Source organism: Buteo buteo, unplaced genomic scaffold (assembly GCF_964188355.1).
Source record: "Buteo buteo unplaced genomic scaffold, bButBut1.hap1.1 HAP1_SCAFFOLD_197, whole genome shotgun sequence".
Lineage (NCBI taxonomy): Eukaryota > Metazoa > Chordata > Aves > Accipitriformes > Accipitridae > Buteo > Buteo buteo.
The window spans coordinates 24643-96731 of NW_027439361.1; positions in this window are offsets into that span (position 1 = coordinate 24643).

The following is a 72089-nucleotide window of genomic DNA, read 5'->3' on the forward strand; positions in this document are numbered from 1 at the left end:
ACCCAACCTTAACCCTAAAACTAACCTTAGCCCTTAAAACTAACCTAATAGAAACCCTAACCCTAACTCCTAACCCTAAGCCTAACCTAACCCTAACCCTAACCCTAGCCGTAACCCTAACCCTAACCCTAACCCTAGCCCTAACCCTAACCCTAACCCTAACCCTAACCTTAGCCCTAACCCTAACCCCTAACCCCTAACCGTAACGCTAACCCTAAGCCTAACCCCTAACCCCTAACCCCTAACCCTAACCATAACCCTAAACCCTAACCCTAACCCTAACCCTAACCCTAGCCCTAACCCTAGCCCTAAGTCGTACCCTAACCCTAATCCTAACCCTAACCCAACCTTAACCCTAAAACTAACCTTAGCCCTTAAAACTAACCTAATAGAAACCCTAACCCTAACTCCTAACCCTAAGCCTAACCTAACCCTAACCCTAACCCTAGCCGTAACCCTAACCCTAACCCTAACCCTAGCCCTAACCCTAACCCTAACCCTAACCCTAACCTTAGCCCTAACCCTAACCCCTAACCCCTAACCGTAACGCTAACCCTAAGCCTAACCCCTAACCCCTAACCCCTAACCCTAACCATAACCCTAAACCCTAACCCTAACCCTAACCCTAACCCTAGCCCTAACCCTAGCCCTAAGTCGTACCCTAACCCTAATCCTAACCCTAACCCAACCTTAACCCTAAAACTAACCTTAGCCCTTAAAACTAACCTAATAGAAACCCTAACCCTAACTCCTAACCCTAAGCCTAACCTAACCCTAACCCTAACCCTAGCCGTAACCCTAACCCTAACCCTAACCCTAGCCCTAACCCTAACCCTAACCCTAACCCTAACCTTAGCCCTAACCCTAACCCCTAACCCCTAACCGTAACGCTAACCCTAAGCCTAACCCCTAACCCCTAACCCCTAACCCTAACCATAACCCTAAACCCTAACCCTAACCCTAACCCTAACCCTAGCCCTAACCCTAGCCCTAAGTCGTACCCTAACCCTAATCCTAACCCTAACCCAACCTTAACCCTAAAACTAACCTTAGCCCTTAAAACTAACCTAATAGAAACCCTAACCCTAACTCCTAACCCTAAGCCTAACCTAACCCTAACCCTAACCCTAGCCGTAACCCTAACCCTAACCCTAACCCTAGCCCTAACCCTAACCCTAACCCTAACCCTAACCTTAGCCCTAACCCTAACCCCTAACCCCTAACCGTAACGCTAACCCTAAGCCTAACCCCTAACCCCTAACCCCTAACCCTAACCATAACCCTAAACCCTAACCCTAACCCTAACCCTAACCCTAGCCCTAACCCTAGCCCTAAGTCGTACCCTAACCCTAATCCTAACCCTAACCCAACCTTAACCCTAAAACTAACCTTAGCCCTTAAAACTAACCTAATAGAAACCCTAACCCTAACTCCTAACCCTAAGCCTAACCTAACCCTAACCCTAACCCTAGCCGTAACCCTAACCCTAACCCTAACCCTAGCCCTAACCCTAACCCTAACCCTAACCCTAACCTTAGCCCTAACCCTAACCCCTAACCCCTAACCGTAACGCTAACCCTAAGCCTAACCCCTAACCCCTAACCCCTAACCCTAACCATAACCCTAAACCCTAACCCTAACCCTAACCCTAACCCTAGCCCTAACCCTAGCCCTAAGTCGTACCCTAACCCTAATCCTAACCCTAACCCAACCTTAACCCTAAAACTAACCTTAGCCCTTAAAACTAACCTAATAGAAACCCTAACCCTAACTCCTAACCCTAAGCCTAACCTAACCCTAACCCTAACCCTAGCCGTAACCCTAACCCTAACCCTAACCCTAGCCCTAACCCTAACCCTAACCCTAACCCTAACCTTAGCCCTAACCCTAACCCCTAACCCCTAACCGTAACGCTAACCCTAAGCCTAACCCCTAACCCCTAACCCCTAACCCTAACCATAACCCTAAACCCTAACCCTAACCCTAACCCTAACCCTAGCCCTAACCCTAGCCCTAAGTCGTACCCTAACCCTAATCCTAACCCTAACCCAACCTTAACCCTAAAACTAACCTTAGCCCTTAAAACTAACCTAATAGAAACCCTAACCCTAACTCCTAACCCTAAGCCTAACCTAACCCTAACCCTAACCCTAGCCGTAACCCTAACCCTAACCCTAACCCTAGCCCTAACCCTAACCCTAACCCTAACCCTAACCTTAGCCCTAACCCTAACCCCTAACCCCTAACCGTAACGCTAACCCTAAGCCTAACCCCTAACCCCTAACCCCTAACCCTAACCATAACCCTAAACCCTAACCCTAACCCTAACCCTAACCCTAGCCCTAACCCTAGCCCTAAGTCGTACCCTAACCCTAATCCTAACCCTAACCCAACCTTAACCCTAAAACTAACCTTAGCCCTTAAAACTAACCTAATAGAAACCCTAACCCTAACTCCTAACCCTAAGCCTAACCTAACCCTAACCCTAACCCTAGCCGTAACCCTAACCCTAACCCTAACCCTAGCCCTAACCCTAACCCTAACCCTAACCCTAACCTTAGCCCTAACCCTAACCCCTAACCCCTAACCGTAACGCTAACCCTAAGCCTAACCCCTAACCCCTAACCCCTAACCCTAACCATAACCCTAAACCCTAACCCTAACCCTAACCCTAACCCTAGCCCTAACCCTAGCCCTAAGTCGTACCCTAACCCTAATCCTAACCCTAACCCAACCTTAACCCTAAAACTAACCTTAGCCCTTAAAACTAACCTAATAGAAACCCTAACCCTAACTCCTAACCCTAAGCCTAACCTAACCCTAACCCTAACCCTAGCCGTAACCCTAACCCTAACCCTAACCCTAGCCCTAACCCTAACCCTAACCCTAACCCTAACCTTAGCCCTAACCCTAACCCCTAACCCCTAACCGTAACGCTAACCCTAAGCCTAACCCCTAACCCCTAACCCCTAACCCTAACCATAACCCTAAACCCTAACCCTAACCCTAACCCTAACCCTAGCCCTAACCCTAGCCCTAAGTCGTACCCTAACCCTAATCCTAACCCTAACCCAACCTTAACCCTAAAACTAACCTTAGCCCTTAAAACTAACCTAATAGAAACCCTAACCCTAACTCCTAACCCTAAGCCTAACCTAACCCTAACCCTAACCCTAGCCGTAACCCTAACCCTAACCCTAACCCTAGCCCTAACCCTAACCCTAACCCTAACCCTAACCTTAGCCCTAACCCTAACCCCTAACCCCTAACCGTAACGCTAACCCTAAGCCTAACCCCTAACCCCTAACCCCTAACCCTAACCATAACCCTAAACCCTAACCCTAACCCTAACCCTAACCCTAGCCCTAACCCTAGCCCTAAGTCGTACCCTAACCCTAATCCTAACCCTAACCCAACCTTAACCCTAAAACTAACCTTAGCCCTTAAAACTAACCTAATAGAAACCCTAACCCTAACTCCTAACCCTAAGCCTAACCTAACCCTAACCCTAACCCTAGCCGTAACCCTAACCCTAACCCTAACCCTAGCCCTAACCCTAACCCTAACCCTAACCCTAACCTTAGCCCTAACCCTAACCCCTAACCCCTAACCGTAACGCTAACCCTAAGCCTAACCCCTAACCCCTAACCCCTAACCCTAACCATAACCCTAAACCCTAACCCTAACCCTAACCCTAACCCTAGCCCTAACCCTAGCCCTAAGTCGTACCCTAACCCTAATCCTAACCCTAACCCAACCTTAACCCTAAAACTAACCTTAGCCCTTAAAACTAACCTAATAGAAACCCTAACCCTAACTCCTAACCCTAAGCCTAACCTAACCCTAACCCTAACCCTAGCCGTAACCCTAACCCTAACCCTAACCCTAGCCCTAACCCTAACCCTAACCCTAACCCTAACCTTAGCCCTAACCCTAACCCCTAACCCCTAACCGTAACGCTAACCCTAAGCCTAACCCCTAACCCCTAACCCTAACCCTAACCCTAGCCCTAACCCTAGCCCTAAGTCGTACCCTAACCCTAATCCTAACCCTAACCCAACCTTAACCCTAAAACTAACCTTAGCCCTTAAAACTAACCTAATAGAAACCCTAACCCTAACTCCTAACCCTAAGCCTAACCTAACCGTAACCCTAACCCTAACCCTAACCCTAGCCCTAACCCTAACCCTAACCCTAACCCTAACCTTAGCCCTAACCCTAACCCCTAACCCCTAACCGTAACGCTAACCCTAAGCCTAACCCCTAACCCCTAACCCCTAACCCTAACCATAACCCTAAACCCTAACCCTAACCCTAACCCTAACCCTAGCCCTAACCCTAGCCCTAAGTCGTACCCTAACCCTAATCCTAACCCTAACCCAACCTTAACCCTAAAACTAACCTTAGCCCTTAAAACTAACCTAATAGAAACCCTAACCCTAACTCCTAACCCTAAGCCTAACCTAACCCTAACCCTAACCCTAGCCGTAACCCTAACCCTAACCCTAACCCTAGCCCTAACCCTAACCCTAACCCTAACCCTAACCTTAGCCCTAACCCTAACCCCTAACCCCTAACCGTAACGCTAACCCTAAGCCTAACCCCTAACCCCTAACCCCTAACCCTAACCATAACCCTAAACCCTAACCCTAACCCTAACCCTAACCCTAGCCCTAACCCTAGCCCTAAGTCGTACCCTAACCCTAATCCTAACCCTAACCCAACCTTAACCCTAAAACTAACCTTAGCCCTTAAAACTAACCTAATAGAAACCCTAACCCTAACTCCTAACCCTAAGCCTAACCTAACCCTAACCCTAACCCTAGCCGTAACCCTAACCCTAACCCTAACCCTAGCCCTAACCCTAACCCTAACCCTAACCCTAACCTTAGCCCTAACCCTAACCCCTAACCCCTAACCGTAACGCTAACCCTAAGCCTAACCCCTAACCCCTAACCCCTAACCCTAACCATAACCCTAAACCCTAACCCTAACCCTAACCCTAACCCTAGCCCTAACCCTAGCCCTAAGTCGTACCCTAACCCTAATCCTAACCCTAACCCAACCTTAACCCTAAAACTAACCTTAGCCCTTAAAACTAACCTAATAGAAACCCTAACCCTAACTCCTAACCCTAAGCCTAACCTAACCCTAACCCTAACCCTAGCCGTAACCCTAACCCTAACCCTAACCCTAGCCCTAACCCTAACCCTAACCCTAACCCTAACCTTAGCCCTAACCCTAACCCCTAACCCCTAACCGTAACGCTAACCCTAAGCCTAACCCCTAACCCCTAACCCCTAACCCTAACCATAACCCTAAACCCTAACCCTAACCCTAACCCTAACCCTAGCCCTAACCCTAGCCCTAAGTCGTACCCTAACCCTAATCCTAACCCTAACCCAACCTTAACCCTAAAACTAACCTTAGCCCTTAAAACTAACCTAATAGAAACCCTAACCCTAACTCCTAACCCTAAGCCTAACCTAACCCTAACCCTAACCCTAGCCGTAACCCTAACCCTAACCCTAACCCTAGCCCTAACCCTAACCCTAACCCTAACCCTAACCTTAGCCCTAACCCTAACCCCTAACCCCTAACCGTAACGCTAACCCTAAGCCTAACCCCTAACCCCTAACCCCTAACCCTAACCATAACCCTAAACCCTAACCCTAACCCTAACCCTAACCCTAGCCCTAACCCTAGCCCTAAGTCGTACCCTAACCCTAATCCTAACCCTAACCCAACCTTAACCCTAAAACTAACCTTAGCCCTTAAAACTAACCTAATAGAAACCCTAACCCTAACTCCTAACCCTAAGCCTAACCTAACCCTAACCCTAACCCTAGCCGTAACCCTAACCCTAACCCTAACCCTAGCCCTAACCCTAACCCTAACCCTAACCCTAACCTTAGCCCTAACCCTAACCCCTAACCCCTAACCGTAACGCTAACCCTAAGCCTAACCCCTAACCCCTAACCCCTAACCCTAACCATAACCCTAAACCCTAACCCTAACCCTAACCCTAACCCTAGCCCTAACCCTAGCCCTAAGTCGTACCCTAACCCTAATCCTAACCCTAACCCAACCTTAACCCTAAAACTAACCTTAGCCCTTAAAACTAACCTAATAGAAACCCTAACCCTAACTCCTAACCCTAAGCCTAACCTAACCCTAACCCTAACCCTAGCCGTAACCCTAACCCTAACCCTAACCCTAGCCCTAACCCTAACCCTAACCCTAACCCTAACCTTAGCCCTAACCCTAACCCCTAACCCCTAACCGTAACGCTAACCCTAAGCCTAACCCCTAACCCCTAACCCCTAACCCTAACCATAACCCTAAACCCTAACCCTAACCCTAACCCTAACCCTAGCCCTAACCCTAGCCCTAAGTCGTACCCTAACCCTAATCCTAACCCTAACCCAACCTTAACCCTAAAACTAACCTTAGCCCTTAAAACTAACCTAATAGAAACCCTAACCCTAACTCCTAACCCTAAGCCTAACCTAACCCTAACCCTAACCCTAGCCGTAACCCTAACCCTAACCCTAACCCTAGCCCTAACCCTAACCCTAACCCTAACCCTAACCTTAGCCCTAACCCTAACCCCTAACCCCTAACCGTAACGCTAACCCTAAGCCTAACCCCTAACCCCTAACCCCTAACCCTAACCATAACCCTAAACCCTAACCCTAACCCTAACCCTAACCCTAGCCCTAACCCTAGCCCTAAGTCGTACCCTAACCCTAATCCTAACCCTAACCCAACCTTAACCCTAAAACTAACCTTAGCCCTTAAAACTAACCTAATAGAAACCCTAACCCTAACTCCTAACCCTAAGCCTAACCTAACCCTAACCCTAACCCTAGCCGTAACCCTAACCCTAACCCTAACCCTAGCCCTAACCCTAACCCTAACCCTAACCCTAACCTTAGCCCTAACCCTAACCCCTAACCCCTAACCGTAACGCTAACCCTAAGCCTAACCCCTAACCCCTAACCCCTAACCCTAACCATAACCCTAAACCCTAACCCTAACCCTAACCCTAACCCTAGCCCTAACCCTAGCCCTAAGTCGTACCCTAACCCTAATCCTAACCCTAACCCAACCTTAACCCTAAAACTAACCTTAGCCCTTAAAACTAACCTAATAGAAACCCTAACCCTAACTCCTAACCCTAAGCCTAACCTAACCCTAACCCTAACCCTAGCCGTAACCCTAACCCTAACCCTAACCCTAGCCCTAACCCTAACCCTAACCCTAACCCTAACCTTAGCCCTAACCCTAACCCCTAACCCCTAACCGTAACGCTAACCCTAAGCCTAACCCCTAACCCCTAACCCCTAACCCTAACCATAACCCTAAACCCTAACCCTAACCCTAACCCTAACCCTAGCCCTAACCCTAGCCCTAAGTCGTACCCTAACCCTAATCCTAACCCTAACCCAACCTTAACCCTAAAACTAACCTTAGCCCTTAAAACTAACCTAATAGAAACCCTAACCCTAACTCCTAACCCTAAGCCTAACCTAACCCTAACCCTAACCCTAGCCGTAACCCTAACCCTAACCCTAACCCTAGCCCTAACCCTAACCCTAACCCTAACCCTAACCTTAGCCCTAACCCTAACCCCTAACCCCTAACCGTAACGCTAACCCTAAGCCTAACCCCTAACCCCTAACCCCTAACCCTAACCATAACCCTAAACCCTAACCCTAACCCTAACCCTAACCCTAGCCCTAACCCTAGCCCTAAGTCGTACCCTAACCCTAATCCTAACCCTAACCCAACCTTAACCCTAAAACTAACCTTAGCCCTTAAAACTAACCTAATAGAAACCCTAACCCTAACTCCTAACCCTAAGCCTAACCTAACCCTAACCCTAACCCTAGCCGTAACCCTAACCCTAACCCTAACCCTAGCCCTAACCCTAACCCTAACCCTAACCCTAACCTTAGCCCTAACCCTAACCCCTAACCCCTAACCGTAACGCTAACCCTAAGCCTAACCCCTAACCCCTAACCCCTAACCCTAACCATAACCCTAAACCCTAACCCTAACCCTAACCCTAACCCTAGCCCTAACCCTAGCCCTAAGTCGTACCCTAACCCTAATCCTAACCCTAACCCAACCTTAACCCTAAAACTAACCTTAGCCCTTAAAACTAACCTAATAGAAACCCTAACCCTAACTCCTAACCCTAAGCCTAACCTAACCCTAACCCTAACCCTAGCCGTAACCCTAACCCTAACCCTAACCCTAGCCCTAACCCTAACCCTAACCCTAACCCTAACCTTAGCCCTAACCCTAACCCCTAACCCCTAACCGTAACGCTAACCCTAAGCCTAACCCCTAACCCCTAACCCCTAACCCTAACCATAACCCTAAACCCTAACCCTAACCCTAACCCTAACCCTAGCCCTAACCCTAGCCCTAAGTCGTACCCTAACCCTAATCCTAACCCTAACCCAACCTTAACCCTAAAACTAACCTTAGCCCTTAAAACTAACCTAATAGAAACCCTAACCCTAACTCCTAACCCTAAGCCTAACCTAACCCTAACCCTAACCCTAGCCGTAACCCTAACCCTAACCCTAACCCTAGCCCTAACCCTAACCCTAACCCTAACCCTAACCTTAGCCCTAACCCTAACCCCTAACCCCTAACCGTAACGCTAACCCTAAGCCTAACCCCTAACCCCTAACCCCTAACCCTAACCATAACCCTAAACCCTAACCCTAACCCTAACCCTAACCCTAGCCCTAACCCTAGCCCTAAGTCGTACCCTAACCCTAATCCTAACCCTAACCCAACCTTAACCCTAAAACTAACCTTAGCCCTTAAAACTAACCTAATAGAAACCCTAACCCTAACTCCTAACCCTAAGCCTAACCTAACCCTAACCCTAACCCTAGCCGTAACCCTAACCCTAACCCTAACCCTAGCCCTAACCCTAACCCTAACCCTAACCCTAACCTTAGCCCTAACCCTAACCCCTAACCCCTAACCGTAACGCTAACCCTAAGCCTAACCCCTAACCCCTAACCCCTAACCCTAACCATAACCCTAAACCCTAACCCTAACCCTAACCCTAACCCTAGCCCTAACCCTAGCCCTAAGTCGTACCCTAACCCTAATCCTAACCCTAACCCAACCTTAACCCTAAAACTAACCTTAGCCCTTAAAACTAACCTAATAGAAACCCTAACCCTAACTCCTAACCCTAAGCCTAACCTAACCCTAACCCTAACCCTAGCCGTAACCCTAACCCTAACCCTAACCCTAGCCCTAACCCTAACCCTAACCCTAACCCTAACCTTAGCCCTAACCCTAACCCCTAACCCCTAACCGTAACGCTAACCCTAAGCCTAACCCCTAACCCCTAACCCCTAACCCTAACCATAACCCTAAACCCTAACCCTAACCCTAACCCTAACCCTAGCCCTAACCCTAGCCCTAAGTCGTACCCTAACCCTAATCCTAACCCTAACCCAACCTTAACCCTAAAACTAACCTTAGCCCTTAAAACTAACCTAATAGAAACCCTAACCCTAACTCCTAACCCTAAGCCTAACCTAACCCTAACCCTAACCCTAGCCGTAACCCTAACCCTAACCCTAACCCTAGCCCTAACCCTAACCCTAACCCTAACCCTAACCTTAGCCCTAACCCTAACCCCTAACCCCTAACCGTAACGCTAACCCTAAGCCTAACCCCTAACCCCTAACCCCTAACCCTAACCATAACCCTAAACCCTAACCCTAACCCTAACCCTAACCCTAGCCCTAACCCTAGCCCTAAGTCGTACCCTAACCCTAATCCTAACCCTAACCCAACCTTAACCCTAAAACTAACCTTAGCCCTTAAAACTAACCTAATAGAAACCCTAACCCTAACTCCTAACCCTAAGCCTAACCTAACCCTAACCCTAACCCTAGCCGTAACCCTAACCCTAACCCTAACCCTAGCCCTAACCCTAACCCTAACCCTAACCCTAACCTTAGCCCTAACCCTAACCCCTAACCCCTAACCGTAACGCTAACCCTAAGCCTAACCCCTAACCCCTAACCCCTAACCCTAACCATAACCCTAAACCCTAACCCTAACCCTAACCCTAACCCTAGCCCTAACCCTAGCCCTAAGTCGTACCCTAACCCTAATCCTAACCCTAACCCAACCTTAACCCTAAAACTAACCTTAGCCCTTAAAACTAACCTAATAGAAACCCTAACCCTAACTCCTAACCCTAAGCCTAACCTAACCCTAACCCTAACCCTAGCCGTAACCCTAACCCTAACCCTAACCCTAGCCCTAACCCTAACCCTAACCCTAACCCTAACCTTAGCCCTAACCCTAACCCCTAACCCCTAACCGTAACGCTAACCCTAAGCCTAACCCCTAACCCCTAACCCCTAACCCTAACCATAACCCTAAACCCTAACCCTAACCCTAACCCTAACCCTAGCCCTAACCCTAGCCCTAAGTCGTACCCTAACCCTAATCCTAACCCTAACCCAACCTTAACCCTAAAACTAACCTTAGCCCTTAAAACTAACCTAATAGAAACCCTAACCCTAACTCCTAACCCTAAGCCTAACCTAACCCTAACCCTAACCCTAGCCGTAACCCTAACCCTAACCCTAACCCTAGCCCTAACCCTAACCCTAACCCTAACCCTAACCTTAGCCCTAACCCTAACCCCTAACCCCTAACCGTAACGCTAACCCTAAGCCTAACCCCTAACCCCTAACCCCTAACCCTAACCATAACCCTAAACCCTAACCCTAACCCTAACCCTAACCCTAGCCCTAACCCTAGCCCTAAGTCGTACCCTAACCCTAATCCTAACCCTAACCCAACCTTAACCCTAAAACTAACCTTAGCCCTTAAAACTAACCTAATAGAAACCCTAACCCTAACTCCTAACCCTAAGCCTAACCTAACCCTAACCCTAACCCTAGCCGTAACCCTAACCCTAACCCTAACCCTAGCCCTAACCCTAACCCTAACCCTAACCCTAACCTTAGCCCTAACCCTAACCCCTAACCCCTAACCGTAACGCTAACCCTAAGCCTAACCCCTAACCCCTAACCCCTAACCCTAACCATAACCCTAAACCCTAACCCTAACCCTAACCCTAACCCTAGCCCTAACCCTAGCCCTAAGTCGTACCCTAACCCTAATCCTAACCCTAACCCAACCTTAACCCTAAAACTAACCTTAGCCCTTAAAACTAACCTAATAGAAACCCTAACCCTAACTCCTAACCCTAAGCCTAACCTAACCCTAACCCTAACCCTAGCCGTAACCCTAACCCTAACCCTAACCCTAGCCCTAACCCTAACCCTAACCCTAACCCTAACCTTAGCCCTAACCCTAACCCCTAACCCCTAACCGTAACGCTAACCCTAAGCCTAACCCCTAACCCCTAACCCCTAACCCTAACCATAACCCTAAACCCTAACCCTAACCCTAACCCTAACCCTAGCCCTAACCCTAGCCCTAAGTCGTACCCTAACCCTAATCCTAACCCTAACCCAACCTTAACCCTAAAACTAACCTTAGCCCTTAAAACTAACCTAATAGAAACCCTAACCCTAACTCCTAACCCTAAGCCTAACCTAACCCTAACCCTAACCCTAGCCGTAACCCTAACCCTAACCCTAACCCTAGCCCTAACCCTAACCCTAACCCTAACCCTAACCTTAGCCCTAACCCTAACCCCTAACCCCTAACCGTAACGCTAACCCTAAGCCTAACCCCTAACCCCTAACCCCTAACCCTAACCATAACCCTAAACCCTAACCCTAACCCTAACCCTAACCCTAGCCCTAACCCTAGCCCTAAGTCGTACCCTAACCCTAATCCTAACCCTAACCCAACCTTAACCCTAAAACTAACCTTAGCCCTTAAAACTAACCTAATAGAAACCCTAACCCTAACTCCTAACCCTAAGCCTAACCTAACCCTAACCCTAACCCTAGCCGTAACCCTAACCCTAACCCTAACCCTAGCCCTAACCCTAACCCTAACCCTAACCCTAACCTTAGCCCTAACCCTAACCCCTAACCCCTAACCGTAACGCTAACCCTAAGCCTAACCCCTAACCCCTAACCCCTAACCCTAACCATAACCCTAAACCCTAACCCTAACCCTAACCCTAACCCTAGCCCTAACCCTAGCCCTAAGTCGTACCCTAACCCTAATCCTAACCCTAACCCAACCTTAACCCTAAAACTAACCTTAGCCCTTAAAACTAACCTAATAGAAACCCTAACCCTAACTCCTAACCCTAAGCCTAACCTAACCCTAACCCTAACCCTAGCCGTAACCCTAACCCTAACCCTAACCCTAGCCCTAACCCTAACCCTAACCCTAACCCTAACCTTAGCCCTAACCCTAACCCCTAACCCCTAACCGTAACGCTAACCCTAAGCCTAACCCCTAACCCCTAACCCCTAACCCTAACCATAACCCTAAACCCTAACCCTAACCCTAACCCTAACCCTAGCCCTAACCCTAGCCCTAAGTCGTACCCTAACCCTAATCCTAACCCTAACCCAACCTTAACCCTAAAACTAACCTTAGCCCTTAAAACTAACCTAATAGAAACCCTAACCCTAACTCCTAACCCTAAGCCTAACCTAACCCTAACCCTAACCCTAGCCGTAACCCTAACCCTAACCCTAACCCTAGCCCTAACCCTAACCCTAACCCTAACCCTAACCTTAGCCCTAACCCTAACCCCTAACCCCTAACCGTAACGCTAACCCTAAGCCTAACCCCTAACCCCTAACCCCTAACCCTAACCATAACCCTAAACCCTAACCCTAACCCTAACCCTAACCCTAGCCCTAACCCTAGCCCTAAGTCGTACCCTAACCCTAATCCTAACCCTAACCCAACCTTAACCCTAAAACTAACCTTAGCCCTTAAAACTAACCTAATAGAAACCCTAACCCTAACTCCTAACCCTAAGCCTAACCTAACCCTAACCCTAACCCTAGCCGTAACCCTAACCCTAACCCTAACCCTAGCCCTAACCCTAACCCTAACCCTAACCCTAACCTTAGCCCTAACCCTAACCCCTAACCCCTAACCGTAACGCTAACCCTAAGCCTAACCCCTAACCCCTAACCCCTAACCCTAACCATAACCCTAAACCCTAACCCTAACCCTAACCCTAACCCTAGCCCTAACCCTAGCCCTAAGTCGTACCCTAACCCTAATCCTAACCCTAACCCAACCTTAACCCTAAAACTAACCTTAGCCCTTAAAACTAACCTAATAGAAACCCTAACCCTAACTCCTAACCCTAAGCCTAACCTAACCCTAACCCTAACCCTAGCCGTAACCCTAACCCTAACCCTAACCCTAGCCCTAACCCTAACCCTAACCCTAACCCTAACCTTAGCCCTAACCCTAACCCCTAACCCCTAACCGTAACGCTAACCCTAAGCCTAACCCCTAACCCCTAACCCCTAACCCTAACCATAACCCTAAACCCTAACCCTAACCCTAACCCTAACCCTAGCCCTAACCCTAGCCCTAAGTCGTACCCTAACCCTAATCCTAACCCTAACCCAACCTTAACCCTAAAACTAACCTTAGCCCTTAAAACTAACCTAATAGAAACCCTAACCCTAACTCCTAACCCTAAGCCTAACCTAACCCTAACCCTAACCCTAGCCGTAACCCTAACCCTAACCCTAACCCTAGCCCTAACCCTAACCCTAACCCTAACCCTAACCTTAGCCCTAACCCTAACCCCTAACCCCTAACCGTAACGCTAACCCTAAGCCTAACCCCTAACCCCTAACCCCTAACCCTAACCATAACCCTAAACCCTAACCCTAACCCTAACCCTAACCCTAGCCCTAACCCTAGCCCTAAGTCGTACCCTAACCCTAATCCTAACCCTAACCCAACCTTAACCCTAAAACTAACCTTAGCCCTTAAAACTAACCTAATAGAAACCCTAACCCTAACTCCTAACCCTAAGCCTAACCTAACCCTAACCCTAACCCTAGCCGTAACCCTAACCCTAACCCTAACCCTAGCCCTAACCCTAACCCTAACCCTAACCCTAACCTTAGCCCTAACCCTAACCCCTAACCCCTAACCGTAACGCTAACCCTAAGCCTAACCCCTAACCCCTAACCCCTAACCCTAACCATAACCCTAAACCCTAACCCTAACCCTAACCCTAACCCTAGCCCTAACCCTAGCCCTAAGTCGTACCCTAACCCTAATCCTAACCCTAACCCAACCTTAACCCTAAAACTAACCTTAGCCCTTAAAACTAACCTAATAGAAACCCTAACCCTAACTCCTAACCCTAAGCCTAACCTAACCCTAACCCTAACCCTAGCCGTAACCCTAACCCTAACCCTAACCCTAGCCCTAACCCTAACCCTAACCCTAACCCTAACCTTAGCCCTAACCCTAACCCCTAACCCCTAACCGTAACGCTAACCCTAAGCCTAACCCCTAACCCCTAACCCCTAACCCTAACCATAACCCTAAACCCTAACCCTAACCCTAACCCTAACCCTAGCCCTAACCCTAGCCCTAAGTCGTACCCTAACCCTAATCCTAACCCTAACCCAACCTTAACCCTAAAACTAACCTTAGCCCTTAAAACTAACCTAATAGAAACCCTAACCCTAACTCCTAACCCTAAGCCTAACCTAACCCTAACCCTAACCCTAGCCGTAACCCTAACCCTAACCCTAACCCTAGCCCTAACCCTAACCCTAACCCTAACCCTAACCTTAGCCCTAACCCTAACCCCTAACCCCTAACCGTAACGCTAACCCTAAGCCTAACCCCTAACCCCTAACCCCTAACCCTAACCATAACCCTAAACCCTAACCCTAACCCTAACCCTAACCCTAGCCCTAACCCTAGCCCTAAGTCGTACCCTAACCCTAATCCTAACCCTAACCCAACCTTAACCCTAAAACTAACCTTAGCCCTTAAAACTAACCTAATAGAAACCCTAACCCTAACTCCTAACCCTAAGCCTAACCTAACCCTAACCCTAACCCTAGCCGTAACCCTAACCCTAACCCTAACCCTAGCCCTAACCCTAACCCTAACCCTAACCCTAACCTTAGCCCTAACCCTAACCCCTAACCCCTAACCGTAACGCTAACCCTAAGCCTAACCCCTAACCCCTAACCCCTAACCCTAACCATAACCCTAAACCCTAACCCTAACCCTAACCCTAACCCTAGCCCTAACCCTAGCCCTAAGTCGTACCCTAACCCTAATCCTAACCCTAACCCAACCTTAACCCTAAAACTAACCTTAGCCCTTAAAACTAACCTAATAGAAACCCTAACCCTAACTCCTAACCCTAAGCCTAACCTAACCCTAACCCTAACCCTAGCCGTAACCCTAACCCTAACCCTAACCCTAGCCCTAACCCTAACCCTAACCCTAACCCTAACCTTAGCCCTAACCCTAACCCCTAACCCCTAACCGTAACGCTAACCCTAAGCCTAACCCCTAACCCCTAACCCCTAACCCTAACCATAACCCTAAACCCTAACCCTAACCCTAACCCTAACCCTAGCCCTAACCCTAGCCCTAAGTCGTACCCTAACCCTAATCCTAACCCTAACCCAACCTTAACCCTAAAACTAACCTTAGCCCTTAAAACTAACCTAATAGAAACCCTAACCCTAACTCCTAACCCTAAGCCTAACCTAACCCTAACCCTAACCCTAGCCGTAACCCTAACCCTAACCCTAACCCTAGCCCTAACCCTAACCCTAACCCTAACCCTAACCTTAGCCCTAACCCTAACCCCTAACCCCTAACCGTAACGCTAACCCTAAGCCTAACCCCTAACCCCTAACCCCTAACCCTAACCATAACCCTAAACCCTAACCCTAACCCTAACCCTAACCCTAGCCCTAACCCTAGCCCTAAGTCGTACCCTAACCCTAATCCTAACCCTAACCCAACCTTAACCCTAAAACTAACCTTAGCCCTTAAAACTAACCTAATAGAAACCCTAACCCTAACTCCTAACCCTAAGCCTAACCTAACCCTAACCCTAACCCTAGCCGTAACCCTAACCCTAACCCTAACCCTAGCCCTAACCCTAACCCTAACCCTAACCCTAACCTTAGCCCTAACCCTAACCCCTAACCCCTAACCGTAACGCTAACCCTAAGCCTAACCCCTAACCCCTAACCCCTAACCCTAACCATAACCCTAAACCCTAACCCTAACCCTAACCCTAACCCTAGCCCTAACCCTAGCCCTAAGTCGTACCCTAACCCTAATCCTAACCCTAACCCAACCTTAACCCTAAAACTAACCTTAGCCCTTAAAACTAACCTAATAGAAACCCTAACCCTAACTCCTAACCCTAAGCCTAACCTAACCCTAACCCTAACCCTAGCCGTAACCCTAACCCTAACCCTAACCCTAGCCCTAACCCTAACCCTAACCCTAACCCTAACCTTAGCCCTAACCCTAACCCCTAACCCCTAACCGTAACGCTAACCCTAAGCCTAACCCCTAACCCCTAACCCCTAACCCTAACCATAACCCTAAACCCTAACCCTAACCCTAACCCTAACCCTAGCCCTAACCCTAGCCCTAAGTCGTACCCTAACCCTAATCCTAACCCTAACCCAACCTTAACCCTAAAACTAACCTTAGCCCTTAAAACTAACCTAATAGAAACCCTAACCCTAACTCCTAACCCTAAGCCTAACCTAACCCTAACCCTAACCCTAGCCGTAACCCTAACCCTAACCCTAACCCTAGCCCTAACCCTAACCCTAACCCTAACCCTAACCTTAGCCCTAACCCTAACCCCTAACCCCTAACCGTAACGCTAACCCTAAGCCTAACCCCTAACCCCTAACCCCTAACCCTAACCATAACCCTAAACCCTAACCCTAACCCTAACCCTAACCCTAGCCCTAACCCTAGCCCTAAGTCGTACCCTAACCCTAATCCTAACCCTAACCCAACCTTAACCCTAAAACTAACCTTAGCCCTTAAAACTAACCTAATAGAAACCCTAACCCTAACTCCTAACCCTAAGCCTAACCTAACCCTAACCCTAACCCTAGCCGTAACCCTAACCCTAACCCTAACCCTAGCCCTAACCCTAACCCTAACCCTAACCCTAACCTTAGCCCTAACCCTAACCCCTAACCCCTAACCGTAACGCTAACCCTAAGCCTAACCCCTAACCCCTAACCCCTAACCCTAACCATAACCCTAAACCCTAACCCTAACCCTAACCCTAACCCTAGCCCTAACCCTAGCCCTAAGTCGTACCCTAACCCTAATCCTAACCCTAACCCAACCTTAACCCTAAAACTAACCTTAGCCCTTAAAACTAACCTAATAGAAACCCTAACCCTAACTCCTAACCCTAAGCCTAACCTAACCCTAACCCTAACCCTAGCCGTAACCCTAACCCTAACCCTAACCCTAGCCCTAACCCTAACCCTAACCCTAACCCTAACCTTAGCCCTAACCCTAACCCCTAACCCCTAACCGTAACGCTAACCCTAAGCCTAACCCCTAACCCCTAACCCCTAACCCTAACCATAACCCTAAACCCTAACCCTAACCCTAACCCTAACCCTAGCCCTAACCCTAGCCCTAAGTCGTACCCTAACCCTAATCCTAACCCTAACCCAACCTTAACCCTAAAACTAACCTTAGCCCTTAAAACTAACCTAATAGAAACCCTAACCCTAACTCCTAACCCTAAGCCTAACCTAACCCTAACCCTAACCCTAGCCGTAACCCTAACCCTAACCCTAACCCTAGCCCTAACCCTAACCCTAACCCTAACCCTAACCTTAGCCCTAACCCTAACCCCTAACCCCTAACCGTAACGCTAACCCTAAGCCTAACCCCTAACCCCTAACCCCTAACCCTAACCATAACCCTAAACCCTAACCCTAACCCTAACCCTAACCCTAGCCCTAACCCTAGCCCTAAGTCGTACCCTAACCCTAATCCTAACCCTAACCCAACCTTAACCCTAAAACTAACCTTAGCCCTTAAAACTAACCTAATAGAAACCCTAACCCTAACTCCTAACCCTAAGCCTAACCTAACCCTAACCCTAACCCTAGCCGTAACCCTAACCCTAACCCTAACCCTAGCCCTAACCCTAACCCTAACCCTAACCCTAACCTTAGCCCTAACCCTAACCCCTAACCCCTAACCGTAACGCTAACCCTAAGCCTAACCCCTAACCCCTAACCCCTAACCCTAACCATAACCCTAAACCCTAACCCTAACCCTAACCCTAACCCTAGCCCTAACCCTAGCCCTAAGTCGTACCCTAACCGTACCCTAACCCTAATCCTAACCCTAACCCAACCTTAACCCTAAAACTAACCTTAGCCCTTAAAACTAACCTAATAGAAACCCTAACCCTAACTCCTAACCCTAAGCCTAACCTAACCCTAACCCTAACCCTAGCCGTAACCCTAACCCTAACCCTAACCCTAGCCCTAACCCTAACCCTAACCCTAACCCTAACCTTAGCCCTAACCCTAACCCCTAACCCCTAACCGTAACGCTAACCCTAAGCCTAACCCCTAACCCCTAACCCCTAACCCTAACCATAACCCTAAACCCTAACCCTAACCCTAACCCTAACCCTAGCCCTAACCCTAGCCCTAAGTCGTTACCCTAACCCTAATCCTAACCCTAACCCAACCTTAACCCTAAAACTAACCTTAGCCCTTAAAACTAACCTAATAGAAACCCTAACCCTAACTCCTAACCCTAAGCCTAACCTAACCCTAACCCTAACCCTAGCCGTAACCCTAACCCTAACCCTAACCCTAGCCCTAACCCTAACCCTAACCCTAACCCTAACCTTAGCCCTAACCCTAACCCCTAACCCCTAACCGTAACGCTAACCCTAAGCCTAACCCCTAACCCCTAACCCCTAACCCTAACCATAACCCTAAACCCTAACCCTAACCCTAACCCTAACCCTAGCCCTAACCCTAGCCCTAAGTCGTACCCTAACCCTAATCCTAACCCTAACCCAACCTTAACCCTAAAACTAACCTTAGCCCTTTAAACTAACCTAATAGAAACCCTAACCCTAACTCCTAACCCTAAGCCTAACCTAACCCTAACCCTAACCCTAGCCGTAACCCTAACCCTAACCCTAACCCTAGCCCTAACCCTAACCCTAACCCTAACCTTAACCCTAACCCTAACCCCTAACCCCTAACCGTAACGCTAACCCTAAGCCTAACCCCTAAGCCCTAACCCCTAACCCTAACCATAACCCTAAACCCTAACCCTAACCCTAACCCTAACCCTAGCCCTAACCCTAGCCCTAAGTCGTACCCTAACCCTAATCCTAACCCTAACCCAACCTTAACCCTAAAACTAACCTTAGCCCTTTAAACTAACCTAATAGAAACCCTAACCCTAACTCCTAACCCTAAGCCTAACCTAACCCTAACCCTAACCCTAGCCGTAACCCTAACCCTAACCCTAACCCTAGCCCTAACCCTAACCCTAACCCTAACCTTAACCCTAACCCTAACCCCTAACCCCTAACCGTAACGCTAACCCTAAGCCTAACCCCTAAGCCCTAACCCCTAACCCTAACCATAACCCTAAACCCTAACCCTAACCCTAACCCTAACCCTAGCCCTAACCCTAGCCCTAAGTCGTACCCTAACCCTAATCCTAACCCTAACCCAACCTTAACCCTAAAACTAACCTTAGCCCTTAAAACTAACCTAATAGAAACCCTAACCCTAACTCCTAACCCTAAGCCTAACCTAACCCTAACCCTAACCCTAGCCGTAACCCTAACCCTAACCCTAACCCTAGCCCTAACCCTAACCCTAACCCTAACCCTAACCTTAGCCCTAACCCTAACCCCTAACCCCTAACCGTAACGCTAACCCTAAGCCTAACCCCTAAGCCCTAACCCCTAACCCTAACCCTAACCCTAAACCCTAACCCTAACCCTAACCCTAACCCTAGCCCTAACCCTAGCCCTAAGTCGTACCCTAACCCTAATCCTAACCCTAACCCAACCTTAACCCTAAAACTAACCTTAGCCCTTAAAACTAACCTAATAGAAACCCTAACCCTAACTCCTAACCCTAAGCCTAACCTAACCCTAACCCTAACCCTAGCCGTAACCCTAACCCTAACCCTAACCCTAGCCCTAACCCTAACCCTAACCCTAACCCTAACCTTAGCCCTAACCCTAACCCCTAACCCCTAACCGTAACGCTAACCCTAAGCCTAACCCCTAACCCCTAACCCCTAACCCTAACCATAACCCTAAACCCTAACCCTAACCCTAACCCTAACCCTAGCCCTAACCCTAGCCCTAAGTCGTACCCTAACCCTAATCCTAACCCTAACCCAACCTTAACCCTAAAACTAACCTTAGCCCTTAAAACTAACCAAATAGAAACCCTAACCCTAACTCCTAACCCTAAGCCTAACCTAACCCTAACCCTAACCCTAGCCGTAACCCTAACCCTAACCCTAACCCTAGCCCTAACCCTAACCCTAACCCTAACCCTAACCTTAGCCCTAACCCTAACCCCTAACCCCTAACCGTAACGCTAACCCTAAGCCTAACCCCTAACCCCTAACCCCTAACCCTAACCATAACCCTAAACCCTAACCCTAACCCTAACCCTAACCCTAGCCCTAACCCTAGCCCTAAGTCGTACCCTAACCCTAATCCTAACCCTAACCCAACCTTAACCCTAAAACTAACCTTAGCCCTTAAAACTAACCTAATAGAAACCCTAACCCTAACTCCTAACCCTAAGCCTAACCTAACCCTAACCCTAACCCTAGCCGTAACCCTAACCCTAACCCTAACCCTAGCCCTAACCCTAACCCTAACCCTAACCCTAACCTTAGCCCTAACCCTAACCCCTAACCCCTAACCGTAACGCTAACCCTAAGCCTAACCCCTAACCCCTAACCCCTAACCCTAACCATAACCCTAAACCCTAACCCTAACCCTAACCCTAACCCTAGCCCTAACCCTAGCCCTAAGTCGTACCCTAACCCTAATCCTAACCCTAACCCAACCTTAACCCTAAAACTAACCTTAGCCCTTAAAACTAACCTAATAGAAACCCTAACCCTAACTCCTAACCCTAAGCCTAACCTAACCCTAACCCTAACCCTAGCCGTAACCCTAACCCTAACCCTAACCCTAGCCCTAACCCTAACCCTAACCCTAACCCTAACCTTAGCCCTAACCCTAACCCCTAACCCCTAACCGTAACGCTAACCCTAAGCCTAACCCCTAACCCCTAACCCCTAACCCTAACCATAACCCTAAACCCTAACCCTAACCCTAACCCTAACCCTAGCCCTAACCCTAGCCCTAAGTCGTACCCTAACCCTAATCCTAACCCTAACCCAACCTTAACCCTAAAACTAACCTTAGCCCTTAAAACTAACCTAATAGAAACCCTAACCCTAACTCCTAACCCTAAGCCTAACCTAACCCTAACCCTAACCCTAGCCGTAACCCTAACCCTAACCCTAACCCTAGCCCTAACCCTAACCCTAACCCTAACCCTAACCTTAGCCCTAACCCTAACCCCTAACCCCTAACCGTAACGCTAACCCTAAGCCTAACCCCTAACCCCTAACCCCTAACCCTAACCATAACCCTAAACCCTAACCCTAACCCTAACCCTAACCCTAGCCCTAACCCTAGCCCTAAGTCGTACCCTAACCCTAATCCTAACCCTAACCCAACCTTAACCCTAAAACTAACCTTAGCCCTTAAAACTAACCTAATAGAAACCCTAACCCTAACTCCTAACCCTAAGCCTAACCTAACCCTAACCCTAACCCTAGCCGTAACCCTAACCCTAACCCTAACCCTAGCCCTAACCCTAACCCTAACCCTAACCCTAACCTTAGCCCTAACCCTAACCCCTAACCCCTAACCGTAACGCTAACCCTAAGCCTAACCCCTAACCCCTAACCCCTAACCCTAACCATAACCCTAAACCCTAACCCTAACCCTAACCCTAACCCTAGCCCTAACCCTAGCCCTAAGTCGTACCCTAACCCTAATCCTAACCCTAACCCAACCTTAACCCTAAAACTAACCTTAGCCCTTAAAACTAACCTAATAGAAACCCTAACCCTAACTCCTAACCCTAAGCCTAACCTAACCCTAACCCTAACCCTAGCCGTAACCCTAACCCTAACCCTAACCCTAGCCCTAACCCTAACCCTAACCCTAACCCTAACCTTAGCCCTAACCCTAACCCCTAACCCCTAACCGTAACGCTAACCCTAAGCCTAACCCCTAACCCCTAACCCCTAACCCTAACCATAACCCTAAACCCTAACCCTAACCCTAACCCTAACCCTAGCCCTAACCCTAGCCCTAAGTCGTACCCTAACCCTAATCCTAACCCTAACCCAACCTTAACCCTAAAACTAACCTTAGCCCTTAAAACTAACCTAATAGAAACCCTAACCCTAACTCCTAACCCTAAGCCTAACCTAACCCTAACCCTAACCCTAGCCGTAACCCTAACCCTAACCCTAACCCTAGCCCTAACCCTAACCCTAACCCTAACCCTAACCTTAGCCCTAACCCTAACCCCTAACCCCTAACCGTAACGCTAACCCTAAGCCTAACCCCTAACCCCTAACCCCTAACCCTAACCATAACCCTAAACCCTAACCCTAACCCTAACCCTAACCCTAGCCCTAACCCTAGCCCTAAGTCGTACCCTAACCCTAATCCTAACCCTAACCCAACCTTAACCCTAAAACTAACCTTAGCCCTTAAAACTAACCTAATAGAAACCCTAACCCTAACTCCTAACCCTAAGCCTAACCTAACCCTAACCCTAACCCTAGCCGTAACCCTAACCCTAACCCTAACCCTAGCCCTAACCCTAACCCTAACCCTAACCCTAACCTTAGCCCTAACCCTAACCCCTAACCCCTAACCGTAACGCTAACCCTAAGCCTAACCCCTAACCCCTAACCCCTAACCCTAACCATAACCCTAAACCCTAACCCTAACCCTAACCCTAACCCTAGCCCTAACCCTAGCCCTAAGTCGTACCCTAACCCTAATCCTAACCCTAACCCAACCTTAACCCTAAAACTAACCTTAGCCCTTAAAACTAACCTAATAGAAACCCTAACCCTAACTCCTAACCCTAAGCCTAACCTAACCCTAACCCTAACCCTAGCCGTAACCCTAACCCTAACCCTAACCCTAGCCCTAACCCTAACCCTAACCCTAACCCTAACCTTAGCCCTAACCCTAACCCCTAACCCCTAACCGTAACGCTAACCCTAAGCCTAACCCCTAACCCCTAACCCCTAACCCTAACCATAACCCTAAACCCTAACCCTAACCCTAACCCTAACCCTAGCCCTAACCCTAGCCCTAAGTCGTACCCTAACCCTAATCCTAACCCTAACCCAACCTTAACCCTAAAACTAACCTTAGCCCTTAAAACTAACCTAATAGAAACCCTAACCCTAACTCCTAACCCTAAGCCTAACCTAACCCTAACCCTAACCCTAGCCGTAACCCTAACCCTAACCCTAACCCTAGCCCTAACCCTAACCCTAACCCTAACCCTAACCTTAGCCCTAACCCTAACCCCTAACCCCTAACCGTAACGCTAACCCTAAGCCTAACCCCTAACCCCTAACCCCTAACCCTAACCATAACCCTAAACCCTAACCCTAACCCTAACCCTAACCCTAGCCCTAACCCTAGCCCTAAGTCGTACCCTAACCCTAATCCTAACCCTAACCCAACCTTAACCCTAAAACTAACCTTAGCCCTTAAAACTAACCTAATAGAAACCCTAACCCTAACTCCTAACCCTAAGCCTAACCTAACCCTAACCCTAACCCTAGCCGTAACCCTAACCCTAACCCTAACCCTAGCCCTAACCCTAACCCTAACCCTAACCCTAACCTTAGCCCTAACCCTAACCCCTAACCCCTAACCGTAACGCTAACCCTAAGCCTAACCCCTAACCCCTAACCCCTAACCCTAACCATAACCCTAAACCCTAACCCTAACCCTAACCCTAACCCTAGCCCTAACCCTAGCCCTAAGTCGTACCCTAACCCTAATCCTAACCCTAACCCAACCTTAACCCTAAAACTAACCTTAGCCCTTAAAACTAACCTAATAGAAACCCTAACCCTAACTCCTAACCCTAAGCCTAACCTAACCCTAACCCTAACCCTAGCCGTAACCCTAACCCTAACCCTAACCCTAGCCCTAACCCTAACCCTAACCCTAACCCTAACCTTAGCCCTAACCCTAACCCCTAACCCCTAACCGTAACGCTAACCCTAAGCCTAACCCCTAACCCCTAACCCCTAACCCTAACCATAACCCTAAACCCTAACCCTAACCCTAACCCTAACCCTAGCCCTAACCCTAGCCCTAAGTCGTACCCTAACCCTAATCCTAACCCTAACCCAACCTTAACCCTAAAACTAACCTTAGCCCTTAAAACTAACCTAATAGAAACCCTAACCCTAACTCCTAACCCTAAGCCTAACCTAACCCTAACCCTAACCCTAGCCGTAACCCTAACCCTAACCCTAACCCTAGCCCTAACCCTAACCCTAACCCTAACCCTAACCTTAGCCCTAACCCTAACCCCTAACCCCTAACCGTAACGCTAACCCTAAGCCTAACCCCTAACCCCTAACCCCTAACCCTAACCATAACCCTAAACCCTAACCCTAACCCTAACCCTAACCCTAGCCCTAACCCTAGCCCTAAGTCGTACCCTAACCCTAATCCTAACCCTAACCCAACCTTAACCCTAAAACTAACCTTAGCCCTTAAAACTAACCTAATAGAAACCCTAACCCTAACTCCTAACCCTAAGCCTAACCTAACCCTAACCCTAACCCTAGCCGTAACCCTAACCCTAACCCTAACCCTAGCCCTAACCCTAACCCTAACCCTAACCCTAACCTTAGCCCTAACCCTAACCCCTAACCCCTAACCGTAACGCTAACCCTAAGCCTAACCCCTAACCCCTAACCCCTAACCCTAACCATAACCCTAAACCCTAACCCTAACCCTAACCCTAACCCTAGCCCTAACCCTAGCCCTAAGTCGTACCCTAACCCTAATCCTAACCCTAACCCAACCTTAACCCTAAAACTAACCTTAGCCCTTAAAACTAACCTAATAGAAACCCTAACCCTAACTCCTAACCCTAAGCCTAACCTAACCCTAACCCTAACCCTAGCCGTAACCCTAACCCTAACCCTAACCCTAGCCCTAACCCTAACCCTAACCCTAACCCTAACCTTAGCCCTAACCCTAACCCCTAACCCCTAACCGTAACGCTAACCCTAAGCCTAACCCCTAACCCCTAACCCCTAACCCTAACCATAACCCTAAACCCTAACCCTAACCCTAACCCTAACCCTAGCCCTAACCCTAGCCCTAAGTCGTACCCTAACCCTAATCCTAACCCTAACCCAACCTTAACCCTAAAACTAACCTTAGCCCTTAAAACTAACCTAATAGAAACCCTAACCCTAACTCCTAACCCTAAGCCTAACCTAACCCTAACCCTAACCCTAGCCGTAACCCTAACCCTAACCCTAACCCTAGCCCTAACCCTAACCCTAACCCTAACCCTAACCTTAGCCCTAACCCTAACCCCTAACCCCTAACCGTAACGCTAACCCTAAGCCTAACCCCTAACCCCTAACCCCTAACCCTAACCATAACCCTAAACCCTAACCCTAACCCTAACCCTAACCCTAGCCCTAACCCTAGCCCTAAGTCGTACCCTAACCCTAATCCTAACCCTAACCCAACCTTAACCCTAAAACTAACCTTAGCCCTTAAAACTAACCTAATAGAAACCCTAACCCTAACTCCTAACCCTAAGCCTAACCTAACCCTAACCCTAACCCTAGCCGTAACCCTAACCCTAACCCTAACCCTAGCCCTAACCCTAACCCTAACCCTAACCCTAACCTTAGCCCTAACCCTAACCCCTAACCCCTAACCGTAACGCTAACCCTAAGCCTAACCCCTAACCCCTAACCCCTAACCCTAACCATAACCCTAAACCCTAACCCTAACCCTAACCCTAACCCTAGCCCTAACCCTAGCCCTAAGTCGTACCCTAACCCTAATCCTAACCCTAACCCAACCTTAACCCTAAAACTAACCTTAGCCCTTAAAACTAACCTAATAGAAACCCTAACCCTAACTCCTAACCCTAAGCCTAACCTAACCCTAACCCTAACCCTAGCCGTAACCCTAACCCTAACCCTAACCCTAGCCCTAACCCTAACCCTAACCCTAACCCTAACCTTAGCCCTAACCCTAACCCCTAACCCCTAACCGTAACGCTAACCCTAAGCCTAACCCCTAACCCCTAACCCCTAACCCTAACCATAACCCTAAACCCTAACCCTAACCCTAACCCTAACCCTAGCCCTAACCCTAGCCCTAAGTCGTACCCTAACCCTAATCCTAACCCTAACCCAACCTTAACCCTAAAACTAACCTTAGCCCTTAAAACTAACCTAATAGAAACCCTAACCCTAACTCCTAACCCTAAGCCTAACCTAACCCTAACCCTAACCCTAGCCGTAACCCTAACCCTAACCCTAACCCTAGCCCTAACCCTAACCCTAACCCTAACCCTAACCTTAGCCCTAACCCTAACCCCTAACCCCTAACCGTAACGCTAACCCTAAGCCTAACCCCTAACCCCTAACCCCTAACCCTAACCATAACCCTAAACCCTAACCCTAACCCTAACCCTAACCCTAGCCCTAACCCTAGCCCTAAGTCGTACCCTAACCCTAATCCTAACCCTAACCCAACCTTAACCCTAAAACTAACCTTAGCCCTTAAAACTAACCTAATAGAAACCCTAACCCTAACTCCTAACCCTAAGCCTAACCTAACCCTAACCCTAACCCTAGCCGTAACCCTAACCCTAACCCTAACCCTAGCCCTAACCCTAACCCTAACCCTAACCCTAACCTTAGCCCTAACCCTAACCCCTAACCCCTAACCGTAACGCTAACCCTAAGCCTAACCCCTAACCCCTAACCCCTAACCCTAACCATAACCCTAAACCCTAACCCTAACCCTAACCCTAACCCTAGCCCTAACCCTAGCCCTAAGTCGTACCCTAACCCTAATCCTAACCCTAACCCAACCTTAACCCTAAAACTAACCTTAGCCCTTAAAACTAACCTAATAGAAACCCTAACCCTAACTCCTAACCCTAAGCCTAACCTAACCCTAACCCTAACCCTAGCCGTAACCCTAACCCTAACCCTAACCCTAGCCCTAACCCTAACCCTAACCCTAACCCTAACCTTAGCCCTAACCCTAACCCCTAACCCCTAACCGTAACGCTAACCCTAAGCCTAACCCCTAACCCCTAACCCCTAACCCTAACCATAACCCTAAACCCTAACCCTAACCCTAACCCTAACCCTAGCCCTAACCCTAGCCCTAAGTCGTACCCTAACCCTAATCCTAACCCTAACCCAACCTTAACCCTAAAACTAACCTTAGCCCTTAAAACTAACCTAATAGAAACCCTAACCCTAACTCCTAACCCTAAGCCTAACCTAACCCTAACCCTAACCCTAGCCGTAACCCTAACCCTAACCCTAACCCTAGCCCTAACCCTAACCCTAACCCTAACCCTAACCTTAGCCCTAACCCTAACCCCTAACCCCTAACCGTAACGCTAACCCTAAGCCTAACCCCTAACCCCTAACCCCTAACCCTAACCATAACCCTAAACCCTAACCCTAACCCTAACCCTAACCCTAGCCCTAACCCTAGCCCTAAGTCGTACCCTAACCCTAATCCTAACCCTAACCCAACCTTAACCCTAAAACTAACCTTAGCCCTTAAAACTAACCTAATAGAAACCCTAACCCTAACTCCTAACCCTAAGCCTAACCTAACCCTAACCCTAACCCTAGCCGTAACCCTAACCCTAACCCTAACCCTAGCCCTAACCCTAACCCTAACCCTAACCCTAACCTTAGCCCTAACCCTAACCCCTAACCCCTAACCGTAACGCTAACCCTAAGCCTAACCCCTAACCCCTAACCCCTAACCCTAACCATAACCCTAAACCCTAACCCTAACCCTAACCCTAACCCTAGCCCTAACCCTAGCCCTAAGTCGTACCCTAACCCTAATCCTAACCCTAACCCAACCTTAACCCTAAAACTAACCTTAGCCCTTAAAACTAACCTAATAGAAACCCTAACCCTAACTCCTAACCCTAAGCCTAACCTAACCCTAACCCTAACCCTAGCCGTAACCCTAACCCTAACCCTAACCCTAGCCCTAACCCTAACCCTAACCCTAACCCTAACCTTAGCCCTAACCCTAACCCCTAACCCCTAACCGTAACGCTAACCCTAAGCCTAACCCCTAACCCCTAACCCCTAACCCTAACCATAACCCTAAACCCTAACCCTAACCCTAACCCTAACCCTAGCCCTAACCCTAGCCCTAAGTCGTACCCTAACCCTAATCCTAACCCTAACCCAACCTTAACCCTAAAACTAACCTTAGCCCTTAAAACTAACCTAATAGAAACCCTAACCCTAACTCCTAACCCTAAGCCTAACCTAACCCTAACCCTAACCCTAGCCGTAACCCTAACCCTAACCCTAACCCTAGCCCTAACCCTAACCCTAACCCTAACCCTAACCTTAGCCCTAACCCTAACCCCTAACCCCTAACCGTAACGCTAACCCTAAGCCTAACCCCTAACCCCTAACCCCTAACCCTAACCATAACCCTAAACCCTAACCCTAACCCTAACCCTAACCCTAGCCCTAACCCTAGCCCTAAGTCGTACCCTAACCCTAATCCTAACCCTAACCCAACCTTAACCCTAAAACTAACCTTAGCCCTTAAAACTAACCTAATAGAAACCCTAACCCTAACTCCTAACCCTAAGCCTAACCTAACCCTAACCCTAACCCTAGCCGTAACCCTAACCCTAACCCTAACCCTAGCCCTAACCCTAACCCTAACCCTAACCCTAACCTTAGCCCTAACCCTAACCCCTAACCCCTAACCGTAACGCTAACCCTAAGCCTAACCCCTAACCCCTAACCCCTAACCCTAACCATAACCCTAAACCCTAACCCTAACCCTAACCCTAACCCTAGCCCTAACCCTAGCCCTAAGTCGTACCCTAACCCTAATCCTAACCCTAACCCAACCTTAACCCTAAAACTAACCTTAGCCCTTAAAACTAACCTAATAGAAACCCTAACCCTAACTCCTAACCCTAAGCCTAACCTAACCCTAACCCTAACCCTAGCCGTAACCCTAACCCTAACCCTAACCCTAGCCCTAACCCTAACCCTAACCCTAACCCTAACCTTAGCCCTAACCCTAACCCCTAACCCCTAACCGTAACGCTAACCCTAAGCCTAACCCCTAACCCCTAACCCCTAACCCTAACCATAACCCTAAACCCTAACCCTAACCCTAACCCTAACCCTAGCCCTAACCCTAGCCCTAAGTCGTACCCTAACCCTAATCCTAACCCTAACCCAACCTTAACCCTAAAACTAACCTTAGCCCTTAAAACTAACCTAATAGAAACCCTAACCCTAACTCCTAACCCTAAGCCTAACCTAACCCTAACCCTAACCCTAGCCGTAACCCTAACCCTAACCCTAACCCTAGCCCTAACCCTAACCCTAACCCTAACCCTAACCTTAGCCCTAACCCTAACCCCTAACCCCTAACCGTAACGCTAACCCTAAGCCTAACCCCTAACCCCTAACCCCTAACCCTAACCATAACCCTAAACCCTAACCCTAACCCTAACCCTAACCCTAGCCCTAACCCTAGCCCTAAGTCGTACCCTAACCCTAATCCTAACCCTAACCCAACCTTAACCCTAAAACTAACCTTAGCCCTTAAAACTAACCTAATAGAAACCCTAACCCTAACTCCTAACCCTAAGCCTAACCTAACCCTAACCCTAACCCTAGCCGTAACCCTAACCCTAACCCTAACCCTAGCCCTAACCCTAACCCTAACCCTAACCCTAACCTTAGCCCTAACCCTAACCCCTAACCCCTAACCGTAACGCTAACCCTAAGCCTAACCCCTAACCCCTAACCCCTAACCCTAACCATAACCCTAAACCCTAACCCTAACCCTAACCCTAACCCTAGCCCTAACCCTAGCCCTAAGTCGTACCCTAACCCTAATCCTAACCCTAACCCAACCTTAACCCTAAAACTAACCTTAGCCCTTAAAACTAACCTAATAGAAACCCTAACCCTAACTCCTAACCCTAAGCCTAACCTAACCCTAACCCTAACCCTAGCCGTAACCCTAACCCTAACCCTAACCCTAGCCCTAACCCTAACCCTAACCCTAACCCTAACCTTAGCCCTAACCCTAACCCCTAACCCCTAACCGTAACGCTAACCCTAAGCCTAACCCCTAACCCCTAACCCCTAACCCTAACCATAACCCTAAACCCTAACCCTAACCCTAACCCTAACCCTAGCCCTAACCCTAGCCCTAAGTCGTACCCTAACCCTAATCCTAACCCTAACCCAACCTTAACCCTAAAACTAACCTTAGCCCTTAAAACTAACCTAATAGAAACCCTAACCCTAACTCCTAACCCTAAGCCTAACCTAACCCTAACCCTAACCCTAGCCGTAACCCTAACCCTAACCCTAACCCTAGCCCTAACCCTAACCCTAACCCTAACCCTAACCTTAGCCCTAACCCTAACCCCTAACCCCTAACCGTAACGCTAACCCTAAGCCTAACCCCTAACCCCTAACCCCTAACCCTAACCATAACCCTAAACCCTAACCCTAACCCTAACCCTAACCCTAGCCCTAACCCTAGCCCTAAGTCGTACCCTAACCCTAATCCTAACCCTAACCCAACCTTAACCCTAAAACTAACCTTAGCCCTTAAAACTAACCTAATAGAAACCCTAACCCTAACTCCTAACCCTAAGCCTAACCTAACCCTAACCCTAACCCTAGCCGTAACCCTAACCCTAACCCTAACCCTAGCCCTAACCCTAACCCTAACCCTAACCCTAACCTTAGCCCTAACCCTAACCCCTAACCCCTAACCGTAACGCTAACCCTAAGCCTAACCCCTAACCCCTAACCCCTAACCCTAACCATAACCCTAAACCCTAACCCTAACCCTAACCCTAACCCTAGCCCTAACCCTAGCCCTAAGTCGTACCCTAACCCTAATCCTAACCCTAACCCAACCTTAACCCTAAAACTAACCTTAGCCCTTAAAACTAACCTAATAGAAACCCTAACCCTAACTCCTAACCCTAAGCCTAACCTAACCCTAACCCTAACCCTAGCCGTAACCCTAACCCTAACCCTAACCCTAGCCCTAACCCTAACCCTAACCCTAACCCTAACCTTAGCCCTAACCCTAACCCCTAACCCCTAACCGTAACGCTAACCCTAAGCCTAACCCCTAACCCCTAACCCCTAACCCTAACCATAACCCTAAACCCTAACCCTAACCCTAACCCTAACCCTAGCCCTAACCCTAGCCCTAAGTCGTACCCTAACCCTAATCCTAACCCTAACCCAACCTTAACCCTAAAACTAACCTTAGCCCTTAAAACTAACCTAATAGAAACCCTAACCCTAACTCCTAACCCTAAGCCTAACCTAACCCTAACCCTAACCCTAGCCGTAACCCTAACCCTAACCCTAACCCTAGCCCTAACCCTAACCCTAACCCTAACCCTAACCTTAGCCCTAACCCTAACCCCTAACCCCTAACCGTAACGCTAACCCTAAGCCTAACCCCTAACCCCTAACCCCTAACCCTAACCATAACCCTAAACCCTAACCCTAACCCTAACCCTAACCCTAGCCCTAACCCTAGCCCTAAGTCGTACCCTAACCCTAATCCTAACCCTAACCCAACCTTAACCCTAAAACTAACCTTAGCCCTTAAAACTAACCTAATAGAAACCCTAACCCTAACTCCTAACCCTAAGCCTAACCTAACCCTAACCCTAACCCTAGCCGTAACCCTAACCCTAACCCTAACCCTAGCCCTAACCCTAACCCTAACCCTAACCCTAACCTTAGCCCTAACCCTAACCCCTAACCCCTAACCGTAACGCTAACCCTAAGCCTAACCCCTAACCCCTAACCCCTAACCCTAACCATAACCCTAAACCCTAACCCTAACCCTAACCCTAACCCTAGCCCTAACCCTAGCCCTAAGTCGTACCCTAACCCTAATCCTAACCCTAACCCAACCTTAACCCTAAAACTAACCTTAGCCCTTAAAACTAACCTAATAGAAACCCTAACCCTAACTCCTAACCCTAAGCCTAACCTAACCCTAACCCTAACCCTAGCCGTAACCCTAACCCTAACCCTAACCCTAGCCCTAACCCTAACCCTAACCCTAACCCTAACCTTAGCCCTAACCCTAACCCCTAACCCCTAACCGTAACGCTAACCCTAAGCCTAACCCCTAACCCCTAACCCCTAACCCTAACCATAACCCTAAACCCTAACCCTAACCCTAACCCTAACCCTAGCCCTAACCCTAGCCCTAAGTCGTACCCTAACCCTAATCCTAACCCTAACCCAACCTTAACCCTAAAACTAACCTTAGCCCTTAAAACTAACCTAATAGAAACCCTAACCCTAACTCCTAACCCTAAGCCTAACCTAACCCTAACCCTAACCCTAGCCGTAACCCTAACCCTAACCCTAACCCTAGCCCTAACCCTAACCCTAACCCTAACCCTAACCTTAGCCCTAACCCTAACCCCTAACCCCTAACCGTAACGCTAACCCTAAGCCTAACCCCTAACCCCTAACCCCTAACCCTAACCATAACCCTAAACCCTAACCCTAACCCTAACCCTAACCCTAGCCCTAACCCTAGCCCTAAGTCGTACCCTAACCCTAATCCTAACCCTAACCCAACCTTAACCCTAAAACTAACCTTAGCCCTTAAAACTAACCTAATAGAAACCCTAACCCTAACTCCTAACCCTAAGCCTAACCTAACCCTAACCCTAACCCTAGCCGTAACCCTAACCCTAACCCTAACCCTAGCCCTAACCCTAACCCTAACCCTAACCCTAACCTTAGCCCTAACCCTAACCCCTAACCCCTAACCGTAACGCTAACCCTAAGCCTAACCCCTAACCCCTAACCCCTAACCCTAACCATAACCCTAAACCCTAACCCTAACCCTAACCCTAACCCTAGCCCTAACCCTAGCCCTAAGTCGTACCCTAACCCTAATCCTAACCCTAACCCAACCTTAACCCTAAAACTAACCTTAGCCCTTAAAACTAACCTAATAGAAACCCTAACCCTAACTCCTAACCCTAAGCCTAACCTAACCCTAACCCTAACCCTAGCCGTAACCCTAACCCTAACCCTAACCCTAGCCCTAACCCTAACCCTAACCCTAACCCTAACCTTAGCCCTAACCCTAACCCCTAACCCCTAACCGTAACGCTAACCCTAAGCCTAACCCCTAACCCCTAACCCCTAACCCTAACCATAACCCTAAACCCTAACCCTAACCCTAACCCTAACCCTAGCCCTAACCCTAGCCCTAAGTCGTACCCTAACCCTAATCCTAACCCTAACCCAACCTTAACCCTAAAACTAACCTTAGCCCTTAAAACTAACCTAATAGAAACCCTAACCCTAACTCCTAACCCTAAGCCTAACCTAACCCTAAGCCTAACCCTAGCCGTAACCCTAACCCTAACCCTAACCCTAGCCCTAACCCTAACCCTAACCCTAACCCTAACCTTAGCCCTAACCCTAACCCCTAACCCCTAACCGTAACGCTAACCCTAAGCCTAACCCCTAACCCCTAACCCCTAACCCTAACCATAACCCTAAACCCTAACCCTAACCCTAACCCTAACCCTAGCCCTAACCCTAGCCCTAAGTCGTACCCTAACCCTAATCCTAACCCTAACCCAACCTTAACCCTAAAACTAACCTTAGCCCTTAAAACTAACCTAATAGAAACCCTAACCCTAACTCCTAACCCTAAGCCTAACCTAACCCTAACCCTAACCCTAGCCGTAACCCTAACCCTAACCCTAACCCTAGCCCTAACCCTAACCCTAACCCTAACCCTAACCTTAGCCCTAACCCTAACCCCTAACCCCTAACCGTAACGCTAACCCTAAGCCTAACCCCTAACCCCTAACCCCTAACCCTAACCATAACCCTAAACCCTAACCCTAACCCTAACCCTAACCCTAGCCCTAACCCTAGCCCTAAGTCGTACCCTAACCCTAATCCTAACCCTAACCCAACCTTAACCCTAAAACTAACCTTAGCCCTTAAAACTAACCTAATAGAAACCCTAACCCTAACTCCTAACCCTAAGCCTAACCTAACCCTAACCCTAACCCTAGCCGTAACCCTAACCCTAACCCTAACCCTAGCCCTAACCCTAACCCTAACCCTAACCCTAACCTTAGCCCTAACCCTAACCCCTAACCCCTAACCGTAACGCTAACCCTAAGCCTAACCCCTAACCCCTAACCCCTAACCCTAACCATAACCCTAAACCCTAACCCTAACCCTAACCCTAACCCTAGCCCTAACCCTAGCCCTAAGTCGTACCCTAACCCTAATCCTAACCCTAACCCAACCTTAACCCTAAAACTAACCTTAGCCCTTAAAACTAACCTAATAGAAACCCTAACCCTAACTCCTAACCCTAAGCCTAACCTAACCCTAACCCTAACCCTAGCCGTAACCCTAACCCTAACCCTAACCCTAGCCCTAACCCTAACCCTAACCCTAACCCTAACCTTAGCCCTAACCCTAACCCCTAACCCCTAACCGTAACGCTAACCCTAAGCCTAACCCCTAACCCCTAACCCCTAACCCTAACCATAACCCTAAACCCTAACCCTAACCCTAACCCTAACCCTAGCCCTAACCCTAGCCCTAAGTCGTACCCTAACCCTAATCCTAACCCTAACCCAACCTTAACCCTAAAACTAACCTTAGCCCTTAAAACTAACCTAATAGAAACCCTAACCCTAACTCCTAACCCTAAGCCTAACCTAACCCTAACCCTAACCCTAGCCGTAACCCTAACCCTAACCCTAACCCTAGCCCTAACCCTAACCCTAACCCTAACCCTAACCTTAGCCCTAACCCTAACCCCTAACCCCTAACCGTAACGCTAACCCTAAGCCTAACCCCTAACCCCTAACCCCTAACCCTAACCATAACCCTAAACCCTAACCCTAACCCTAACCCTAACCCTAGCCCTAACCCTAGCCCTAAGTCGTACCCTAACCCTAATCCTAACCCTAACCCAACCTTAACCCTAAAACTAACCTTAGCCCTTAAAACTAACCTAATAGAAACCCTAACCCTAACTCCTAACCCTAAGCCTAACCTAACCCTAACCCTAACCCTAGCCGTAACCCTAACCCTAACCCTAACCCTAGCCCTAACCCTAACCCTAACCCTAACCCTAACCTTAGCCCTAACCCTAACCCCTAACCCCTAACCGTAACGCTAACCCTAAGCCTAACCCCTAACCCCTAACCCCTAACCCTAACCATAACCCTAAACCCTAACCCTAACCCTAACCCTAACCCTAGCCCTAACCCTAGCCCTAAGTCGTACCCTAACCCTAATCCTAACCCTAACCCAACCTTAACCCTAAAACTAACCTTAGCCCTTAAAACTAACCTAATAGAAACCCTAACCCTAACTCCTAACCCTAAGCCTAACCTAACCCTAACCCTAACCCTAGCCGTAACCCTAACCCTAACCCTAACCCTAGCCCTAACCCTAACCCTAACCCTAACCCTAACCTTAGCCCTAACCCTAACCCCTAACCCCTAACCGTAACGCTAACCCTAAGCCTAACCCCTAACCCCTAACCCCTAACCCTAACCATAACCCTAAACCCTAACCCTAACCCTAACCCTAACCCTAGCCCTAACCCTAGCCCTAAGTCGTACCCTAACCCTAATCCTAACCCTAACCCAACCTTAACCCTAAAACTAACCTTAGCCCTTAAAACTAACCTAATAGAAACCCTAACCCTAACTCCTAACCCTAAGCCTAACCTAACCCTAACCCTAACCCTAGCCGTAACCCTAACCCTAACCCTAACCCTAGCCCTAACCCTAACCCTAACCCTAACCCTAACCTTAGCCCTAACCCTAACCCCTAACCCCTAACCGTAACGCTAACCCTAAGCCTAACCCCTAACCCCTAACCCCTAACCCTAACCATAACCCTAAACCCTAACCCTAACCCTAACCCTAACCCTAGCCCTAACCCTAGCCCTAAGTCGTACCCTAACCCTAATCCTAACCCTAACCCAACCTTAACCCTAAAACTAACCTTAGCCCTTAAAACTAACCTAATAGAAACCCTAACCCTAACTCCTAACCCTAAGCCTAACCTAACCCTAACCCTAACCCTAGCCGTAACCCTAACCCTAACCCTAACCCTAGCCCTAACCCTAACCCTAACCCTAACCCTAACCTTAGCCCTAACCCTAACCCCTAACCCCTAACCGTAACGCTAACCCTAAGCCTAACCCCTAACCCCTAACCCCTAACCCTAACCATAACCCTAAACCCTAACCCTAACCCTAACCCTAACCCTAGCCCTAACCCTAGCCCTAAGTCGTACCCTAACCCTAATCCTAACCCTAACCCAACCTTAACCCTAAAACTAACCTTAGCCCTTAAAACTAACCTAATAGAAACCCTAACCCTAACTCCTAACCCTAAGCCTAACCTAACCCTAACCCTAACCCTAGCCGTAACCCTAACCCTAACCCTAACCCTAGCCCTAACCCTAACCCTAACCCTAACCCTAACCTTAGCCCTAACCCTAACCCCTAACCCCTAACCGTAACGCTAACCCTAAGCCTAACCCCTAACCCCTAACCCCTAACCCTAACCATAACCCTAAACCCTAACCCTAACCCTAACCCTAACCCTAGCCCTAACCCTAGCCCTAAGTCGTACCCTAACCCTAATCCTAACCCTAACCCAACCTTAACCCTAAAACTAACCTTAGCCCTTAAAACTAACCTAATAGAAACCCTAACCCTAACTCCTAACCCTAAGCCTAACCTAACCCTAACCCTAACCCTAGCCGTAACCCTAACCCTAACCCTAACCCTAGCCCTAACCCTAACCCTAACCCTAACCCTAACCTTAGCCCTAACCCTAACCCCTAACCCCTAACCGTAACGCTAACCCTAAGCCTAACCCCTAACCCCTAACCCCTAACCCTAACCATAACCCTAAACCCTAACCCTAACCCTAACCCTAACCCTAGCCCTAACCCTAGCCCTAAGTCGTACCCTAACCCTAATCCTAACCCTAACCCAACCTTAACCCTAAAACTAACCTTAGCCCTTAAAACTAACCTAATAGAAACCCTAACCCTAACTCCTAACCCTAAGCCTAACCTAACCCTAACCCTAACCCTAGCCGTAACCCTAACCCTAACCCTAACCCTAGCCCTAACCCTAACCCTAACCCTAACCCTAACCTTAGCCCTAACCCTAACCCCTAACCCCTAACCGTAACGCTAACCCTAAGCCTAACCCCTAACCCCTAACCCCTAACCCTAACCATAACCCTAAACCCTAACCCTAACCCTAACCCTAACCCTAGCCCTAACCCTAGCCCTAAGTCGTACCCTAACCCTAATCCTAACCCTAACCCAACCTTAACCCTAAAACTAACCTTAGCCCTTAAAACTAACCTAATAGAAACCCTAACCCTAACTCCTAACCCTAAGCCTAACCTAACCCTAACCCTAACCCTAGCCGTAACCCTAACCCTAACCCTAACCCTAGCCCTAACCCTAACCCTAACCCTAACCCTAACCTTAGCCCTAACCCTAACCCCTAACCCCTAACCGTAACGCTAACCCTAAGCCTAACCCCTAACCCCTAACCCCTAACCCTAACCATAACCCTAAACCCTAACCCTAACCCTAACCCTAACCCTAGCCCTAACCCTAGCCCTAAGTCGTACCCTAACCCTAATCCTAACCCTAACCCAACCTTAACCCTAAAACTAACCTTAGCCCTTAAAACTAACCTAATAGAAACCCTAACCCTAACTCCTAACCCTAAGCCTAACCTAACCCTAACCCTAACCCTAGCCGTAACCCTAACCCTAACCCTAACCCTAGCCCTAACCCTAACCCTAACCCTAACCCTAACCTTAGCCCTAACCCTAACCCCTAACCCCTAACCGTAACGCTAACCCTAAGCCTAACCCCTAACCCCTAACCCCTAACCCTAACCATAACCCTAAACCCTAACCCTAACCCTAACCCTAACCCTAGCCCTAACCCTAGCCCTAAGTCGTACCCTAACCCTAATCCTAACCCTAACCCAACCTTAACCCTAAAACTAACCTTAGCCCTTAAAACTAACCTAATAGAAACCCTAACCCTAACTCCTAACCCTAAGCCTAACCTAACCCTAACCCTAACCCTAGCCGTAACCCTAACCCTAACCCTAACCCTAGCCCTAACCCTAACCCTAACCCTAACCCTAACCTTAGCCCTAACCCTAACCCCTAACCCCTAACCGTAACGCTAACCCTAAGCCTAACCCCTAACCCCTAACCCCTAACCCTAACCATAACCCTAAACCCTAACCCTAACCCTAACCCTAACCCTAGCCCTAACCCTAGCCCTAAGTCGTACCCTAACCCTAATCCTAACCCTAACCCAACCTTAACCCTAAAACTAACCTTAGCCCTTAAAACTAACCTAATAGAAACCCTAACCCTAACTCCTAACCCTAAGCCTAACCTAACCCTAACCCTAACCCTAGCCGTAACCCTAACCCTAACCCTAACCCTAGCCCTAACCCTAACCCTAACCCTAACCCTAACCTTAGCCCTAACCCTAACCCCTAACCCCTAACCGTAACGCTAACCCTAAGCCTAACCCCTAACCCCTAACCCCTAACCCTAACCATAACCCTAAACCCTAACCCTAACCCTAACCCTAACCCTAGCCCTAACCCTAGCCCTAAGTCGTACCCTAACCCTAATCCTAACCCTAACCCAACCTTAACCCTAAAACTAACCTTAGCCCTTAAAACTAACCTAATAGAAACCCTAACCCTAACTCCTAACCCTAAGCCTAACCTAACCCTAACCCTAACCCTAGCCGTAACCCTAACCCTAACCCTAACCCTAGCCCTAACCCTAACCCTAACCCTAACCCTAACCTTAGCCCTAACCCTAACCCCTAACCCCTAACCGTAACGCTAACCCTAAGCCTAACCCCTAACCCCTAACCCCTAACCCTAACCATAACCCTAAACCCTAACCCTAACCCTAACCCTAACCCTAGCCCTAACCCTAGCCCTAAGTCGTACCCTAACCCTAATCCTAACCCTAACCCAACCTTAACCCTAAAACTAACCTTAGCCCTTAAAACTAACCTAATAGAAACCCTAACCCTAACTCCTAACCCTAAGCCTAACCTAACCCTAACCCTAACCCTAGCCGTAACCCTAACCCTAACCCTAACCCTAGCCCTAACCCTAACCCTAACCCTAACCCTAACCTTAGCCCTAACCCTAACCCCTAACCCCTAACCGTAACGCTAACCCTAAGCCTAACCCCTAACCCCTAACCCCTAACCCTAACCATAACCCTAAACCCTAACCCTAACCCTAACCCTAACCCTAGCCCTAACCCTAGCCCTAAGTCGTACCCTAACCCTAATCCTAACCCTAACCCAACCTTAACCCTAAAACTAACCTTAGCCCTTAAAACTAACCTAATAGAAACCCTAACCCTAACTCCTAACCCTAAGCCTAACCTAACCCTAACCCTAACCCTAGCCGTAACCCTAACCCTAACCCTAACCCTAGCCCTAACCCTAACCCTAACCCTAACCCTAACCTTAGCCCTAACCCTAACCCCTAACCCCTAACCGTAACGCTAACCCTAAGCCTAACCCCTAACCCCTAACCCCTAACCCTAACCATAACCCTAAACCCTAACCCTAACCCTAACCCTAACCCTAGCCCTAACCCTAGCCCTAAGTCGTACCCTAACCCTAATCCTAACCCTAACCCAACCTTAACCCTAAAACTAACCTTAGCCCTTAAAACTAACCTAATAGAAACCCTAACCCTAACTCCTAACCCTAAGCCTAACCTAACCCTAACCCTAACCCTAGCCGTAACCCTAACCCTAACCCTAACCCTAGCCCTAACCCTAACCCTAACCCTAACCCTAACCTTAGCCCTAACCCTAACCCCTAACCCCTAACCGTAACGCTAACCCTAAGCCTAACCCCTAACCCCTAACCCCTAACCCTAACCATAACCCTAAACCCTAACCCTAACCCTAACCCTAACCCTAGCCCTAACCCTAGCCCTAAGTCGTACCCTAACCCTAATCCTAACCCTAACCCAACCTTAACCCTAAAACTAACCTTAGCCCTTAAAACTAACCTAATAGAAACCCTAACCCTAACTCCTAACCCTAAGCCTAACCTAACCCTAACCCTAACCCTAGCCGTAACCCTAACCCTAACCCTAACCCTAGCCCTAACCCTAACCCTAACCCTAACCCTAACCTTAGCCCTAACCCTAACCCCTAACCCCTAACCGTAACGCTAACCCTAAGCCTAACCCCTAACCCCTAACCCCTAACCCTAACCATAACCCTAAACCCTAACCCTAACCCTAACCCTAACCCTAGCCCTAACCCTAGCCCTAAGTCGTACCCTAACCCTAATCCTAACCCTAACCCAACCTTAACCCTAAAACTAACCTTAGCCCTTAAAACTAACCTAATAGAAACCCTAACCCTAACTCCTAACCCTAAGCCTAACCTAACCCTAACCCTAACCCTAGCCGTAACCCTAACCCTAACCCTAACCCTAGCCCTAACCCTAACCCTAACCCTAACCCTAACCTTAGCCCTAACCCTAACCCCTAACCCCTAACCATAACGCTAACCCTAAGCCTAACCCCTAACCCCTAACCCCTAACCCTAACCATAACCCTAAACCCTAACCCTAACCCTAACCCTAACCCTAGCCCTAACCCTAGCCCTAAGTCGTACCCTAACCCTAATCCTAACCCTAACCCAACCTTAACCCTAAAACTAACCTTAGCCCTTAAAACTAACCTAATAGAAACCCTAACCCTAACTCCTAACCCTAAGCCTAACCTAACCCTAACCCTAACCCTAGCCGTAACCCTAACCCTAACCCTAACCCTAGCCCTAACCCTAACCCTAACCCTAACCCTAACCTTAGCCCTAACCCTAACCCCTAACCCCTAACCGTAACGCTAACCCTAAGCCTAACCCCTAACCCCTAACCCCTAACCCTAACCATAACCCTAAACCCTAACCCTAACCCTAACCCTAACCCTAGCCCTAACCCTAGCCCTAAGTCGTACCCTAACCCTAATCCTAACCCTAACCCAACCTTAACCCTAAAACTAACCTTAGCCCTTAAAACTAACCTAATAGAAACCCTAACCCTAACTCCTAACCCTAAGCCTAACCTAACCCTAACCCTAACCCTAGCCGTAACCCTAACCCTAACCCTAACCCTAGCCCTAACCCTAACCCTAACCCTAACCCTAACCTTAGCCCTAACCCTAACCCCTAACCCCTAACCGTAACGCTAACCCTAAGCCTAACCCCTAACCCCTAACCCCTAACCCTAACCATAACCCTAAACCCTAACCCTAACCCTAACCCTAACCCTAGCCCTAACCCTAGCCCTAAGTCGTACCCTAACCCTAATCCTAACCCTAACCCAACCTTAACCCTAAAACTAACCTTAGCCCTTAAAACTAACCTAATAGAAACCCTAACCCTAACTCCTAACCCTAAGCCTAACCTAACCCTAACCCTAACCCTAGCCGTAACCCTAACCCTAACCCTAACCCTAGCCCTAACCCTAACCCTAACCCTAACCCTAACCTTAGCCCTAACCCTAACCCCTAACCCCTAACCGTAACGCTAACCCTAAGCCTAACCCCTAACCCCTAACCCCTAACCCTAACCATAACCCTAAACCCTAACCCTAACCCTAACCCTAACCCTAGCCCTAACCCTAGCCCTAAGTCGTACCCTAACCCTAATCCTAACCCTAACCCAACCTTAACCCTAAAACTAACCTTAGCCCTTAAAACTAACCTAATAGAAACCCTAACCCTAACTCCTAACCCTAAGCCTAACCTAACCCTAACCCTAACCCTAGCCGTAACCCTAACCCTAACCCTAACCCTAGCCCTAACCCTAACCCTAACCCTAACCCTAACCTTAGCCCTAACCCTAACCCCTAACCCCTAACCGTAACGCTAACCCTAAGCCTAACCCCTAACCCCTAACCCCTAACCCTAACCATAACCCTAAACCCTAACCCTAACCCTAACCCTAACCCTAGCCCTAACCCTAGCCCTAAGTCGTACCCTAACCCTAATCCTAACCCTAACCCAACCTTAACCCTAAAACTAACCTTAGCCCTTAAAACTAACCTAATAGAAACCCTAACCCTAACTCCTAACCCTAAGCCTAACCTAACCCTAACCCTAACCCTAGCCGTAACCCTAACCCTAACCCTAACCCTAGCCCTAACCCTAACCCTAACCCTAACCCTAACCTTAGCCCTAACCCTAACCCCTAACCCCTAACCGTAACGCTAACCCTAAGCCTAACCCCTAACCCCTAACCCCTAACCCTAACCATAACCCTAAACCCTAACCCTAACCCTAACCCTAACCCTAGCCCTAACCCTAGCCCTAAGTCGTACCCTAACCCTAATCCTAACCCTAACCCAACCTTAACCCTAAAACTAACCTTAGCCCTTAAAACTAACCTAATAGAAACCCTAACCCTAACTCCTAACCCTAAGCCTAACCTAACCCTAACCCTAACCCTAGCCGTAACCCTAACCCTAACCCTAACCCTAGCCCTAACCCTAACCCTAACCCTAACCCTAACCTTAGCCCTAACCCTAACCCCTAACCCCTAACCGTAACGCTAACCCTAAGCCTAACCCCTAACCCCTAACCCCTAACCCTAACCATAACCCTAAACCCTAACCCTAACCCTAACCCTAACCCTAGCCCTAACCCTAGCCCTAAGTCGTACCCTAACCCTAATCCTAACCCTAACCCAACCTTAACCCTAAAACTAACCTTAGCCCTTAAAACTAACCTAATAGAAACCCTAACCCTAACTCCTAACCCTAAGCCTAACCTAACCCTAACCCTAACCCTAGCCGTAACCCTAACCCTAACCCTAACCCTAGCCCTAACCCTAACCCTAACCCTAACCCTAACCTTAGCCCTAACCCTAACCCCTAACCCCTAACCGTAACGCTAACCCTAAGCCTAACCCCTAACCCCTAACCCCTAACCCTAACCATAACCCTAAACCCTAACCCTAACCCTAACCCTAACCCTAGCCCTAACCCTAGCCCTAAGTCGTACCCTAACCCTAATCCTAACCCTAACCCAACCTTAACCCTAAAACTAACCTTAGCCCTTAAAACTAACCTAATAGAAACCCTAACCCTAACTCCTAACCCTAAGCCTAACCTAACCCTAACCCTAACCCTAGCCGTAACCCTAACCCTAACCCTAACCCTAGCCCTAACCCTAACCCTAACCCTAACCCTAACCTTAGCCCTAACCCTAACCCCTAACCCCTAACCGTAACGCTAACCCTAAGCCTAACCCCTAACCCCTAACCCCTAACCCTAACCATAACCCTAAACCCTAACCCTAACCCTAACCCTAACCCTAGCCCTAACCCTAGCCCTAAGTCGTACCCTAACCCTAATCCTAACCCTAACCCAACCTTAACCCTAAAACTAACCTTAGCCCTTAAAACTAACCTAATAGAAACCCTAACCCTAACTCCTAACCCTAAGCCTAACCTAACCCTAACCCTAACCCTAGCCGTAACCCTAACCCTAACCCTAACCCTAGCCCTAACCCTAACCCTAACCCTAACCCTAACCTTAGCCCTAACCCTAACCCCTAACCCCTAACCGTAACGCTAACCCTAAGCCTAACCCCTAACCCCTAACCCCTAACCCTAACCATAACCCTAAACCCTAACCCTAACCCTAACCCTAACCCTAGCCCTAACCCTAGCCCTAAGTCGTACCCTAACCCTAATCCTAACCCTAACCCAACCTTAACCCTAAAACTAACCTTAGCCCTTAAAACTAACCTAATAGAAACCCTAACCCTAACTCCTAACCCTAAGCCTAACCTAACCCTAACCCTAACCCTAGCCGTAACCCTAACCCTAACCCTAACCCTAGCCCTAACCCTAACCCTAACCCTAACCCTAACCTTAGCCCTAACCCTAACCCCTAACCCCTAACCGTAACGCTAACCCTAAGCCTAACCCCTAACCCCTAACCCCTAACCCTAACCATAACCCTAAACCCTAACCCTAACCCTAACCCTAACCCTAGCCCTAACCCTAGCCCTAAGTCGTACCCTAACCCTAATCCTAACCCTAACCCAACCTTAACCCTAAAACTAACCTTAGCCCTTAAAACTAACCTAATAGAAACCCTAACCCTAACTCCTAACCCTAAGCCTAACCTAACCCTAACCCTAACCCTAGCCGTAACCCTAACCCTAACCCTAACCCTAGCCCTAACCCTAACCCTAACCCTAACCCTAACCTTAGCCCTAACCCTAACCCCTAACCCCTAACCGTAACGCTAACCCTAAGCCTAACCCCTAACCCCTAACCCCTAACCCTAACCATAACCCTAAACCCTAACCCTAACCCTAACCCTAACCCTAGCCCTAACCCTAGCCCTAAGTCGTACCCTAACCCTAATCCTAACCCTAACCCAACCTTAACCCTAAAACTAACCTTAGCCCTTAAAACTAACCTAATAGAAACCCTAACCCTAACTCCTAACCCTAAGCCTAACCTAACCCTAACCCTAACCCTAGCCGTAACCCTAACCCTAACCCTAACCCTAGCCCTAACCCTAACCCTAACCCTAACCCTAACCTTAGCCCTAACCCTAACCCCTAACCCCTAACCGTAACGCTAACCCTAAGCCTAACCCCTAACCCCTAACCCCTAACCCTAACCATAACCCTAAACCCTAACCCTAACCCTAACCCTAACCCTAGCCCTAACCCTAGCCCTAAGTCGTACCCTAACCCTAATCCTAACCCTAACCCAACCTTAACCCTAAAACTAACCTTAGCCCTTAAAACTAACCTAATAGAAACCCTAACCCTAACTCCTAACCCTAAGCCTAACCTAACCCTAACCCTAACCCTAGCCGTAACCCTAACCCTAACCCTAACCCTAGCCCTAACCCTAACCCTAACCCTAACCCTAACCTTAGCCCTAACCCTAACCCCTAACCCCTAACCGTAACGCTAACCCTAAGCCTAACCCCTAACCCCTAACCCCTAACCCTAACCATAACCCTAAACCCTAACCCTAACCCTAACCCTAACCCTAGCCCTAACCCTAGCCCTAAGTCGTACCCTAACCCTAATCCTAACCCTAACCCAACCTTAACCCTAAAACTAACCTTAGCCCTTAAAACTAACCTAATAGAAACCCTAACCCTAACTCCTAACCCTAAGCCTAACCTAACCCTAACCCTAACCCTAGCCGTAACCCTAACCCTAACCCTAACCCTAGCCCTAACCCTAACCCTAACCCTAACCCTAACCTTAGCCCTAACCCTAACCCCTAACCCCTAACCGTAACGCTAACCCTAAGCCTAACCCCTAACCCCTAACCCCTAACCCTAACCATAACCCTAAACCCTAACCCTAACCCTAACCCTAACCCTAGCCCTAACCCTAGCCCTAAGTCGTACCCTAACCCTAATCCTAACCCTAACCCAACCTTAACCCTAAAACTAACCTTAGCCCTTAAAACTAACCTAATAGAAACCCTAACCCTAACTCCTAACCCTAAGCCTAACCTAACCCTAACCCTAACCCTAGCCGTAACCCTAACCCTAACCCTAACCCTAGCCCTAACCCTAACCCTAACCCTAACCCTAACCTTAGCCCTAACCCTAACCCCTAACCCCTAACCGTAACGCTAACCCTAAGCCTAACCCCTAACCCCTAACCCCTAACCCTAACCATAACCCTAAACCCTAACCCTAACCCTAACCCTAACCCTAGCCCTAACCCTAGCCCTAAGTCGTACCCTAACCCTAATCCTAACCCTAACCCAACCTTAACCCTAAAACTAACCTTAGCCCTTAAAACTAACCTAATAGAAACCCTAACCCTAACTCCTAACCCTAAGCCTAACCTAACCCTAACCCTAACCCTAGCCGTAACCCTAACCCTAACCCTAACCCTAGCCCTAACCCTAACCCTAACCCTAACCCTAACCTTAGCCCTAACCCTAACCCCTAACCCCTAACCGTAACGCTAACCCTAAGCCTAACCCCTAACCCCTAACCCCTAACCCTAACCATAACCCTAAACCCTAACCCTAACCCTAACCCTAACCCTAGCCCTAACCCTAGCCCTAAGTCGTACCCTAACCCTAATCCTAACCCTAACCCAACCTTAACCCTAAAACTAACCTTAGCCCTTAAAACTAACCTAATAGAAACCCTAACCCTAACTCCTAACCCTAAGCCTAACCTAACCCTAACCCTAACCCTAGCCGTAACCCTAACCCTAACCCTAACCCTAGCCCTAACCCTAACCCTAACCCTAACCCTAACCTTAGCCCTAACCCTAACCCCTAACCCCTAACCGTAACGCTAACCCTAAGCCTAACCCCTAACCCCTAACCCCTAACCCTAACCATAACCCTAAACCCTAACCCTAACCCTAACCCTAACCCTAGCCCTAACCCTAGCCCTAAGTCGTACCCTAACCCTAATCCTAACCCTAACCCAACCTTAACCCTAAAACTAACCTTAGCCCTTAAAACTAACCTAATAGAAACCCTAACCCTAACTCCTAACCCTAAGCCTAACCTAACCCTAACCCTAACCCTAGCCGTAACCCTAACCCTAACCCTAACCCTAGCCCTAACCCTAACCCTAACCCTAACCCTAACCTTAGCCCTAACCCTAACCCCTAACCCCTAACCGTAACGCTAACCCTAAGCCTAACCCCTAACCCCTAACCCCTAACCCTAACCATAACCCTAAACCCTAACCCTAACCCTAACCCTAACCCTAGCCCTAACCCTAGCCCTAAGTCGTACCCTAACCCTAATCCTAACCCTAACCCAACCTTAACCCTAAAACTAACCTTAGCCCTTAAAACTAACCTAATAGAAACCCTAACCCTAACTCCTAACCCTAAGCCTAACCTAACCCTAACCCTAACCCTAGCCGTAACCCTAACCCTAACCCTAACCCTAGCCCTAACCCTAACCCTAACCCTAACCCTAACCTTAGCCCTAACCCTAACCCCTAACCCCTAACCGTAACGCTAACCCTAAGCCTAACCCCTAACCCCTAACCCCTAACCCTAACCATAACCCTAAACCCTAACCCTAACCCTAACCCTAACCCTAGCCCTAACCCTAGCCCTAAGTCGTACCCTAACCCTAATCCTAACCCTAACCCAACCTTAACCCTAAAACTAACCTTAGCCCTTAAAACTAACCTAATAGAAACCCTAACCCTAACTCCTAACCCTAAGCCTAACCTAACCCTAACCCTAACCCTAGCCGTAACCCTAACCCTAACCCTAACCCTGCCCTAACCCTAACCCTAACCCTAACCCTAACCTTAGCCCTAACCCTAACCCCTAACCCCTAACCGTAACGCTAACCCTAAGCCTAACCCCTAACCCCTAACCCCTAACCCTAACCATAACCCTAAACCCTAACCCTAACCCTAACCCTAACCCTAGCCCTAACCCTAGCCCTAAGTCGTACCCTAACCCTAATCCTAACCCTAACCCAACCTTAACCCTAAAACTAACCTTAGCCCTTAAAACTAACCTAATAGAAACCCTAACCCTAACTCCTAACCCTAAGCCTAACCTAACCCTAACCCTAACCCTAGCCGTAACCCTAACCCTAACCCTAACCCTAGCCCTAACCCTAACCCTAACCCTAACCCTAACCTTAGCCCTAACCCTAACCCCTAACCCCTAACCGTAACGCTAACCCTAAGCCTAACCCCTAACCCCTAACCCCTAACCCTAACCATAACCCTAAACCCTAACCCTAACCCTAACCCTAACCCTAGCCCTAACCCTAGCCCTAAGTCGTACCCTAACCCTAATCCTAACCCTAACCCAACCTTAACCCTAAAACTAACCTTAGCCCTTAAAACTAACCTAATAGAAACCCTAACCCTAACTCCTAACCCTAAGCCTAACCTAACCCTAACCCTAACCCTAGCCGTAACCCTAACCCTAACCCTAACCCTAGCCCTAACCCTAACCCTAACCCTAACCCTAACCTTAGCCCTAACCCTAACCCCTAACCCCTAACCGTAACGCTAACCCTAAGCCTAACCCCTAACCCCTAACCCCTAACCCTAACCATAACCCTAAACCCTAACCCTAACCCTAACCCTAACCCTAGCCCTAACCCTAGCCCTAAGTCGTACCCTAACCCTAATCCTAACCCTAACCCAACCTTAACCCTAAAACTAACCTTAGCCCTTAAAACTAACCTAATAGAAACCCTAACCCTAACTCCTAACCCTAAGCCTAACCTAACCCTAACCCTAACCCTAGCCGTAACCCTAACCCTAACCCTAACCCTAGCCCTAACCCTAACCCTAACCCTAACCCTAACCTTAGCCCTAACCCTAACCCCTAACCCCTAACCGTAACGCTAACCCTAAGCCTAACCCCTAACCCCTAACCCCTAACCCTAACCATAACCCTAAACCCTAACCCTAACCCTAACCCTAACCCTAGCCCTAACCCTAGCCCTAAGTCGTACCCTAACCCTAATCCTAACCCTAACCCAACCTTAACCCTAAAACTAACCTTAGCCCTTAAAACTAACCTAATAGAAACCCTAACCCTAACTCCTAACCCTAAGCCTAACCTAACCCTAACCCTAACCCTAGCCGTAACCCTAACCCTAACCCTAACCCTAGCCCTAACCCTAACCCTAACCCTAACCCTAACCTTAGCCCTAACCCTAACCCCTAACCCCTAACCGTAACGCTAACCCTAAGCCTAACCCCTAACCCCTAACCCCTAACCCTAACCATAACCCTAAACCCTAACCCTAACCCTAACCCTAACCCTAGCCCTAACCCTAGCCCTAAGTCGTACCCTAACCCTAATCCTAACCCTAACCCAACCTTAACCCTAAAACTAACCTTAGCCCTTAAAACTAACCTAATAGAAACCCTAACCCTAACTCCTAACCCTAAGCCTAACCTAACCCTAACCCTAACCCTAGCCGTAACCCTAACCCTAACCCTAACCCTAGCCCTAACCCTAACCCTAACCCTAACCCTAACCTTAGCCCTAACCCTAACCCCTAACCCCTAACCGTAACGCTAACCCTAAGCCTAACCCCTAACCCCTAACCCCTAACCCTAACCATAACCCTAAACCCTAACCCTAACCCTAACCCTAACCCTAGCCCTAACCCTAGCCCTAAGTCGTACCCTAACCCTAATCCTAACCCTAACCCAACCTTAACCCTAAAACTAACCTTAGCCCTTAAAACTAACCTAATAGAAACCCTAACCCTAACTCCTAACCCTAAGCCTAACCTAACCCTAACCCTAACCCTAGCCGTAACCCTAACCCTAACCCTAACCCTAGCCCTAACCCTAACCCTAACCCTAACCCTAACCTTAGCCCTAACCCTAACCCCTAACCCCTAACCGTAACGCTAACCCTAAGCCTAACCCCTAACCCCTAACCCCTAACCCTAACCATAACCCTAAACCCTAACCCTAACCCTAACCCTAACCCTAGCCCTAACCCTAGCCCTAAGTCGTACCCTAACCCTAATCCTAACCCTAACCCAACCTTAACCCTAAAACTAACCTTAGCCCTTAAAACTAACCTAATAGAAACCCTAACCCTAACTCCTAACCCTAAGCCTAACCTAACCCTAACCCTAACCCTAGCCGTAACCCTAACCCTAACCCTAACCCTAGCCCTAACCCTAACCCTAACCCTAACCCTAACCTTAGCCCTAACCCTAACCCCTAACCCCTAACCGTAACGCTAACCCTAAGCCTAACCCCTAACCCCTAACCCCTAACCCTAACCATAACCCTAAACCCTAACCCTAACCCTAACCCTAACCCTAGCCCTAACCCTAGCCCTAAGTCGTACCCTAACCCTAATCCTAACCCTAACCCAACCTTAACCCTAAAACTAACCTTAGCCCTTAAAACTAACCTAATAGAAACCCTAACCCTAACTCCTAACCCTAAGCCTAACCTAACCCTAACCCTAACCCTAGCCGTAACCCTAACCCTAACCCTAACCCTAGCCCTAACCCTAACCCTAACCCTAACCCTAACCTTAGCCCTAACCCTAACCCCTAACCCCTAACCGTAACGCTAACCCTAAGCCTAACCCCTAACCCCTAACCCCTAACCCTAACCATAACCCTAAACCCTAACCCTAACCCTAACCCTAACCCTAGCCCTAACCCTAGCCCTAAGTCGTACCCTAACCCTAATCCTAACCCTAACCCAACCTTAACCCTAAAACTAACCTTAGCCCTTAAAACTAACCTAATAGAAACCCTAACCCTAACTCCTAACCCTAAGCCTAACCTAACCCTAACCCTAACCCTAGCCGTAACCCTAACCCTAACCCTAACCCTAGCCCTAACCCTAACCCTAACCCTAACCCTAACCTTAGCCCTAACCCTAACCCCTAACCCCTAACCGTAACGCTAACCCTAAGCCTAACCCCTAACCCCTAACCCCTAACCCTAACCATAACCCTAAACCCTAACCCTAACCCTAACCCTAACCCTAGCCCTAACCCTAGCCCTAAGTCGTACCCTAACCCTAATCCTAACCCTAACCCAACCTTAACCCTAAAACTAACCTTAGCCCTTAAAACTAACCTAATAGAAACCCTAACCCTAACTCCTAACCCTAAGCCTAACCTAACCCTAACCCTAACCCTAGCCGTAACCCTAACCCTAACCCTAACCCTAGCCCTAACCCTAACCCTAACCCTAACCCTAACCTTAGCCCTAACCCTAACCCCTAACCCCTAACCGTAACGCTAACCCTAAGCCTAACCCCTAACCCCTAACCCCTAACCCTAACCATAACCCTAAACCCTAACCCTAACCCTAACCCTAACCCTAGCCCTAACCCTAGCCCTAAGTCGTACCCTAACCCTAATCCTAACCCTAACCCAACCTTAACCCTAAAACTAACCTTAGCCCTTAAAACTAACCTAATAGAAACCCTAACCCTAACTCCTAACCCTAAGCCTAACCTAACCCTAACCCTAACCCTAGCCGTAACCCTAACCCTAACCCTAACCCTAGCCCTAACCCTAACCCTAACCCTAACCCTAACCTTAGCCCTAACCCTAACCCCTAACCCCTAACCGTAACGCTAACCCTAAGCCTAACCCCTAACCCCTAACCCCTAACCCTAACCATAACCCTAAACCCTAACCCTAACCCTAACCCTAACCCTAGCCCTAACCCTAGCCCTAAGTCGTACCCTAACCCTAATCCTAACCCTAACCCAACCTTAACCCTAAAACTAACCTTAGCCCTTAAAACTAACCTAATAGAAACCCTAACCCTATCTCCTAACCCTAAGCCTAACCTAACCCTAACCCTAACCCTAGCCGTAACCCTAACCCTAACCCTAACCCTAGCCCTAACCCTAACCCTAACCCTAACCCTAACCTTAGCCCTAACCCTAACCCCTAACCCCTAACCGTAACGCTAACCCTAAGCCTAACCCCTAACCCCTAACCCCTAACCCTAACCATAACCCTAAACCCTAACCCTAACCCTAACCCTAACCCTAGCCCTAACCCTAGCCCTAAGTCGTACCCTAACCCTAATCCTAACCCTAACCCAACCTTAACCCTAAAACTAACCTTAGCCCTTAAAACTAACCTAATAGAAACCCTAACCCTAACTCCTAACCCTAAGCCTAACCTAACCCTAACCCTAACCCTAGCCGTAACCCTAACCCTAACCCTAACCCTAACCCTAGCCCTAACCCTAACCCTAACCCTAACCCTAACCCTAAACCCTAACCCTAACCCTAACCCTAACCCTAGCCCTAACCCTAGCCCTAAGTCGTACCCTAACCCTAATCCTAACCCTAACCCAACCTTAACCCTAAAACTAACCTTAGCCCTTAAAACTAACCTAATAGAAACCCTAACCCTAACTCCTAACCCTAAGCCTAACCTAACCCTAACCCTAACCCTAGCCGTAACCCTAACCCTAACCCTAACCCTAGCCCTAACCCTAACCCTAACCCTAACCCTAACCTTAGCCCTAACCCTAACCCCTAACCCCTAACCGTAACGCTAACCCTAAGCCTAACCCCTAACCCCTAACCCCTAACCCTAACCATAACCCTAAACCCTAACCCTAACCCTAACCCTAACCCTAGCCCTAACCCTAGCCCTAAGTCGTACCCTAACCCTAATCCTAACCCTAACCCAACCTTAACCCTAAAACTAACCTTAGCCCTTAAAACTAACCTAATAGAAACCCTAACCCTAACTCCTAACCCTAAGCCTAACCTAACCCTAACCCTAACCCTAGCCGTAACCCTAACCCTAACCCTAACCCTAGCCCTAACCCTAACCCTAACCCTAACCCTAACCTTAGCCCTAACCCTAACCCCTAACCCCTAACCGTAACGCTAACCCTAAGCCTAACCCCTAACCCCTAACCCCTAACCCTAACCATAACCCTAAACCCTAACCCTAACCCTAACCCTAACCCTAGCCCTAACCCTAGCCCTAAGTCGTACCCTAACCCTAATCCTAACCCTAACCCAACCTTAACCCTAAAACTAACCTTAGCCCTTAAAACTAACCTAATAGAAACCCTAACCCTAACTCCTAACCCTAAGCCTAACCTAACCCTAACCCTAACCCTAGCCGTAACCCTAACCCTAACCCTAACCCTAGCCCTAACCCTAACCCTAACCCTAACCCTAACCTTAGCCCTAACCCTAACCCCTAACCCCTAACCGTAACGCTAACCCTAAGCCTAACCCCTAACCCCTAACCCCTAACCCTAACCATAACCCTAAACCCTAACCCTAACCCTAACCCTAACCCTAGCCCTAACCCTAGCCCTAAGTCGTACCCTAACCCTAATCCTAACCCTAACCCAACCTTAACCCTAAAACTAACCTTAGCCCTTAAAACTAACCTAATAGAAACCCTAACCCTAACTCCTAACCCTAAGCCTAACCTAACCCTAACCCTAACCCTAGCCGTAACCCTAACCCTAACCCTAACCCTAGCCCTAACCCTAACCCTAACCCTAACCCTAACCTTAGCCCTAACCCTAACCCCTAACCCCTAACCGTAACGCTAACCCTAAGCCTAACCCCTAACCCCTAACCCCTAACCCTAACCATAACCCTAAACCCTAACCCTAACCCTAACCCTAACCCTAGCCCTAACCCTAGCCCTAAGTCGTACCCTAACCCTAATCCTAACCCTAACCCAACCTTAACCCTAAAACTAACCTTAGCCCTTAAAACTAACCTAATAGAAACCCTAACCCTAACTCCTAACCCTAAGCCTAACCTAACCCTAACCCTAACCCTAGCCGTAACCCTAACCCTAACCCTAACCCTAGCCCTAACCCTAACCCTAACCCTAACCCTAACCTTAGCCCTAACCCTAACCCCTAACCCCTAACCGTAACGCTAACCCTAAGCCTAACCCCTAACCCCTAACCCCTAACCCTAACCATAACCCTAAACCCTAACCCTAACCCTAACCCTAACCCTAGCCCTAACCCTAGCCCTAAGTCGTACCCTAACCCTAATCCTAACCCTAACCCAACCTTAACCCTAAAACTAACCTTAGCCCTTAAAACTAACCTAATAGAAACCCTAACCCTAACTCCTAACCCTAAGCCTAACCTAACCCTAACCCTAACCCTAGCCGTAACCCTAACCCTAACCCTAACCCTAGCCCTAACCCTAACCCTAACCCTAACCCTAACCTTAGCCCTAACCCTAACCCCTAACCCCTAACCGTAACGCTAACCCTAAGCCTAACCCCTAACCCCTAACCCCTAACCCTAACCATAACCCTAAACCCTAACCCTAACCCTAACCCTAACCCTAGCCCTAACCCTAGCCCTAAGTCGTACCCTAACCCTAATCCTAACCCTAACCCAACCTTAACCCTAAAACTAACCTTAGCCCTTAAAACTAACCTAATAGAAACCCTAACCCTAACTCCTAACCCTAAGCCTAACCTAACCCTAACCCTAACCCTAGCCGTAACCCTAACCCTAACCCTAACCCTAGCCCTAACCCTAACCCTAACCCTAACCCTAACCTTAGCCCTAACCCTAACCCCTAACCCCTAACCGTAACGCTAACCCTAAGCCTAACCCCTAACCCCTAACCCCTAACCCTAACCATAACCCTAAACCCTAACCCTAACCCTAACCCTAACCCTAGCCCTAACCCTAGCCCTAAGTCGTACCCTAACCCTAATCCTAACCCTAACCCAACCTTAACCCTAAAACTAACCTTAGCCCTTAAAACTAACCTAATAGAAACCCTAACCCTAACTCCTAACCCTAAGCCTAACCTAACCCTAACCCTAACCCTAGCCGTAACCCTAACCCTAACCCTAACCCTAGCCCTAACCCTAACCCTAACCCTAACCCTAACCTTAGCCCTAACCCTAACCCCTAACCCCTAACCGTAACGCTAACCCTAAGCCTAACCCCTAACCCCTAACCCCTAACCCTAACCATAACCCTAAACCCTAACCCTAACCCTAACCCTAACCCTAGCCCTAACCCTAGCCCTAAGTCGTACCCTAACCCTAATCCTAACCCTAACCCAACCTTAACCCTAAAACTAACCTTAGCCCTTAAAACTAACCTAATAGAAACCCTAACCCTAACTCCTAACCCTAAGCCTAACCTAACCCTAACCCTAACCCTAGCCGTAACCCTAACCCTAACCCTAACCCTAGCCCTAACCCTAACCCTAACCCTAACCCTAACCTTAGCCCTAACCCTAACCCCTAACCCCTAACCGTAACGCTAACCCTAAGCCTAACCCCTAACCCCTAACCCCTAACCCTAACCATAACCCTAAACCCTAACCCTAACCCTAACCCTAACCCTAGCCCTAACCCTAGCCCTAAGTCGTACCCTAACCCTAATCCTAACCCTAACCCAACCTTAACCCTAAAACTAACCTTAGCCCTTAAAACTAACCTAATAGAAACCCTAACCCTAACTCCTAACCCTAAGCCTAACCTAACCCTAACCCTAACCCTAGCCGTAACCCTAACCCTAACCCTAACCCTAGCCCTAACCCTAACCCTAACCCTAACCCTAACCTTAGCCCTAACCCTAACCCCTAACCCCTAACCGTAACGCTAACCCTAAGCCTAACCCCTAACCCCTAACCCCTAACCCTAACCATAACCCTAAACCCTAACCCTAACCCTAACCCTAACCCTAGCCCTAACCCTAGCCCTAAGTCGTACCCTAACCCTAATCCTAACCCTAACCCAACCTTAACCCTAAAACTAACCTTAGCCCTTAAAACTAACCTAATAGAAACCCTAACCCTAACTCCTAACCCTAAGCCTAACCTAACCCTAACCCTAACCCTAGCCGTAACCCTAACCCTAACCCTAACCCTAGCCCTAACCCTAACCCTAACCCTAACCCTAACCTTAGCCCTAACCCTAACCCCTAACCCCTAACCGTAACGCTAACCCTAAGCCTAACCCCTAACCCCTAACCCCTAACCCTAACCATAACCCTAAACCCTAACCCTAACCCTAACCCTAACCCTAGCCCTAACCCTAGCCCTAAGTCGTACCCTAACCCTAATCCTAACCCTAACCCAACCTTAACCCTAAAACTAACCTTAGCCCTTAAAACTAACCTAATAGAAACCCTAACCCTAACTCCTAACCCTAAGCCTAACCTAACCCTAACCCTAACCCTAGCCGTAACCCTAACCCTAACCCTAACCCTAGCCCTAACCCTAACCCTAACCCTAACCCTAACCTTAGCCCTAACCCTAACCCCTAACCCCTAACCGTAACGCTAACCCTAAGCCTAACCCCTAACCCCTAACCCCTAACCCTAACCATAACCCTAAACCCTAACCCTAACCCTAACCCTAACCCTAGCCCTAACCCTAGCCCTAAGTCGTACCCTAACCCTAATCCTAACCCTAACCCAACCTTAACCCTAAAACTAACCTTAGCCCTTAAAACTAACCTAATAGAAACCCTAACCCTAACTCCTAACCCTAAGCCTAACCTAACCCTAACCCTAACCCTAGCCGTAACCCTAACCCTAACCCTAACCCTAGCCCTAACCCTAACCCTAACCCTAACCCTAACCTTAGCCCTAACCCTAACCCCTAACCCCTAACCGTAACGCTAACCCTAAGCCTAACCCCTAACCCCTAACCCCTAACCCTAACCATAACCCTAAACCCTAACCCTAACCCTAACCCTAACCCTAGCCCTAACCCTAGCCCTAAGTCGTACCCTAACCCTAATCCTAACCCTAACCCAACCTTAACCCTAAAACTAACCTTAGCCCTTAAAACTAACCTAATAGAAACCCTAACCCTAACTCCTAACCCTAAGCCTAACCTAACCCTAACCCTAACCCTAGCCGTAACCCTAACCCTAACCCTAACCCTAGCCCTAACCCTAACCCTAACCCTAACCCTAACCTTAGCCCTAACCCTAACCCCTAACCCCTAACCGTAACGCTAACCCTAAGCCTAACCCCTAACCCCTAACCCCTAACCCTAACCATAACCCTAAACCCTAACCCTAACCCTAACCCTAACCCTAGCCCTAACCCTAGCCCTAAGTCGTACCCTAACCCTAATCCTAACCCTAACCCAACCTTAACCCTAAAACTAACCTTAGCCCTTAAAACTAACCTAATAGAAACCCTAACCCTAACTCCTAACCCTAAGCCTAACCTAACCCTAACCCTAACCCTAGCCGTAACCCTAACCCTAACCCTAACCCTAGCCCTAACCCTAACCCTAACCCTAACCCTAACCTTAGCCCTAACCCTAACCCCTAACCCCTAACCGTAACGCTAACCCTAAGCCTAACCCCTAACCCCTAACCCCTAACCCTAACCATAACCCTAAACCCTAACCCTAACCCTAACCCTAACCCTAGCCCTAACCCTAGCCCTAAGTCGTACCCTAACCCTAATCCTAACCCTAACCCAACCTTAACCCTAAAACTAACCTTAGCCCTTAAAACTAACCTAATAGAAACCCTAACCCTAACTCCTAACCCTAAGCCTAACCTAACCCTAACCCTAACCCTAGCCGTAACCCTAACCCTAACCCTAACCCTAGCCCTAACCCTAACCCTAACCCTAACCCTAACCTTAGCCCTAACCCTAACCCCTAACCCCTAACCGTAACGCTAACCCTAAGCCTAACCCCTAACCCCTAACCCCTAACCCTAACCATAACCCTAAACCCTAACCCTAACCCTAACCCTAACCCTAGCCCTAACCCTAGCCCTAAGTCGTACCCTAACCCTAATCCTAACCCTAACCCAACCTTAACCCTAAAACTAACCTTAGCCCTTAAAACTAACCTAATAGAAACCCTAACCCTAACTCCTAACCCTAAGCCTAACCTAACCCTAACCCTAACCCTAGCCGTAACCCTAACCCTAACCCTAACCCTAGCCCTAACCCTAACCCTAACCCTAACCCTAACCTTAGCCCTAACCCTAACCCCTAACCCCTAACCGTAACGCTAACCCTAAGCCTAACCCCTAACCCCTAACCCCTAACCCTAACCATAACCCTAAACCCTAACCCTAACCCTAACCCTAACCCTAGCCCTAACCCTAGCCCTAAGTCGTACCCTAACCCTAATCCTAACCCTAACCCAACCTTAACCCTAAAACTAACCTTAGCCCTTAAAACTAATCTAATAGAAACCCTAACCCTAACTCCTAACCCTAAGCCTAACCTAACCCTAACCCTAACCCTAGCCGTAACCCTAACCCTAACCCTAACCCTAGCCCTAACCCTAACCCTAACCCTAACCCTAACCTTAGCCCTAACCCTAACCCCTAACCCCTAACCGTAACGCTAACCCTAAGCCTAACCCCTAACCCCTAACCCCTAACCCTAACCATAACCCTAAACCCTAACCCTAACCCTAACCCTAACCCTAGCCCTAACCCTAGCCCTAAGTCGTACCCTAACCCTAATCCTAACCCTAACCCAACCTTAACCCTAAAACTAACCTTAGCCCTTAAAACTAACCTAATAGAAACCCTAACCCTAACTCCTAACCCTAAGCCTAACCTAACCCTAACCCTAACCCTAGCCGTAACCCTAACCCTAACCCTAACCCTAGCCCTAACCCTAACCCTAACCCTAACCCTAACCTTAGCCCTAACCCTAACCCCTAACCCCTAACCGTAACGCTAACCCTAAGCCTAACCCCTAACCCCTAACCCCTAACCCTAACCATAACCCTAAACCCTAACCCTAACCCTAACCCTAACCCTAGCCCTAACCCTAGCCCTAAGTCGTACCCTAACCCTAATCCTAACCCTAACCCAACCTTAACCCTAAAACTAACCTTAGCCCTTAAAACTAACCTAATAGAAACCCTAACCCTAATTCCTAACCCTAAGCCTAACCTAACCCTAACCCTAACCCTAGCCGTAACCCTAACCCTAACCCTAACCCTAGCCCTAACCCTAACCCTAACCCTAACCCTAACCTTAGCCCTAACCCTAACCCCTAACCCCTAACCGTAACGCTAACCCTAAGCCTAACCCCTAACCCCTAACCCCTAACCCTAACCATAACCCTAAACCCTAACCCTAACCCTAACCCTAACCCTAGCCCTAACCCTAGCCCTAAGTCGTACCCTAACCCTAATCCTAACCCTAACCCAACCTTAACCCTAAAACTAACCTTAGCCCTTAAAACTAACCTAATAGAAACCCTAACCCTAACTCCTAACCCTAAGCCTAACCTAACCCTAACCCTAACCCTAGCCGTAACCCTAACCCTAACCCTAACCCTAGCCCTAACCCTAACCCTAACCCTAACCCTAACCTTAGCCCTAACCCTAACCCCTAACCCCTAACCGTAACGCTAACCCTAAGCCTAACCCCTAACCCCTAACCCCTAACCCTAACCATAACCCTAAACCCTAACCCTAACCCTAACCCTAACCCTAGCCCTAACCCTAGCCCTAAGTCGTACCCTAACCCTAATCCTAACCCTAACCCAACCTTAACCCTAAAACTAACCTTAGCCCTTAAAACTAACCTAATAGAAACCCTAACCCTAACTCCTAACCCTAAGCCTAACCTAACCCTAACCCTAACCCTAGCCGTAACCCTAACCCTAACCCTAACCCTAGCCCTAACCCTAACCCTAACCCTAACCCTAACCTTAGCCCTAACCCTAACCCCTAACCCCTAACCGTAACGCTAACCCTAAGCCTAACCCCTAACCCCTAACCCCTAACCCTAACCATAACCCTAAACCCTAACCCTAACCCTAACCCTAACCCTAGCCCTAACCCTAGCCCTAAGTCGTACCCTAACCCTAATCCTAACCCTAACCCAACCTTAACCCTAAAACTAACCTTAGCCCTTAAAACTAACCTAATAGAAACCCTAACCCTAACTCCTAACCCTAAGCCTAACCTAACCCTAACCCTAACCCTAGCCGTAACCCTAACCCTAACCCTAACCCTAGCCCTAACCCTAACCCTAACCCTAACCCTAACCTTAGCCCTAACCCTAACCCCTAACCCCTAACCGTAACGCTAACCCTAAGCCTAACCCCTAACCCCTAACCCCTAACCCTAACCATAACCCTAAACCCTAACCCTAACCCTAACCCTAACCCTAGCCCTAACCCTAGCCCTAAGTCGTACCCTAACCCTAATCCTAACCCTAACCCAACCTTAACCCTAAAACTAACCTTAGCCCTTAAAACTAACCTAATAGAAACCCTAACCCTAACTCCTAACCCTAAGCCTAACCTAACCCTAACCCTAACCCTAGCCGTAACCCTAACCCTAACCCTAACCCTAGCCCTAACCCTAACCCTAACCCTAACCCTAACCTTAGCCCTAACCCTAACCCCTAACCCCTAACCGTAACGCTAACCCTAAGCCTAACCCCTAACCCCTAACCCCTAACCCTAACCATAACCCTAAACCCTAACCCTAACCCTAACCCTAACCCTAGCCCTAACCCTAGCCCTAAGTCGTACCCTAACCCTAATCCTAACCCTAACCCAACCTTAACCCTAAAACTAACCTTAGCCCTTAAAACTAATCTAATAGAAACCCTAACCCTAACTCCTAACCCTAAGCCTAACCTAACCCTAACCCTAACCCTAGCCGTAACCCTAACCCTAACCCTAACCCTAGCCCTAACCCTAACCCTAACCCTAACCCTAACCTTAGCCCTAACCCTAACCCCTAACCCCTAACCGTAACGCTAACCCTAAGCCTAACCCCTAACCCCTAACCCCTAACCCTAACCATAACCCTAAACCCTAACCCTAACCCTAACCCTAACCCTAGCCCTAACCCTAGCCCTAAGTCGTACCCTAACCCTAATCCTAACCCTAACCCAACCTTAACCCTAAAACTAACCTTAGCCCTTAAAACTAACCTAATAGAAACCCTAACCCTAACTCCTAACCCTAAGCCTAACCTAACCCTAACCCTAACCCTAGCCGTAACCCTAACCCTAACCCTAACCCTAGCCCTAACCCTAACCCTAACCCTAACCCTAACCTTAGCCCTAACCCTAACCCCTAACCCCTAACCGTAACGCTAACCCTAAGCCTAACCCCTAACCCCTAACCCCTAACCCTAACCATAACCCTAAACCCTAACCCTAACCCTAACCCTAACCCTAGCCCTAACCCTAGCCCTAAGTCGTACCCTAACCCTAATCCTAACCCTAACCCAACCTTAACCCTAAAACTAACCTTAGCCCTTAAAACTAACCTAATAGAAACCCTAACCCTAACTCCTAACCCTAAGCCTAACCTAACCCTAACCCTAACCCTAGCCGTAACCCTAACCCTAACCCTAACCCTAGCCCTAACCCTAACCCTAACCCTAACCCTAACCTTAGCCCTAACCCTAACCCCTAACCCCTAACCGTAACGCTAACCCTAAGCCTAACCCCTAACCCCTAACCCCTAACCCTAACCATAACCCTAAACCCTAACCCTAACCCTAACCCTAACCCTAGCCCTAACCCTAGCCCTAAGTCGTACCCTAACCCTAATCCTAACCCTAACCCAACCTTAACCCTAAAACTAACCTTAGCCCTTAAAACTAACCTAATAGAAACCCTAACCCTAACTCCTAACCCTAAGCCTAACCTAACCCTAACCCTAACCCTAGCCGTAACCCTAACCCTAACCCTAACCCTAGCCCTAACCCTAACCCTAACCCTAACCCTAACCTTAGCCCTAACCCTAACCCCTAACCCCTAACCGTAACGCTAACCCTAAGCCTAACCCCTAACCCCTAACCCCTAACCCTAACCATAACCCTAAACCCTAACCCTAACCCTAACCCTAACCCTAGCCCTAACCCTAGCCCTAAGTCGTACCCTAACCCTAATCCTAACCCTAACCCAACCTTAACCCTAAAACTAACCTTAGCCCTTAAAACTAACCTAATAGAAACCCTAACCCTAACTCCTAACCCTAAGCCTAACCTAACCCTAACCCTAACCCTAGCCGTAACCCTAACCCTAACCCTAACCCTAGCCCTAACCCTAACCCTAACCCTAACCCTAACCTTAGCCCTAACCCTAACCCCTAACCCCTAACCGTAACGCTAACCCTAAGCCTAACCCCTAACCCCTAACCCCTAACCCTAACCATAACCCTAAACCCTAACCCTAACCCTAACCCTAACCCTAGCCCTAACCCTAGCCCTAAGTCGTACCCTAACCCTAATCCTAACCCTAACCCAACCTTAACCCTAAAACTAACCTTAGCCCTTAAAACTAACCTAATAGAAACCCTAACCCTAACTCCTAACCCTAAGCCTAACCTAACCCTAACCCTAACCCTAGCCGTAACCCTAACCCTAACCCTAACCCTAGCCCTAACCCTAACCCTAACCCTAACCCTAACCTTAGCCCTAACCCTAACCCCTAACCCCTAACCGTAACGCTAACCCTAAGCCTAACCCCTAACCCCTAACCCCTAACCCTAACCATAACCCTAAACCCTAACCCTAACCCTAACCCTAACCCTAGCCCTAACCCTAGCCCTAAGTCGTACCCTAACCCTAATCCTAACCCTAACCCAACCTTAACCCTAAAACTAACCTTAGCCCTTAAAACTAACCTAATAGAAACCCTAACCCTAACTCCTAACCCTAAGCCTAACCTAACCCTAACCCTAACCCTAGCCGTAACCCTAACCCTAACCCTAACCCTAGCCCTAACCCTAACCCTAACCCTAACCCTAACCTTAGCCCTAACCCTAACCCCTAACCCCTAACCGTAACGCTAACCCTAAGCCTAACCCCTAACCCCTAACCCCTAACCCTAACCATAACCCTAAACCCTAACCCTAACCCTAACCCTAACCCTAGCCCTAACCCTAGCCCTAAGTCGTACCCTAACCCTAATCCTAACCCTAACCCAACCTTAACCCTAAAACTAACCTTAGCCCTTAAAACTAACCTAATAGAAACCCTAACCCTAACTCCTAACCCTAAGCCTAACCTAACCCTAACCCTAACCCTAGCCGTAACCCTAACCCTAACCCTAACCCTAGCCCTAACCCTAACCCTAACCCTAACCCTAACCTTAGCCCTAACCCTAACCCCTAACCCCTAACCGTAACGCTAACCCTAAGCCTAACCCCTAACCCCTAACCCCTAACCCTAACCATAACCCTAAACCCTAACCCTAACCCTAACCCTAGCCCTAACCCTAGCCCTAGCCAAGTCGTACCCTAACCCTAATCCTAACCCTAACCCAACCTTAACCCTAAAACTAACCTTAGCCCTTAAAACTAACCTAATAGAAACCCTAACCCTAACTCCTAACCCTAAGCCTAACCTAACCCTAACCCTAACCCTAGCCGTAACCCTAACCCTAACCCTAACCCTAGCCCTAACCCTAACCCTAACCCTAACCCTAACCTTAGCCCTAACCCTAACCCCTAACCCCTAACCGTAACGCTAACCCTAAGCCTAACCCCTAACCCCTAACCCCTAACCCTAACCATAACCCTAAACCCTAACCCTAACCCTAACCCTAACCCTAGCCCTAACCCTAGCCCTAAGTCGTACCCTAACCCTAATCCTAACCCTAACCCAACCTTAACCCTAAAACTAACCTTAGCCCTTAAAACTAACCTAATAGAAACCCTAACCCTAACTCCTAACCCTAAGCCTAACCTAACCCTAACCCTAACCCTAGCCGTAACCCTAACCCTAACCCTAACCCTAGCCCTAACCCTAACCCTAACCCTAACCCTAACCTTAGCCCTAACCCTAACCCCTAACCCCTAACCGTAACGCTAACCCTAAGCCTAACCCCTAACCCCTAACCCCTAACCCTAACCATAACCCTAAACCCTAACCCTAACCCTAACCCTAACCCTAGCCCTAACCCTAGCCCTAAGTCGTACCCTAACCCTAATCCTAACCCTAACCCAACCTTAACCCTAAAACTAACCTTAGCCCTTAAAACTAACCTAATAGAAACCCTAACCCTAACTCCTAACCCTAAGCCTAACCTAACCCTAACCCTAACCCTAGCCGTAACCCTAACCCTAACCCTAACCCTAGCCCTAACCCTAACCCTAACCCTAACCCTAACCTTAGCCCTAACCCTAACCCCTAACCCCTAACCGTAACGCTAACCCTAAGCCTAACCCCTAACCCCTAACCCCTAACCCTAACCATAACCCTAAACCCTAACCCTAACCCTAACCCTAACCCTAGCCCTAACCCTAGCCCTAAGTCGTACCCTAACCCTAATCCTAACCCTAACCCAACCTTAACCCTAAAACTAACCTTAGCCCTTAAAACTAACCTAATAGAAACCCTAACCCTAACTCCTAACCCTAAGCCTAACCTAACCCTAACCCTAACCCTAGCCGTAACCCTAACCCTAACCCTAACCCTAGCCCTAACCCTAACCCTAACCCTAACCCTAACCTTAGCCCTAACCCTAACCCCTAACCCCTAACCGTAACGCTAACCCTAAGCCTAACCCCTAACCCCTAACCCCTAACCCTAACCATAACCCTAAACCCTAACCCTAACCCTAACCCTAACCCTAGCCCTAACCCTAGCCCTAAGTCGTACCCTAACCCTAATCCTAACCCTAACCCAACCTTAACCCTAAAACTAACCTTAGCCCTTAAAACTAACCTAATAGAAACCCTAACCCTAACTCCTAACCCTAAGCCTAACCTAACCCTAACCCTAACCCTAGCCGTAACCCTAACCCTAACCCTAACCCTAGCCCTAACCCTAACCCTAACCCTAACCCTAACCTTAGCCCTAACCCTAACCCCTAACCCCTAACCGTAACGCTAACCCTAAGCCTAACCCCTAACCCCTAACCCCTAACCCTAACCATAACCCTAAACCCTAACCCTAACCCTAACCCTAACCCTAGCCCTAACCCTAGCCCTAAGTCGTACCCTAACCCTAATCCTAACCCTAACCCAACCTTAACCCTAAAACTAACCTTAGCCCTTAAAACTAACCTAATAGAAACCCTAACCCTAACTCCTAACCCTAAGCCTAACCTAACCCTAACCCTAACCCTAGCCGTAACCCTAACCCTAACCCTAACCCTAGCCCTAACCCTAACCCTAACCCTAACCCTAACCTTAGCCCTAACCCTAACCCCTAACCCCTAACCGTAACGCTAACCCTAAGCCTAACCCCTAACCCCTAACCCCTAACCCTAACCATAACCCTAAACCCTAACCCTAACCCTAACCCTAACCCTAGCCCTAACCCTAGCCCTAAGTCGTACCCTAACCCTAATCCTAACCCTAACCCAACCTTAACCCTAAAACTAACCTTAGCCCTTAAAACTAACCTAATAGAAACCCTAACCCTAACTCCTAACCCTAAGCCTAACCTAACCCTAACCCTAACCCTAGCCGTAACCCTAACCCTAACCCTAACCCTAGCCCTAACCCTAACCCTAACCCTAACCCTAACCTTAGCCCTAACCCTAACCCCTAACCCCTAACCGTAACGCTAACCCTAAGCCTAACCCCTAACCCCTAACCCCTAACCCTAACCATAACCCTAAACCCTAACCCTAACCCTAACCCTAACCCTAGCCCTAACCCTAGCCCTAAGTCGTACCCTAACCCTAATCCTAACCCTAACCCAACCTTAACCCTAAAACTAACCTTAGCCCTTAAAACTAACCTAATAGAAACCCTAACCCTAACTCCTAACCCTAAGCCTAACCTAACCCTAACCCTAACCCTAGCCGTAACCCTAACCCTAACCCTAACCCTAGCCCTAACCCTAACCCTAACCCTAACCCTAACCTTAGCCCTAACCCTAACCCCTAACCCCTAACCGTAACGCTAACCCTAAGCCTAACCCCTAACCCCTAACCCCTAACCCTAACCATAACCCTAAACCCTAACCCTAACCCTAACCCTAACCCTAGCCCTAACCCTAGCCCTAAGTCGTACCCTAACCCTAATCCTAACCCTAACCCAACCTTAACCCTAAAACTAACCTTAGCCCTTAAAACTAACCTAATAGAAACCCTAACCCTAACTCCTAACCCTAAGCCTAACCTAACCCTAACCCTAACCCTAGCCGTAACCCTAACCCTAACCCTAACCCTAGCCCTAACCCTAACCCTAACCCTAACCCTAACCTTAGCCCTAACCCTAACCCCTAACCCCTAACCGTAACGCTAACCCTAAGCCTAACCCCTAACCCCTAACCCCTAACCCTAACCATAACCCTAAACCCTAACCCTAACCCTAACCCTAACCCTAGCCCTAACCCTAGCCCTAAGTCGTACCCTAACCCTAATCCTAACCCTAACCCAACCTTAACCCTAAAACTAACCTTAGCCCTTAAAACTAACCTAATAGAAACCCTAACCCTAACTCCTAACCCTAAGCCTAACCTAACCCTAACCCTAACCCTAGCCGTAACCCTAACCCTAACCCTAACCCTAGCCCTAACCCTAACCCTAACCCTAACCCTAACCTTAGCCCTAACCCTAACCCCTAACCCCTAACCGTAACGCTAACCCTAAGCCTAACCCCTAACCCCTAACCCCTAACCCTAACCATAACCCTAAACCCTAACCCTAACCCTAACCCTAACCCTAGCCCTAACCCTAGCCCTAAGTCGTACCCTAACCCTAATCCTAACCCTAACCCAACCTTAACCCTAAAACTAACCTTAGCCCTTAAAACTAACCTAATAGAAACCCTAACCCTAACTCCTAACCCTAAGCCTAACCTAACCCTAACCCTAACCCTAGCCGTAACCCTAACCCTAACCCTAACCCTAGCCCTAACCCTAACCCTAACCCTAACCCTAACCTTAGCCCTAACCCTAACCCCTAACCCCTAACCGTAACGCTAACCCTAAGCCTAACCCCTAACCCCTAACCCCTAACCCTAACCATAACCCTAAACCCTAACCCTAACCCTAACCCTAACCCTAGCCCTAACCCTAGCCCTAAGTCGTACCCTAACCCTAATCCTAACCCTAACCCAACCTTAACCCTAAAACTAACCTTAGCCCTTAAAACTAACCTAATAGAAACCCTAACCCTAACTCCTAACCCTAAGCCTAACCTAACCCTAACCCTAACCCTAGCCGTAACCCTAACCCTAACCCTAACCCTAGCCCTAACCCTAACCCTAACCCTAACCCTAACCTTAGCCCTAACCCTAACCCCTAACCCCTAACCGTAACGCTAACCCTAAGCCTAACCCCTAACCCCTAACCCCTAACCCTAACCATAACCCTAAACCCTAACCCTAACCCTAACCCTAACCCTAGCCCTAACCCTAGCCCTAAGTCGTACCCTAACCCTAATCCTAACCCTAACCCAACCTTAACCCTAAAACTAACCTTAGCCCTTAAAACTAACCTAATAGAAACCCTAACCCTAACTCCTAACCCTAAGCCTAACCTAACCCTAACCCTAACCCTAGCCGTAACCCTAACCCTAACCCTAACCCTAGCCCTAACCCTAACCCTAACCCTAACCCTAACCTTAGCCCTAACCCTAACCCCTAACCCCTAACCGTAACGCTAACCCTAAGCCTAACCCCTAACCCCTAACCCCTAACCCTAACCATAACCCTAAACCCTAACCCTAACCCTAACCCTAACCCTAGCCCTAACCCTAGCCCTAAGTCGTACCCTAACCCTAATCCTAACCCTAACCCAACCTTAACCCTAAAACTAACCTTAGCCCTTAAAACTAACCTAATAGAAACCCTAACCCTAACTCCTAACCCTAAGCCTAACCTAACCCTAACCCTAACCCTAGCCGTAACCCTAACCCTAACCCTAACCCTAGCCCTAACCCTAACCCTAACCCTAACCCTAACCTTAGCCCTAACCCTAACCCCTAACCCCTAACCGTAACGCTAACCCTAAGCCTAACCCCTAACCCCTAACCCCTAACCCTAACCATAACCCTAAACCCTAACCCTAACCCTAACCCTAACCCTAGCCCTAACCCTAGCCCTAAGTCGTACCCTAACCCTAATCCTAACCCTAACCCAACCTTAACCCTAAAACTAACCTTAGCCCTTAAAACTAACCTAATAGAAACCCTAACCCTAACTCCTAACCCTAAGCCTAACCTAACCCTAACCCTAACCCTAGCCGTAACCCTAACCCTAACCCTAACCCTAGCCCTAACCCTAACCCTAACCCTAACCCTAACCTTAGCCCTAACCCTAACCCCTAACCCCTAACCGTAACGCTAACCCTAAGCCTAACCCCTAACCCCTAACCCCTAACCCTAACCATAACCCTAAACCCTAACCCTAACCCTAACCCTAACCCTAGCCCTAACCCTAGCCCTAAGTCGTACCCTAACCCTAATCCTAACCCTAACCCAACCTTAACCCTAAAACTAACCTTAGCCCTTAAAACTAACCTAATAGAAACCCTAACCCTAACTCCTAACCCTAAGCCTAACCTAACCCTAACCCTAACCCTAGCCGTAACCCTAACCCTAACCCTAACCCTAGCCCTAACCCTAACCCTAACCCTAACCCTAACCTTAGCCCTAACCCTAACCCCTAACCCCTAACCGTAACGCTAACCCTAAGCCTAACCCCTAACCCCTAACCCCTAACCCTAACCATAACCCTAAACCCTAACCCTAACCCTAACCCTAACCCTAGCCCTAACCCTAGCCCTAAGTCGTACCCTAACCCTAATCCTAACCCTAACCCAACCTTAACCCTAAAACTAACCTTAGCCCTTAAAACTAACCTAATAGAAACCCTAACCCTAACTCCTAACCCTAAGCCTAACCTAACCCTAACCCTAACCCTAGCCGTAACCCTAACCCTAACCCTAACCCTAGCCCTAACCCTAACCCTAACCCTAACCCTAACCTTAGCCCTAACCCTAACCCCTAACCCCTAACCGTAACGCTAACCCTAAGCCTAACCCCTAACCCCTAACCCCTAACCCTAACCATAACCCTAAACCCTAACCCTAACCCTAACCCTAACCCTAGCCCTAACCCTAGCCCTAAGTCGTACCCTAACCCTAATCCTAACCCTAACCCAACCTTAACCCTAAAACTAACCTTAGCCCTTAAAACTAACCTAATAGAAACCCTAACCCTAACTCCTAACCCTAAGCCTAACCTAACCCTAACCCTAACCCTAGCCGTAACCCTAACCCTAACCCTAACCCTAGCCCTAACCCTAACCCTAACCCTAACCCTAACCTTAGCCCTAACCCTAACCCCTAACCCCTAACCGTAACGCTAACCCTAAGCCTAACCCCTAACCCCTAACCCCTAACCCTAACCATAACCCTAAACCCTAACCCTAACCCTAACCCTAACCCTAGCCCTAACCCTAGCCCTAAGTCGTACCCTAACCCTAATCCTAACCCTAACCCAACCTTAACCCTAAAACTAACCTTAGCCCTTAAAACTAACCTAATAGAAACCCTAACCCTAACTCCTAACCCTAAGCCTAACCTAACCCTAACCCTAACCCTAGCCGTAACCCTAACCCTAACCCTAACCCTAGCCCTAACCCTAACCCTAACCCTAACCCTAACCTTAGCCCTAACCCTAACCCCTAACCCCTAACCGTAACGCTAACCCTAAGCCTAACCCCTAACCCCTAACCCCTAACCCTAACCATAACCCTAAACCCTAACCCTAACCCTAACCCTAACCCTAGCCCTAACCCTAGCCCTAAGTCGTACCCTAACCCTAATCCTAACCCTAACCCAACCTTAACCCTAAAACTAACCTTAGCCCTTAAAACTAACCTAATAGAAACCCTAACCCTAACTCCTAACCCTAAGCCTAACCTAACCCTAACCCTAACCCTAGCCGTAACCCTAACCCTAACCCTAACCCTAGCCCTAACCCTAACCCTAACCCTAACCCTAACCTTAGCCCTAACCCTAACCCCTAACCCCTAACCGTAACGCTAACCCTAAGCCTAACCCCTAACCCCTAACCCCTAACCCTAACCATAACCCTAAACCCTAACCCTAACCCTAACCCTAACCCTAGCCCTAACCCTAGCCCTAAGTCGTACCCTAACCCTAATCCTAACCCTAACCCAACCTTAACCCTAAAACTAACCTTAGCCCTTAAAACTAACCTAATAGAAACCCTAACCCTAACTCCTAACCCTAAGCCTAACCTAACCCTAACCCTAACCCTAGCCGTAACCCTAACCCTAACCCTAACCCTAGCCCTAACCCTAACCCTAACCCTAACCCTAACCTTAGCCCTAACCCTAACCCCTAACCCCTAACCGTAACGCTAACCCTAAGCCTAACCCCTAACCCCTAACCCCTAACCCTAACCATAACCCTAAACCCTAACCCTAACCCTAACCCTAACCCTAGCCCTAACCCTAGCCCTAAGTCGTACCCTAACCCTAATCCTAACCCTAACCCAACCTTAACCCTAAAACTAACCTTAGCCCTTAAAACTAACCTAATAGAAACCCTAACCCTAACTCCTAACCCTAAGCCTAACCTAACCCTAACCCTAACCCTAGCCGTAACCCTAACCCTAACCCTAACCCTAGCCCTAACCCTAACCCTAACCCTAACCCTAACCTTAGCCCTAACCCTAACCCCTAACCCCTAACCGTAACGCTAACCCTAAGCCTAACCCCTAACCCCTAACCCCTAACCCTAACCATAACCCTAAACCCTAACCCTAACCCTAACCCTAACCCTAGCCCTAACCCTAGCCCTAAGTCGTACCCTAACCCTAATCCTAACCCTAACCCAACCTTAACCCTAAAACTAACCTTAGCCCTTAAAACTAACCTAATAGAAACCCTAACCCTAACTCCTAACCCTAAGCCTAACCTAACCCTAACCCTAACCCTAGCCGTAACCCTAACCCTAACCCTAACCCTAGCCCTAACCCTAACCCTAACCCTAACCCTAACCTTAGCCCTAACCCTAACCCCTAACCCCTAACCGTAACGCTAACCCTAAGCCTAACCCCTAACCCCTAACCCCTAACCCTAACCATAACCCTAAACCCTAACCCTAACCCTAACCCTAACCCTAGCCCTAACCCTAGCCCTAAGTCGTACCCTAACCCTAATCCTAACCCTAACCCAACCTTAACCCTAAAACTAACCTTAGCCCTTAAAACTAACCTAATAGAAACCCTAACCCTAACTCCTAACCCTAAGCCTAACCTAACCCTAACCCTAACCCTAGCCGTAACCCTAACCCTAACCCTAACCCTAGCCCTAACCCTAACCCTAACCCTAACCCTAACCTTAGCCCTAACCCTAACCCCTAACCCCTAACCGTAACGCTAACCCTAAGCCTAACCCCTAACCCCTAACCCCTAACCCTAACCATAACCCTAAACCCTAACCCTAACCCTAACCCTAACCCTAGCCCTAACCCTAGCCCTAAGTCGTACCCTAACCCTAATCCTAACCCTAACCCAACCTTAACCCTAAAACTAACCTTAGCCCTTAAAACTAACCTAATAGAAACCCTAACCCTAACTCCTAACCCTAAGCCTAACCTAACCCTAACCCTAACCCTAGCCGTAACCCTAACCCTAACCCTAACCCTAGCCCTAACCCTAACCCTAACCCTAACCCTAACCTTAGCCCTAACCCTAACCCCTAACCCCTAACCGTAACGCTAACCCTAAGCCTAACCCCTAACCCCTAACCCCTAACCCTAACCATAACCCTAAACCCTAACCCTAACCCTAACCCTAACCCTAGCCCTAACCCTAGCCCTAAGTCGTACCCTAACCCTAATCCTAACCCTAACCCAACCTTAACCCTAAAACTAACCTTAGCCCTTAAAACTAACCTAATAGAAACCCTAACCCTAACTCCTAACCCTAAGCCTAACCTAACCCTAACCCTAACCCTAGCCGTAACCCTAACCCTAACCCTAACCCTAGCCCTAACCCTAACCCTAACCCTAACCCTAACCTTAGCCCTAACCCTAACCCCTAACCCCTAACCGTAACGCTAACCCTAAGCCTAACCCCTAACCCCTAACCCCTAACCCTAACCATAACCCTAAACCCTAACCCTAACCCT